Genomic DNA, 61,963 nt, shown 5'->3' with positions numbered 1-61,963 from the left:
CATACATACATACATACATACATACATACATACATACATACATACATACATACATACATATATATATTTCCCTCCGGCGTTATGCAGAAATTCAGATATTAAATTTTCATCTTTTTACACGGTATCTCTTGCTTTACATTTCTGTAGAGACTAACCACCATAGGGAGTAAATTTTACTAAAACGGCATTTGAATGTGACCTAGTTAATAAGATCCATCGAAATTGGAGAATGGCGCGTCGTAGGAATAAAACTTAGTTGATCTATTTTAAATGTTTAATATTAATTTAATAGTAACATTGAGCCCACCAATATTCCCCTAATGCTAAAAAAAAAGTTTTTAAAAAATCAAAAAACAAATCTTGGGTTACTTCTTTAATGACGAATCATTACTGTAGGCATAAAGTGATAAGTTGCCAGGACACATCCGGTGTGAAACGAACCCTTCACTTGTTTTTAGTGATAGACGTCGAGTAAGAAACAGAATACCTAAAATAAAACCATCAGAATACCAAACTCACAGCTTGAACTTTACCAGGCCTATAATACGAAAGAAGATATCTTTCCTCGTTAACGAAAAAAATCCCTTCTCATCGCCTTACCACAGTAAAACTATCATAAACTCACATCAATTTGGAGTCGAATTTCCTCTCTGTAGCGCCAAGGATATCACAGAATAGCATCTAACCACGGCGAAGAAATACTTTACGCCCTACTAAATGAATCTGCCATCTCATTATTTTTTTTCTCTCTTTTTCTCCTTTCTCGCAAACGAAGTTGTGTAGTAGAAAATATATCACGTATCGATTACTGATGAGGTGAGGGGCGAGGGGTGGTTCGTGAGGCGCGCGGAGGTCAGCCCCCCAATCAGAAGATCACTGATGGCGTTGTTTTCCAATCAGAATATGCCCGCAGCTTAAATATCAGGACGTACCAAAATCTATCTGACTTCATATACAAGCAGGGTGAGTTATTATAGACAGGGTAAATGAAATGTCAGAACAGTCAAATCGTGTAACGCAAAATTGAACTCGGCAAGGAAAAAACTTTTTTTTTTCTTTTTTTTAAATAATATTTTTAAGAGAATGTAAAGTTACAGAAATGATGAATGAAACGTCAGGCAAAATTAACTCGGTAAGATATAATAATTACTGATGTGTAAGAACAGACCCAACACTTACTTCAACGTTAAATATAAATTAAATTGAAACAAATAAACAAACTGATACATTATGGCCTAAATTATTATTGTCTGTTTCCAGGAACCCGACCCTGCCTAGAAAAATGGGACTACCCTAATGGGGGTTTTCGATGTTGTTCTTTTTTTTTCAATTAACATATCACCTACATGTTTGGTACATGAGAGAGAGAGAGAGAGAGAGAGAGAGAGAGAGAGAGAGAGAGAGAGAGAGAGAGAGAGAGAGAGAGAGAGAGAGAGAGAGTATACATAAAAGAGCATGTGCATAATATTTTATCTGGACCCGTAGAGGTGAATGTAGCAAAAACAAATAATAAAAAACGAAACTTCACGCCGATCTACCCTTTTTTCAGGACGTTCCCTGAATCACAATTTGTAGGCATAATTCAAATTCAGTCACACAGTTTGTAGCTTCATATATTATGTTAGTAACCGAAACGTCTAATTTGAAACCTATTAAATGTTCCTTCCAACAGTCAACATTCAGCAGCTCCGTTCCTATCTATTGCTTGCAATTGTCCACACTTTTAACAAAATATTTAACTTACCTAGCAATATTAAAAGAAAAGAAAACGGGTCATAGACTGTGATGTGAGCAAGACAAAAAAGCAATTCAATTAAAACTTCTGGTAAGAGACGTTTAGATTTTCAAATTAAAAAGACACGATTTTAGAAAAGCAAAAAATTCTCCATTCCTGTTGAAAATGTATTCCCACGCTCCCATGCAACCCCATCCCCTGTTTAATACCACCCAGCAACCACAGCTGGTTTTTCTAGCCTACTTTAAAACCCTTTTGATCATAAGTTTTAATTACAGTGATAATGAGTACTGTTAAATTATTAAATCTTCAGTATAGCTGTTTGTTGTATCTTTTGTAACAGTTATTTCCCTTTGTTGGAGATCACATCGGTAGATCTGAATAGATTGGTACTAAATTCTTAAATCATATTTTAATTGTATGAATGAATGAATGAATGAATGAATGAATGAATGAATGAATGAATGCATGAATGAATGAATGAATGAGGGAATGAATGAATGAATAAGATGGTAATGTTTTGCTATTTTGAATAAGTATACAATCCATGTTTGCCATTAACATGTTCATTGGATGTTTGTAAATAAAGGACTGAGGGAAACTATTGAAAATTAATTAATGAGTAATTGAATGAATGGTTGAAAGAATCGATGAATGAATACATGAATTAGTACGATAACACCAGCAGTGTTCTGTTATTTTATATATGAATACAACCAATAGCATGGGTGGGTTGCTTTGTAAATAAAAGACTGAAGAAAACTGGTAAAATAAAGAATGAATGAATGAATGAATGAATGAATGAATGAATGAATAAACGAATACATTCGAGCATGAACAAAACATTTAGTGGCCTATAAAGGGTTATTTAATTAGTTATTTTTTAAATGCAGATTGAAATCTAAGAATTAGTTTTCCTAATTTTGTTAGAAAACGCTGGTCCTAAAAGATGTTGATCTGCATCGATGGAGACTTTACAGGACAAATTTGAAATAATCGTACTGACATTGGCCATCTGAAATGTAATATTCCCGTTCTGTTCGATTAATAATATGGACATAAAAAGCTGTACATTCTATCCGCGTAGACTGTTAATAGATGTGTAATAAAGTTGGTCCACGCTACTGTGTACCTGTGGCCTCGTTTCAACTTCCCAATCTCTTTCATTTGCACATGATTTATGCCGCACCGGTATACCTGGGCTTGAAACATGTCCTTCACTCAAAGGCAGAATTCGCCGCGCGCGCTCATTATGATATTCAAATATTAATATATTAGCACTGTCCGTCAGGTGGTCTCTTTGAAGTCGGCGCGCGGTACAGGTGAAGTGACGAGCGGGAATGTCAGTTAGGCTGGGATAAAAGTCGCAAAGTAAAAACTCGTAAATAAATTTCGAAATGATTTATTCTGAGACTGATTTGGAAGAATATTACAAAAATCATTTAGTGAGATTGATGGTTCATTTTCTTCTTGTGTTCAAGTGCAAACTTGTGTTTTAAAAACGGATAATTACAGCCAGTGCTTATTTGTGCACGCTGTGATGGTCTGTGCATGTGCTGCATGCTCCACATTCTGAAATAAATATATTTATAATTTTATTTTCAGGGTTCTATCTCACGGGGTTGGGGCAAGAAATTACAAAATGTACTCTGTCTAGTAAGAGATGACTCTATTTTATTGTTACTTGATTTTGTTTTCAGTTTGTTTACCTTTATTATTATTTTTTTTAAATCCTTTTTTTTTTTTTTTTTTTTTTTTTTTTTAGTGTTCTTATTTTTGGGTGACTTCTTATAATGGGGAATGATAATATTAATTTAAAGGAACATTCCTGAGTTTGCTGCAGTTTTTAAGATGTTATGGATTAACAGAGACTTTTTAACGATTGTAATTGCATATCAAATATATTTTTCTGTATAAAATATTAGTGGCTGTATATTAAACGTGTTTCTGATCGTTGTAATATTTGTACTAGGTTAAATTTCATTTTAATCCCTACGAAATTATTTTAAGACAAAATCCTGTTTCGGTTTCTTACAAATAATTAAGACTACCAGAAACACATTGAATATACAGACACTAATATTCTAAACAAGAAAATATATTTAATATGTAAGTTTAATCGTAAAAGTATTGTATTAGTCGGAAACATCTTACAATGCAATCGGTCTACAGGCTGGTAGGTACTGGGTTCGGATCCCAGTCGAGTCATGGAATTTTTAATCCAGATACCGACTCCAAACCCTGAGTGAGTACCCCGCAAGGCTCAATGGGTAGGTGTAAACCACTTGCACCGTCCAGTGATCCATAACTGGTTCAACAAAGGCCATGGTTTGTGCTATCCTGCCTATGGGAAGCGCAAATAAAAGATCCCTTGCTGCCTGTCGTAAAAGAGTAGCCTATGTGGCGACAGCGGGTTTCCTCTAAAAAAATCTGTGTGGTCCTTAGGCATATGTCTGACGCCATATAACCGTAAATAAAATGTGTTGAGTGCGTCGTTAAATAAAACACTTCTTTCTTACAATGCAGCAAACTCAGGAATGTCCCTAAAGTAGTATAATCTTAGAAAATATTGATAAGAGATATATATAGTGTTAGAAATTGTGTAATTTTTATTTATTTATTTATTTATTTATTTATTATATATTATAACATAATTATATATAAAAATTATTTTATTTTTATTTTATTTTTTTGGTTTATTTTTTAATTTTTGTTTTGGTGGAGGGAATTGTTTGTAATAAATATTTACCACCAACACGTAATATAAATATTACCAGTCGTATTTTAGACATTACACGTGTAGTTAAACGGTCTCTGGTATTTTCTTTTGTTTTCACAACATTTTCACCTTTCTTATGAAAGCACCTACCACAAAATCTCCGACTTTTATGGGATATCAAGAGGAGTATAGATATTAGTCTTGAGTGATTAAGGACACTTCAGCCTAGGCGTCGTAAACGTGAACGCGATCGCACTCTAGACCATAATGTTGTGAAACTAAACTGAAGACAATATTACCAAATCTTCCGCTGGGAAAAATAGACCTCCTTGTCTTTCAGTAATCAGCAGATTGGGACATATCTCACCGTGACAGACGATAGCCCGTCCCATTCGCAAATGAAGTCGTCCTAATGATGATAAAAGGGAAATTGATAGGTACGGATTTGTCCTACTCTAAATGATCCCATGCGCCAATGCAAACCAAAATGAATTGATCTTCGAGACAGAGTTTCTTGCCGGTGAGGAATATGCCTCACTCGGGACTCTAATTGCGAAGACAAAATATGAAACTGTCTGCACTAATAACGCAGAAAAATTGTATTTGTTGCAACGATCACCAACAGCACACATTATTCTTTCCTAATTTGAAACGCATTTTGTTATGGATTCGTTGGGCCGGGCAAACACGCGTCGTTGTCACAAGCTCAGAGCAGAAATTAGATTTCTTTGCTAGACTTGTCTGATAATGAGTTAAACCAGACATATTGTGATACATTGTTACATGTTTAGGAATAATAACATGTGCAATTAGTGAGAATAAATTAAGAGATTTTCTAAACTCATGTCATTTTAGTTTGTTTTAATATAATGATAGAAATGCATTTATTTCGATCAAATTCAAAATGGTATGCATTATATTGAGTAGTTTAATGTAATTAATTAATATTTGGTTTTAGAAACAACGTAGAAAAAATATTGATGTATCTCTATATATTCAAAAATTATCCAGTATGTAAATTTTTTAAATATATACATATGTAATTAGATAAATCACAATCATTTTCATGTTGTGTTTTTATATTTTGTACATTATTTTTTTGCAAAGATATATTTCTTTTGAAATGGAATATCAGATAAAACAATAACACCATATAAATACGGTGTTTATGTGATAATGCGAATAAAATATTATTTAAATAGAAACAATACCTTTCTTAAGTTTATGATTGTAAAATAGTGATAAAAACATATATAATGTAGTAAATAAAATATTAATATGTCTGTCATTAACGTAAAGTATGGGTAATAAACTGTATATTAATAGATTTCTTTGACTGACATATTACAATTATACAATTCATTGATTAGTGTAGTTAATTTATATAAATTTATGACTTTATATTTTCACTTTTCGGTTACTATGACGTTTTTAATAATATAATTTTAAAATCTTAGAATTAAACTAATTTTACATTTTAATAAAACGCAACAGTTCTATTGATACATCTGTACATCATATGATCGGAAATACATTTGCCTACAATAATTAACTTTAATTTTTCTTTCTGTTTATATATGTGCAATTTTACAATTACATATATATATATATATATATATATATATATATTATTTTAAAATAGTTTCGATTATTTTGTCTTTCTCTTTTTTTTACTTTTATGAATATTTATGTTTATATATTTATAATATTTATATTTCATTCTAGTTCATTTATTTCATTTAACTAAAATATTTTTACTAAAACAAATTCACCTTTTCATTGACTTAGTGGTGATTCTCTACATACGTATATAAAAATCCTCACCTTTCGAACAAACACATGTCAACTGAAGATTGGAACCCACATATATCGGATTAGGTGTTATACTCGGACCTGAAGATGACCTAGCAGTTCCAAAAGAAACCGAATGACCTACATGTCACTTTTTCAGCTTATCTTTTCATCAAACAACATATCCAGTGTGTCATTCTAAGTAAATAAAAATTTCGACGCTAGCTGCACTTCTTCTGTTCTCCTAGAGATATTTCTTTCCGATATAACATACTATTTATGCTGTCATTTGATACCTTAATATATAAGCAAACAGCGGGAACGCTTGACATCAGTCCATTTTTTATGATTGATTCGTTATTAATAAACCGCTGTGAAACCTTCCCTGGCGAGTTTCTACAAAATAAAATATAAACCGAACTGATCGTAAATAACACAAACATAACTCTGCATGCGGTTTTCAAACACTAATTTATATTTTTTATGCATCGTTGTTTTTAAATAGAATTCTGGTTGGAGATATTTTGACATGTGTGCCACCTATAGGGAAACGGTCAAAGTTGACAGTTTCTATTAACACCTATGACTTGACAAGAAACAAATCGAAGATAAATATTTAACAAAAAGCAGAACTTTTTTTTTTTTTATCTAGATAATGAAAGTGTTCTTTTTCAAAGTCAACAAGATCTTTTTTTGAACGCTTTTGTTTTCAAAACAATGTAGATTAAGTGTATCCAATCGGTTTTGTTGTGAACGTCGCTGTTTGTTTGCTTTTTCTGTCAAGGGATTAGATTGTGTATGTAGGTTTCTCTTTACGTACAAACGTGAAATAATTAATCTTTGGTAAACTGGGGAATTCTCGAAGAGTATTGAGTATCGGTGACTGAATACAAACATGGCAGTTTCTACAGAAAACAAACAGATCCGAGAAAAATAAATAAGGGCGTACGAACTTTTTTACCTATTCACCTAAGATTTTTTCTATAGCCGCTAACACTATCCCCAAAAACACTTAATTTTAGCATTTAAAAATACAATGCATATGTTATCGATAATCTATAAGGTACGAAACTTAATTTTTAGCATATTTTGTATTAGCGCTAAAATGTAATCATGAAACTTATTTTTACATATTATATAAAATTACAAGTCATGTAGTATTGTTGGTTATAATTAAAAATATTTTCTCTTATTCTTTATAATAACTGTGGAAATATACAATTAACATAATTACTGTTAATAATGTTAGGAAACTTAAAAATATTTTGTAACATCGGTATAAAATGATATTTATTTTTACAATAGTCTGCATCAAACAACACTTTAAGACAGTTATGTAGTTTTTCAGTTTAGGTTTACTAATATTAAAAAATAATAATTCCACTTATAATTATTATTATTATTATTATTATTATTATTATTATTATTATTACCGCTAACAACAGTTCACCAAATGTAATTTAATAATAGTAGTTTGTATTATGTTTTACAATAAGTTAAAAACAACTTCTGTACTAACAATATATTTGGTATTGCCGTCAAATATCACCAAAGTATTTTACCATATTTTCAATTATCGCTTATAATAGTTATGATATTTTATTTCAGTACATATGTACTTATATTATTAAATATTATAGTACTGTACCTAGTATGCAGAGTATGTATGCAAATGTCGTTTGTATACTGTATTAAATAGACGGCCATTACAATTAACGTCTAAAATGTACAGAAAAGTACTTATGCATGTATTCTATCATATACATTATTCCTATGAGTTAAATGTTGTGCGTCGTATAAAGTAATCATTTTTTTAAACATCCATTATATTATTGATTCACCTCCAAAGGCACATATGAAATTATTAAACTTTATGAAAGATATATTTCATCGTGTACATTATCGCAGAACTCAAAATGTCAGTGATAAAAAAATATATTTTGTACAAATTTGCTTACAGTGCTCTGTTATTACAGGTTTAAAATTTCGCTAAGGGACAGTTTGGAAACAAAATCTGTAAAATATTTGTTGTAAAATCATCAGTTTCTTATGTACGCTTAACAATTTGTTTTTTTTTAATTTTTATCTGCAGTAGCTTAAAAGGTAAGATGTATTTAGTGATAACTAATAAATATAATGTACATAAAAGCAAAACGTTTTTATTAAATGACTCGTGCATAAACATATAAAAACTGTGATATTGTAATGCTATATATAAATATATTGTTTAAAATTGCTGTCACATGTCAGACCACAAAATTCAAACAGTTCCCTTTCGTCGTTTTCGTCACTGACCATAGCACCCGTTTTACATATCTTTTCTGTTTTTCGCAGAAAATAAATTTTAAGTGACTACAAATACCAGAACGACCACAAATATAATAGGTTTGCTAACTTAAATTTTAAGCAAGAAGTTATAAGAAATGTGTATATTTAACTATAAAAATGTTGTAATAACCAAATGAGTTTACACAGTTAGTAACTGGTCAAATCCATTAATATATTTTGTTCACATTTCACATTGTAAATAACATAATTATCATCGAAACAATAGTTATATATAGAAGGGGATATAACAATCTGGATAACGTATTTCTAAAATAATGTGATCGGGACGGAGGGTATAATAATAAATATATTTTAATGTGAAACAAAAATCACTACAAAAATGAAAATAATTTAGTTCCGATGTTTTTCTTACAACTGAAAATTATGTTCATTTTCACGAGCGTTCTTGGAGTTATATCTGTTTATATTTATTTAATACTTTTGAAATTGCTTTACTCTGAACTACAATATGGTAGCCTGATGTCCGTGGCTATTGGGTTTTTTAGCATCGAGTTAGCAAATACTCACTATCACGATGCCTGATTACAATTTATTCACCTTTGTTTTACAAATATTAGATTTAAATATTTTGAATATTAAATATTGTGTCAATTTCTTGACGTGTTTTCGGACAGGTTTTTTTTGTTGCACTTTTCAACTGTATTTAACGATCATTATAAATTGTAAAACTGTTAGGAATTAAACTAGTTTTGTATCGTAACCGATGTCTATAATATTTTAAAATCAATGTGCTATGTTTTCGACACATTGTTTTTAAATTAAAGCCATAGATCTTTGGGAGTTTGGCGAGCCAACTCAAAAATACTATTGGCTACAACAATTCAAGTAAACCATGCAAAGAAAATATAAAGCCGCGTGTGTGTGTGAATCAAAATAATAAACAATAAAGAACAGTTTTAGGAGATTTATCTTTGATACTTGGACACCGTAACACGCGCAGTGTGAAAAGCAACACAAAGAAATGTCTTTATTTCTACAGGTGTGTAGAATATCATTCACCTACATTTTATTATAAAACATGACGGCTGATACTCCGATAACAAACGAAAATGACGGGTTAGTCAATTAAAAGTAACATTATACTATTAACAGATGTATGAGAAAATCATCTACATGACGCTGAACAAAGTGGCTTCTTCATTTTCATTACAAATGTGTGGTGGTTTTTCTTACGATGGTAATTACGTAATTACGAGAGAGAGAGAGAGAGAGAGAGAGAGAGAGAGAGAGAGAGAGAGAGAGAGAGAGAAATAGAGAGAAAAACACAGAGGGGCTAGAGAGGGACGGGGCGGGGGGAGGGCAGACAGCATACATACAGACATTTCATAGAGGTGGGGAGAAGGTGGTGTTTTTGCTGTAACTCATTGCAATAAATTTGTTTCTGGTTAGGAACAGGTTGGACATAAATCATATAGCAGTGCTGACCAGTAACTACATACTGGAACAAACGTTAACTGGTACACGTGTAACAAATGTTTCTACTATACAGTAAATAACGCCAGTGTTGGTAACATATTGTCATGAAATTACTGTCACAGTGGGTAATGTACTGCCTGCCAAAATCTGGAGTCGACCAAGTCACTGAGTCCAGCGAATCGTAAACAAATTCCGCTCATGAACAGTAAAACGTTTTATTTATGCCCTTTTGTTTACACGATAACAAGTGGCGCAAGTAATAAACTTTAAAATCCGCCTACTTTAAAATAACCTTTAGTAATATTATTTAAATTAAAATTAAATAAAATCAGATTTTAAAAATGTTTATGTTATATATCTGAATTTCACTGATTAGAATAAAATAATATTTTTAATGTAGTGCGTCATTTTAATATAGCCTATCGCATTTGTTCATAAAACAACAAAATTATGAAGTGTTATGTTTCATTATTTATTATTAATTTAAAATAAAATGGCATAATCTCGAACAGTACATTAATCTAAACTGATAGTAGAATTAACCAAATGCAAGTTTTACTATTTAAGTATTATGTAAAAACACAAAATTGCACGACAGAAAAGAACAACATGGTTATATGAAAATATAATTTGGTTTAAGTAAACAAGCACATAATAGAAAGACACATGTGCATACAGATACAAAACAACTAAAATATATAGTGTAGATATTTTCAGATACTTAAATCACAGTACAAATGTACTAGTATTTACTGTTCAGAACATAAATACAAATATTTGGTAAATTAACATCACTCACTTGCTTCAAAGTAATGTAGTTGTAAAATAATAATCAATTTGTGTACTGTGGACTTTAGAAAAAAGATTTTTTTAAATTACGTAGATCTCTCCATTTATATTATTAGCTACCAAGAGATCTTGAATCTGTCCTAAAACAAAAGTATTTTAACTGAAAAATTTATATTAATTCATCTTATTACAAATGGTTTAGTAAGTTAATAAACATAAACAAAATGTTATAAACCAAAATAAAATGAAAAATTTAAATGTAATTCTATAAATAAAATAAATAAATAAATGGGTTTTCAACGTCTTTAATCTTCTGAATTCTTTTGAGGAAGCGAAAATATTTGTTGACACCAAAACATAGTGACATACCCCTTAACCGTTAAGTAAGAACCCTTTTACAACCAAAATAGAAAGAAAGACCACTCAGAAAAAAAGAATAACTTAAGGGATTCCAATTAAAAATCGTCAACAATGCACAGTTTGTCATCTGAGGAGCTTGTTTATTTTTTTATTTTTTTTAAAGAAGCAAAAATACACCCAATAAATACACAAAAAACACGTGAAATTGGTGGGATGCGGTTTTTTCAATAGCTGGTAAAATAATAATGCTGCCTACCTCGAGTTCAGCTCAGTCATAACCCGTTCCACATAGAGCTAAAGAGGTCTTCCGGTGTAAAAAAAAAAGACACTTTTTTGTCATCTAGAACTTTCCAAAAAGTCGGTGTTTTTTTTGCCGGCCAGTTCAAAAATGGCTGCAAATCCTTGTGGTTTCTGAAAGAACGGAAACAACTATGAGTTGAGCTTTCAGATACATGTGAGGTATAACAACAGTGTCAGTGCTTTTAGATTTACGTCTGCTACAGTTGTTGAGACAGTAGCAGCCGACATTGACACTTATGATGGTATCGCAGCCACAAGAGTTAACACTGTCAGCTTGGACAGCTACGATTGCGAGGCGCGGCCATAGTTTGATAAATTGGACACTTTTTTTTTTATCCTTGCAAGCTCTTTCATTTCAGAAACGAAAGACGGTAGATGAAATTATAACTGGAAATATATATTTTTTCTCTCATATGTTTTGGGGTTATTGTTGTGGCAATTATAGTTTCAGTGGAATATCAAAAAAGAAGTAAAATATGCGGATTGTATGACCATCAACCCTGACATGGGGACAAACTGTTCACAAATTTGCATGGCCGACCCAGGTCCTTCCATCTAATCGCCGTGATATCGACGTATAGGATTTCAAATATTTACACTTGTCAACGAAAACTGATTGCCTCTGTTCTCACTGTCGGCAGGGGTAAACACCATTTGGGGTCTGCCTTGATACTGAGTACAAACATGCGCAGTTGCATCCGATAGTTTGCTTCCGGTCAGACGGTGACCTATTTTACTCAGGTCAGATAATAATTGAATTAGAATATTAAATATTGTGTAAATTTTTTGATGTGTTTTCAGCCAGTTTTTTGCACTTTTCATTTATTCATTTCAACTTATTTTCGTGCTTATATCCAATTAAGGTTCAAGCACGCTGTCCTGGGCACACACCTCAGCTATCTGGGCTGTCTGTCGAGGACAGTAGGTTAGTTGTTAGTTGGTTAGTGGTTAGTGAGAGAGAAGAGGGTGTAGTGGCCTTACACCTACCCACTGAGCCCTTAAGAACTCGCTCTGGGTTGGAGCCGGTACCGGGCTGCGAACCTGTACCTACCAGCCTGTTGCACTTTTCAGCTGTATTTAATGATCAACATAAATTGTAAAACTACTTTTGTATCATATGTGATGTTTATAATACATGTATTTAAAAAGCAATGTACTATTTTCGACACATTGTTTTCAAATTAAAGCCATAGATCTTTGGGAGTTTGCTGAACCAACCCAAAAATGGAGAGAAATCTAGCATACATTGGCTGCAACAATTCAATTAAACATATAATTTTAACAACCATGCAAACAAAATATAAAGCCGCGTGTGAGTACATCAAAATATTAAACATATGTTAGAGAGAGAGAGAGAGAGAGAGAGAGAGAGAGAGAGAGAGAGAGAGAGAGAGAGAGAGAGAGAGAGAGAGAGAGAGAGAGAGAGAGAGAGAGGGAGGGAGGTAGTAGAGAGGGAGGGGGACGTGGGCGATGGTGGGGCAGACAACATACATACAGACATGACATGACAGTTAGAAAGAGGTGGGGAAAAGGATTTTTATATGAAAGTTAGGTGGTGTTTTTGCTGTATATAAACACGTGTAACTCATTGCAATAAATTTGTTTCTGGTTTTAAATAAATCATCTATATCGTAATTAAATTTCTAAATCAAATATTGTAATCTGGTCTAAAATAATTATTATAAAACAATGTTATATATAATGTTATGACAAGGTTATATTTATGCAAAAATAAATAACAAAATACAGGTATGTGTCAGTACACTAAAGTAATAAAACACAAAGTGAAATTGTTTTGGATAGGAAAGCATTTTAATGATATATGCCATTAAAACTATATACGTTTTCTACTATCTGTGTTTTCGTTTTTGATATACAGTCATCCTGATAATAGTTTTATTGGTATTATACTAGTCTGTATATTTCATCTGGACTACAAGTTTTTACACATTTTATGACATTAGGTATGTATACTGGTCAGTGGATTGAATATACTGAAGTGGACTATACTAACATTTTTGAAAAAATAATTATGTTTTAGAGACTCCTAGAAAGTGTGTAGTCATGAGGAAAGAAATGTTTTATTTAACGACGCACTCAGCACATTTTATTTACGGTTGTACATATGTTTACGGACCACACAGCTATTGAGAGAGGAAACCCGCTGTCGCCACTTCATGGGCTACTCTTTTCGATTAGCAGCAAGGGATCATTTATATGCACCATCCCACAGACAGAGTAGTACATACCACGGCCTTTGATATACCAGTTGTGGTGTACTGGCTGGAACGAGAAACAGCCAAATGGGGCCACCGACGGGGATCGATCCTAAACCGACCGCGCATCGAGCGAGCGCTTTACCACAGTCATGAGATAACGTCATCACATTAGGTCATGCCAGAGATGCTGCTCACCCCACCCAGATTACAGCCTGGATGATGCATATGTAGGGTTTTAATCTGAGAACGAGACAAACTATTCACAAGAACCATGTCGAGTTAACAACATTTGAAAATAATTTAGTTGAGTATGCGGTTGCATAATGGGTTAAAGGAAATCTGAATATTACTGGCCTTCCTACAGAGGAAGCAATCTAAATGTGCGATTGTAGCCAACATGATCCCGTCAAATAGTGCATTACCCTCTGTTTCTTTTTCTTTGTAAATTGCTCACTGCAAATTAGAAGAAAACAAAAGCGTAAAAAAGTGCAGACAATATGACGCCAAAGCGAAACACTAAACGGAAAGTATTCTTTATTGCCCGCCTGAAGATTGACAGGTTCCGAGTTTCAGACCCGTCCACGTCGCATTCGGCGCTTGCCTTGCGCTGCGTTCACTACGGGTTGATTCAATAAAGGTTCGGCGTCGGATCCTGTCGGCATACCTGTACTGCCGCGAACACTGCTGTACATATGACCTCATTAATTCATTAGCTCTTCAAGTAGAGGTTTATTTGGAACCCATTGAGTACGAGTGCAGATCGAAGTCTTGACTGTATTGTTTTTACCGTGGGCCGACGCATCGATAACGTCAGCCATTATTCTTCCATCTGGAATATTTTAAGTGCTGTCACGCGAGTTCGACTCTGCAAAAAGACAAATCGGACGATTCCATACGACAGCGAGAGATTTGTTTAGCTCTAGATGGAACATTAAACGCGGCTTCTGAACGAAATGATTTCTAGGCTGACCTTTTCTTTCTTCTTCTTCTTCTTCTTCTTCTTCTTCTTCGTCGTCGTCGTCGTCTTTCACTCCACCCTTTTATTTTCCCCATATTAACTCTCTGTGTGCGTTGACATACATATTACATCAAATACAATCATTTATCACACACGTTTAATAGTTGTTATTGGTCCCACTTTTCCTGTTGATGATTTTTTACATTTGGACTGATGACTATTTTAGATCTCTGGAAATATATATATCTTTCAAATCTATACACATGTACTAGTATTTGACCCATTACATACAGTTAAACCATTGAATGAGTTTCAATCGAATCAGTCTCGGTGCCAATTCTAATGTCAAAAAATTATAATGCATAAATGTTGAATAGATTTTAAAAGATGTAAGCAGTGAAAGTTAAATTGCAGTTTTGATTGGGTGTCTAGTAGCTTATTGTAGTAAAACGTACAGTACCAATTTTAAATAAAGTAACTTGTTCCAAATGTTAAACTTGCAGTACCATTTTGAATGTTTCGGGAAGATGTTACATCCTCATAAAAGAGTTGTAATGTCAACCTTGAATATATTTTAAAAGAAATGATGCACCGCAGTGAAATTGCCAATTCTGAATATGTTATTAAAAGACAGGCATATTATATTTTGCAAGCGGAAAGGTGCATACAAATAATCTCTTGCTTGGCGACGGCACATCTCTCTCTCTCTCTCTGTGTATCTCGTTCTCTCTCTCACTTCTCTTTATCTCTCTCTGTCTGTGTGTGCGTGCGTGCGTGTGTGTGTTTGTTTGTTTGTCCTGTATTGACAGTCCGTATACAAAAGTGCATCGAGTAAAACTTGCATATGTCTTACTTGATTAAAAAATACAGATAAATAAATTATTTCCTTCATCATACCAGAAGTTGAAAATCTTAATTATTTTTAGTAATAACCATGTAATATATTGACATGAATTTCTTTCATTCCAATTTCAAACTGAAGATATTGCTTTGCATTTGTTGATGATTTCAGGAACCAAGCACCTTTCGTTGTTGGTGGTCACGTCTACGGCGCCGTGTATTCAGCGCATGATTGATGTTGAGAATTAAATGGATAGTGGATAATCGTATCGTCTGCCCATCTCTTCAGCTGAGTATTCCGAGGCAACCCGCTCGACCGAGAGAAATGGGAAAACGCACAAATTCTGATGCTGTTTGTCTTCTGTTAGTGCGGAGTCCGCGCCTTTTAATATCTCTCATTCTAGTTCGGTCTCGTGCCGTACATGATCGGAGCGACTCCAATAAATCTTGTCATTGCCCCGTGTAATAGGAAAAGCCGATTTGTGTAAATAAAGCTGATTGAAATAAAACCGAGCATTGTGTTTCTCCTTTTTAATCAGCATGTATAACATCTCGGGATGGTGTACCGTCTAAGAGACCAGTCTGAAATATGAAGGAATGCTTTCAGCCGGCATGTTGCCGTTTGGCGTGAGGGTCGTAATGCTAAAAGTTTTACAGCAATACATCTTTCATCTGGAAGCCAATAACAGCAATTTCTTCTGAGTGAAAAGATGATCCCGGGGCAGTAGTCTGACTTATAGACCCTTTCAGATATTACATTACTGCCCTTGTTTTCCTTATAACTGCTGCAAATGAAAAATTTTACTCAAATGAACTCATCTATTTTATTGCAGTGAATACTGTCCGCGACAATCTTAGGCGGTACTCTTGGCCTTTAGTGTTGGTTCTCTCTTGTGAAAATTAGAGTTCCTTCGCAGTGTCTTTTAATTTAGTTAATGCTTTATACAATAATCCTATGCACGAACCAAACGAAAGTAATGGTTGGTGCTTTATGTTTAAAAAAAAAAAAAAAAAAAAAAAAAAAAAAAAAAAAAAAAAATATATATATATATATATATATATATATATATATATATATATATATATATATATATATATATATATAAGTAGGGGAACCTGAAATATTAATGTTAATATCAACTATTAGACCGAACATATGTTTTGACCACAGACATCCTAGTAAAGAACGTTCAGGCTTGTTTATCAACACACCGAAACGCATTCCATAGTTTGCACGTGCATCACGCAGTTGCCCCGTACACGTGCGTGGGGTGACATTCTCGATTTTGACCATTTCCAGGAAGGTCGATTAATCACTGTGGAATATTATTTCTGTCAATCTTTTTCATTCTGTTGATCATACAGTTGTTATTGTTTTGTTTTTTGTCATTTTTGTTTGAATTTGCGATTTACTGATAAAAAAAACCCGTCAACTTTCAAATTTCACTTCTGACCCCAATCGTCCTTTAAGATCTTTGGTGGTCACAAAACCTACTGTAATACTGAATTACAGGTTGTAATGTGTGCCCAATTAATTCACTATTATCATATAACCATTCCCCACAACTAATATACCTTACAATTTTTGCAATTGTAAATTCTTATTAGAGTTCCCCAACTTTTTTGAAGAGTATATATATATATATATATATATATATATATATATATATATATATATATATATATATATATATATATATAGATATATATATATATATAGATAGATAGATAGATACATACATACATACATACATAGATACATAGATATATATATATATATATATATATATATATATATATATATATATATATATATTAATCATATGTTACTAATCACACAGTTTATCTACTAAAATCGTAATGCAGTATTTACAAAATAGTTATAAAATGACGATATGATATGTAGATACTAATCGCTGGAGTAGCAGGAGTATTTATTTCAGTTGTTAGAATAGTTCATTGTTAAAAGTAGTTGGTAAATTCCGATTTGTAATTCCCATTTTATTTTTCATTCTTGCAACTGTTCGTGCCTTTTAAAACAAAACCAAAAAACCTACATTAATCGGCAAACACCACAAAGCAGAACTCATCGAGTACATAGTCTTTTGCGGTTCTAGTGACAGTACTAAATATATTTGGAAAACTATTACCACACGTTTTGTCGTTCTTTATGACCGGAGCTTCTTGTGGCATATATTTGATTCATATATCTCTTTTTAATAATTTATATCTTGTATATCTTTTTTTTTTTTTAAACTGCCGTTGATGTTTGCGCTGATTTTGTAACTACTTCATCAGGGGTATAATTTTTCAGCCTTTTATTTGATTTCAGCAATTTTATGTGTAAAATGATTTTCACAAAGTAGACTGGATTTTATCTGAAATGCTCAAAATGGCCTTTATTTAGGTATAGTGTAGAGGTTTCCGCTTTACAGAGATCATTTCAGCTTTTATTTTAAAAAAGGGTTTCACATACCCGTATCATAGCTTCGTCAAAAATAGCCACACATTCTGCTTTGTATTATATTTGTGTAGAGCTTTTGACGCGTGCTGTGCGTGATGAGGTGAGGATCACATCATGGTGGGTTCGACTCCGCAATCAGTCACTGTGATGGATCTCGGTTACTGCGTCGGCTTCACTTTAGGCTCTCAGTCTACTCACAAAAAGTTTTTATAACTTTCGATATTCATACAAAGTTTTAAAATATACTTAACTTGATATTCGATTTATATTGTGCTTTTCCCCAAGCTCTTTACACTGTGGTAGGTGTTATTTGTTGTTGTTGCTGCTGCTCTTGTTTTTGTTGGTGTTGTTGTTTGTTGTTGTTGTTGTTCGTTGTATTATTATTATTATTATTATTATTATTATTATTATTATTGATATTGATAGTAACAGTATATATACTGAATATTGGTTATTACTTTAAAATCCATTTAAAGATATAATTTTGGTAAAACTGGATAACGACAGGCAAATCAAGAATGTAGCGATGGGATGTATGTCATTGTATTAATAAATAATAAAAAAGGAAAAACACTTTCATTCTGTGAATCAAATATTGCTGGGCAAATTCCAATATCTCTGCTGCCTTTTTTTCAATCAAGTCAGCCCGGATGGTAATGTTATTAGAAAGCGGTGACAGGTCAAATAACGAATATTACGGACCAAGACTTGTGGGCACAGTTCACGTATTCAGGAACCGTGGTCTGGGAATTTTGGCGTGTTTGCGCAGTCATTTCGCCTTGGCTTTATGCCCAGTGGTCACTGGGAGTAACGTTTCACGCGATGATACAAGGCTTTGAAACATTGCCATGCCGCGTTTAGCCGCTGACCGAACCACTAATTACACGGAAATATTTTATTCATTGATAAGACTGAATATTACTCAGAAGAAAACGTATTAAATCTCGATTCGTTTCCCCGTTTGTGTTGATTGAAACCACCTAGGAACACGGTCGTTATTGCTTGTGTTACCCGTTGGACTATGGTTAAGTTTTCACACGCGCCAATACGTTAGCAAACATTGCCATGTCTAACCTAGAGCCTGGTAACCGATAACGAAAGTTGCATAGAGAGTAAATGAAAATTTGCTTTCTCCGTGTCCTGACAACTACACAAATGGGTTTCTGGCTGGTGGTTCTTGTCTGGCAACAAATATGTCCACGCAGGGCGAGGACAAAGACTGGTGGTCGGTGAAAGTGGGTGATGTGACTACCGGAGTCAAGTATTCTGTGTCACCTTGGTAACAAATGGCTGGAATTAGAGATCCTTTGGGGCAAAACAGTGCAGGCTTATTAGCTAGTCCGAGAAACACATTTTGCTGTAAGATCATGTTATTTATGATACAAGCTTCCTAATGCTGCCCAGAAGATGGCCATGATGTTTTTCTTTCACTATGCGAGGTTCTTAAAGCGTTAACCTATTGACAAATCTCCACACAGCACCCATTAGTTGTCATCATGTGCATTACTGCATCTTAGTGTTGCAGAAGCTTATAGAAATTCTGTTTATGTATAGAACGTTTTTTTAATCTAGAATGTTAATGGCTGTGTGCTAATAGTTTATAAATGCTGTCTGCCTTTTACAAACGAAAACATGTTGATCAGTTAATAAAAAGAAAACTGCCGCAACACCTTAATTTACTTCTTTTTTTCGTTGCTTTCGAAATGAACGTTTGTTGATAATCAAATATATAAATCTGTGTAGCAGGTTCGAATCCTGCCAATATTCACTGTTCTGTTTTTATATACTAAAACACAAAAGAAACGCGAATACATGTATATATTTTTTAAAAATCAAATTCATGATAAAATTTATTCTGTAAATAGACTGTCAAAAATGGTACTAATATGTTTACAAGAAATTGATAATTGTAATAGCCACAAAACCTAATGGGATTTAAACTGAATAATTTTAAATACATTTTAAAACCTAAATTAATATTCGCGTTACAATAGAAACGTGAATATTTTAATATATAATGTATCTGAAAAAAACGTTGTAATATTTATGTCTAAATCTATTTGTTTTTCAAAATCAATAAATACATTTGACATAAAACAAAACAAAATGGGCATATAATGTCTACAAGACATCGATATTTTTAACAGACACAAAAACGAATAAGATTCAAACTGAATAACTAACTAAATTAAAGAAAACGAAACCAATATTGTCTTTCTTTTGTTGTTCGGTGTATTATAAGAACTAAGTCGGTGCTTCGTAACAGGAGCCATTTTTAAATTTATTTTTTAATTGTTGACTGCTGCTACAAAACTGTAGCATTGCTTTCAAAGCGAATGTAATACAATTTGAACGATAAAACCGTTGTCTGCGACCAAGACCGTATCTTTGCACAAAGCAGAGTCGAATGGGTATTTTGTAAAATAGTGGTTGATTCCCTGAATCTCTATCTAGTGCCTCGACTATAGGAACACAGTCACTTTCGAGGAAATCCTGTACTGGACAATACATCTGCACCGCTCAAAAGAGGACTGCCACTCACAAACCCATTCTTGACTACGGCAAATTGGGCACTAATAGTCTTGCAATAATGAGGTTAATACCATAGTCTTTCAGATGTCATGCGAATCGATCCAGTAGGTTCGAATCCTGCTTAATGCTCGTCTTATTTTGATTCGAATAGAGCTTATATTCACTAAGGTTCAAACTCTACTGTCCTGGGCAAACACCTCAGGTGTTTGGGCTGTCTGTCGAGGACAGGAATTATTGGCTAGTGGTTAGTAAGGGAAAAGTCAGTGTGGTGGCTATTACATCTCACGCTCCTAAAAGGGGAAAAAGTTTTATGTAATGATGCACTCAGTATATATTTATTTTTCAGATTTATAGCGTCGGACATGTGGTTAATGAGAGAGGAAACTCGCTCCCTCCACTCCATAACGAGATACAGACCCTTCCCAATGACGTGTCCACTACGTCATCGTGTTTGGTTTAAGTTAAAAGTTTATTTTGTTTAACGACATCGCTATTGGCGTGGATGTCAAACATTTGCCATTTATATCATATATAGTCTGAGATAAAATTCGCAACATTTTTCACATTAGCATTAATGTTTTAACATAATTTACAACTGACAGGACAGCACATACCACGGCCTTTGATATACCAGAGGTGGGGCACTGGCTGGGACGGGAAGGTGGCAAAAATCAGAGACTAGTTCACCAAGGAGGTTTGATCCTAAGCGCCTCACGCGGACGCTGTACCGACTGAGCAAGATCCCGTCCTAACGCGCCCATACCCACTCACGGTTCAAACACGTGCATCATGGGCTCGAGTTCTCGTTTGCGCCACAACTCCTGCCCAGGACAGAAATATCCGAACTTTGAATGAGTTTGTTTTTATAGTTGAATGTGTCAAGATCTAATTGCCTGGGGAACAAGCGGGGTTATTTTATAGCGGATGTATCCGTTTCTCTGAGAATAGATGTCTGTTGTTAGGTTTGTCGAATCATAAATCACTGGCCATGGTACCTGTCTCGAGTTAATGAGATGGACCCGGGGTGAAGGGCACTTGAAAATTGTTCGCTGCGGGCAATTTCACTGAAAACTATAATTACTTAAAGTGTTTGTATGTTTGTGTATTTTCAAACAGACAAAGTAAGAAAAAAAATTACATTCAGCGGAATTACAATAATTATTTAGAAGTTTGTTTATGAAAAACATTACGTTACTACAAATATACAGAACAACATTTGTATGGAAAGTACCCACCACAATAAATCAAATTATACACAGCATACAGATATATTGTTAGTAAAGTAACTGAAACAAATGTATTTGGAAAAAGGAAGTTTGTTTTGTTTATCGACACCACTAGAGCACATCCGTTATTGGATGTCAAACATATGGTAATTTTGACACAGTCATAGAGAGGAAACCTGCTACATTTTTTCCATTAGTAGCAAGGTATCTTTTATATGCACCATCCCACAGACAGGATAGCACATACCACGGCATTTGATATACCAGTCGTGGTGCACTGGCTGGAACGAGAAATAGCCCAATGGGCCAACCGACGAGAATTGATCCCAAATCGACCTCGCATCAAGCGAGCGCTTTACCACTGAGCTACGTCCCGCCCCTACAATAATATAGAGACGAAAGTGAAGGTTGTCATAATTTCACCACCGGTGTAAAGGGAATATGTTCCTCGTATATTTATGAGACTACAGTATATGTTTAAATCGCGAAATCGGGGAAAATTAAACTAAGTGGCTACATATTTGCCATTTTTCTATTTTGACAACACTTAAGGTTTGAACAAAATATGTCTACGGTAAATATATTTGTTAATAATGGATACAAGATTGCCGGATAAATGCGATTTTATATGTTTTACTTTTTTTCATTTAAAATAAAACAAAACAAAACTACGTTAAAACGGTGGTTATCTCTTTGAAGGTATTCGTTTCCTATGGAGTTGGATCTAATCAGCGCTCCATTTGCATTATATGAATGCAGATGTTTAAACAGTACGTCACTTTGTAATGTTTAGCCAGGAATTTTATCCTACAGCATTTGACGGTTATTTGCTAGAATGTTGCGCCTTGAACTACAAGATCATGCAATGACAGCATTAAACAAAGCCTTATGAATCCGTCGAAATCCATATTTACGGAATAAAATACTATTCATAATACTTTTTGATTGTGACAGTAACGAATTATTTCATTGGATCGTACTGATGTTCATTGTAAGGAATTTTTTGATTGCACAGAATCTAAGATCATTGGTTTTGTTCCGAAGTGATGGATTGTATATGTTTTCATTGATTTTGTAGTCATGTCACAGCTTTTTATAAACGCCATATGCCCTGTATACAGTCCGACCTTGATAGCCATGTTATTCAGCTTTGGGTTGGCAGTTACTGAGTTTGTATTCCAATACCGGCTCCAATTTTGAATGAATTAACGGCCAACGTCATTACTGAGATCTAAGCCACATATACGCATCAGTGCTTTACGACCGGTACTAATATATCAAAGGCCGTGGTATGTGCTATCCTGCTTGTAGAAAGGTCCTTATAACAATCCTTTACTGTTCTTCCTTTGACGTATCCCACGTGGTGATGGTGGGGTTTTTTCTTTACAACTAACTTCTTAACTTCTGTTCTGTTCAAAGAGCCCCCAGAACACCTGAGCTGTGTGTCCAGGACAACATGCTAAAACCGTAAGTGGCATTGTACGTCACGACAAGGTAAACACAGGTATCTGCCTACCCAAGACAGCGAGGTAAAGGGATAAAAGGCTGGAGTCAGACGAAAAGGCAGGGCTAAACCGTGTATAATCGGGATAAAAGTGTAACAAATATGCAAATGCTTCTCGGGGTGCCTTATGTTCACCTTCCCAGCTGGTCTAAGTAATCTTACATTGTCTGGCTCGCAGGCAGGTGGACCAGCGCAGCCCTGACAAACTGCGCCGCATGTTCTTCAAGACAGGCCCCATCCATCAGCCCGGATTACATTTGTCTCTCTCTAACCCAGGACACACATACCGCTGTCCGAGGATTATCGTCTGCTTACGCCAAACCGAGAAAACGCCGGTAATGCACTGCGGGACAATGGTTTCAAATTAGTACTCTTAACAATACAGTGCTATCATTGTTCTCGGTTTTGATGGGGTTTATTGTTGTTTGGTGTTGTTTTTGTTTTGTTGCTTGGGGGAGGGGGAGGTTTTGGGGGAGGGCTGTTGTTGTTTATTTGTTTGTTTGTTTTTTGTGTTGTTTGTTTTTGCTGGGATTTTGGGTTTTTTATTTGTTGTTGGGGTTTTTTGTTAGTTTTTTGCTTCTTTTTTTAATTTGTTGTTTTTGTTTAGGTTTTTTTGTTTCTTCTCTTTTTGTCGGCTTGTGTTATGCCTCGTTTGTGCACAAATATATCTACAAATTTGTTTATAGATGCATTTGTAAAGACTGACAGATGGTATGTTATATTCTTTATATTTATTTTTTAGATGTGAAAAAAATGTTTTTTTTACAAACTGACAAAACCGTCATTTATTATAAAATAGTGGCGGGATTTAGCTCAGTCGGTTAAGTGGTCACTTGAGGTGATTGCATCTCAAGATCGAACCACCTCGGTGGATCCGTTCAACTGTTTGGGTTTGTTTCGTTTCAACCAGTGCACCACAAATAGTCGAAGGCCGTGGTATGTGCTTTACTGTCTGTGGGAAAGTGCATATAAAATATCCTTTTCTGCTAAATGAAAAAATGATGAATACGTGTCAGAATTACCAAATGTTTGACATTCAATAGCCGATGATTAATTAATCAATGTGCTCTAGTGATGTCGTTAACCAAAACAAACTTTAACTATTACAAAATAAACATGCGCGGATTTAGGTTAGACCCAAGGGGCCCGGTCCCTTTATTTTTGGTCACGTAATTGACTGTGCCCGAAAGAAATCTTGTTAATAAATCAATGTCAACAAACTACATTGCATTAATATTATGACCCAACCTAATTAAACAAATCTTAAAACTACTCGTAATAGTAACAACCACAATAATGACATAGGAGGGGTGACTAAATTTCTTAAGCCTATCGGGTTCTTGGATTATTTATTGTATGCATGTGTTTGATGAAGTATAAAGTTCACATATTTTATTAGTGTTAAATTTAAATATGTATTGCAGGTGTTTTCAAATTATTTTATTCTGAGGTTTAGAGATGTTTACTTTAAAAGCCTCTACCCTCCCACTACAAGCTCGATATCTGAAATACTTGTAAAACATTTTTATGTTATTCGACGGAGACAATTGATGTGAGCGCTGATGATAAAGATTTCGGGTTTTTTTAAATGATTAACAAATAACTGTCAAATACGGTTGCTTAGATATGTCATCTGACGAGATACGAGTTTGTAACCTGTCGTGTTAAGGATGACGCGCACATGACGCAAGCGTATGTGTATCTTTTACAAATGCATGTATTTCCATAAATTATCAAAATCGATGAACAAGCATCCAAATCCCATGAGTGTTTTTCTATGCATTTGGCGCTAAGTGATCACTGAACTTCAAACTTTAAAATACATTTAATCCCCTTCCTCAGTTTAAGCATCAAATGTCAAACTTATGGACAGACGTTCCAGAAATCAAATTAAAAAATGTTTTAAATTTCAACTGACTGAAAAACGTGCATCAGAAGAAGTGCTGTCCTGTCTGTGGGAAAGTGCATATAAAAATTACCTTACTGTTTTCCTCCGAAAACTACGTGTCATAATTACGAAATGTTTGACATGCAATAATCGACGATTACTAAATCAATGTTCATTAGTGATGTCGTTAAACAAAACAATGTGCTGTTCCTTCATGTCTTTTTATAATCCAGTTGGACAGTAGTGGATGAACAGGAAGTAGCTCAATGTGACCACAAACGATGGGGGTATCACGCTTCTACAATTCTACAACAAATTTACTCTATTGCTTTTGGGCACTTGGTCTTCACAACAAAACAACACGTTTTCGTCAGTTGGTAAACTTGTAGTAATTTTTGTAGGCATGTAAAGAGTATGATACCGTGTTTCATGTCTTACAAACATGCTGTCAGATAACCAAACTCAAAAACGTATCTTTTTTTTTCTTTCTTGAATATTCGTATTTTAAATTACAAGAATATAATCCATTTGGTTTCAGAAAGAAATACGTTTCAATCAACCGTGATATGTTCGGTAATCACCGTCGATACCTCAGAGAACATACCTCTCGATAATATGGACAGTAACTTGGGAATCCAAGCGTTTATCACAGAAATCAGCACAAGTTATACAAGAGGCTGTTATAAATAAAGTTCGTTTCGTTTAACGACACCACTAGAGCACATTTATTTACTAATCATCGGCTATTGGATGTCAAAAGTTTGGTAATTTCGAGATATATATATATATATATATATATATATATATATATATATATATATATATATATATATATATATAAATCATTGAGCTTTAATGGTGTCGTTAAACAAAACGAACTTTAACTTTTAACTTCATTTCAATTTCAAATACCCAAAATTATTAATATTAATAGCCATTAGATATTTATATAATACATAGTTATGAGTATTACCCAGTCACTTAAATTTAATGCTGCTATTAATTATCTACGTACGTCCAAAACACGAATGAAATTAATTTGTTTACACTTTTAATGGCAGCGGATATGCGTTAGAGTACGTCGTGAATTTAAGTGCCGTTGTTCAGAAAGGTGGGTGAGTATACACGCTTCCTGTACATAAACGCGGAGGAATCTGGCTATACGGGTGACGTAAAGAGTCATTTGTGTTATCCGTGTCGGCATTAAATAACTCGAGTCGCTCGTCTTTATAATATATGTCATAACAGACTAGGCGCCTCACACATTTCGAAAGCCAGCGGTTTATTAGTCAAAAAAATATGTTCAATAAACTAACGAGAAGTCTGTATGAGCAGTTAGCACCAGGCACCTATGTTGAATTATGTTACTTGTCGCCAAAAACAGTTAAGTTGGGGGAAGTTTTTGATAAATTAGCTTGATTTCCACTCGTAAATCAAGTAAAAAGGTGGGCACCGCAATCTTAGCGATATCGCTAACAACCTCGTGCGGGGAAAGACACTACCCGTCGTGGGGTGTGATAAGGCAAAGCACCCAAATGCAGTTCGGTGTGGCAGTTTAAACACTATCAAAATCTACAAAAATGTTTGTCTAGCCTCATAAATTAGCTTTAATCTTGACAAAATGCCGTTCTATTCTCAGAAGTGATACGTCCTGTATGCGGCTCTCAACTTTTACATGTAGCAACTGTTTTGAATCAGACGACAGCCGCATTACGACCGCGGAGGGATATCGTTGGAGATTCGCCGATAAGATAATATTAATACGCCAATTCTCCAGTGACATTTACGTTTGTGTGTGTACACATAAACGATCTAACTTGGATATACAGTGAAGTTTTAAACAAAAGTTCAAAAATAAAAATAAATATAGAATGCTGCTTCTGTTTTGGAACTTAGATATATATACATTGTATTATTATTTGCCTTGAAAGAAAGAAAGAAATGTTTTATTTAACTGAACAGGGCCCCGTTCTACGAAGCGACCGTAGCGCTACAACCACCTTAAGTGCATTAGGTAGTTATGTACTTACGGTGATCTTAGGGCTAAGATCGCTTCGTGGAAGGGGCCCTGGACTATATTACAGGCATGTGTAGTACTACTACTCATACTCGTAATTTTTAATAATAAAAAAAAAAAAGTTTTATTTAACGACGCACTCAACACATTTTATTTACGGTTATATGACGTCAGACATATGGTTAAGGACCACACAGATTTTGAGAGGAAACCCGCTGTCGCCACATAGGCTACTCTTTTACGACAGGCAGCAAGGGATCTTTTATTACAGTTATGGATCACTGGTCGGTGCAAGTGGTTTACACCTACCCATTGAGCCTTGCGGAGCATTCACTCAGGATTTGGAGTCGGTATCTGGATTAAAAAACCCATGCCTCGACTGGGATCCGAACCCAGTACCTACCAGCCTGTAGACCGATGGCTAACCACGACGCCACCGAGGCCGGTATTATTTGCCTTGAAGATTATAACATTGTGATACTGGTAGTGAAGATCACTATAAATGTGTGGTGGTGGTTTTAGTTGGGGGTTTTTGGTTTTGTTGCATTTGTTGTTGTTGTTGTTGTTGTTTTGAGGGGTTGGGGTTTTTCTGTGGGTTTTTTTTTCTTTTTTCTTTTTTCTTTCGTTAAATTTTTTTTTTTAAAAACCAGCGGCATAGGGCACCCAGGAAACAGTATATTTTTCGCAAATGAAATGACTGCTTGATGGATTGGTTACATATTTTCTGGAGACAGGCCAAATTAAGGCCCCTACTTGCGCCGAATTGCTCTCCCAGCTCTACGAAGAACTATGTCAGAAATACATGTCACTTTGAATTATATGCGAAATGTGTCTGGACGAACTGCTTGCATTTATCCAACAGAACACGGGCAATAATCACTTACACATGCAATGAATGCGGAGATAATTAGTGCGTCAATGGGGTTAAACTCTACGCAAAGAGATGGGTTTTGCGCTGTTAAAACTGCATTAGAGTCTTAAAAACCAAATTCGGACGGCTGGCGGTCTAACAATCAAATAAATTGTGAAAATATTCCAGTACATCAAAATTTATCCGCATAGATCAGCTGAACAGTAAATATAAACATCCTGGAAGTTGCAAAATTTGCACCTTAAAGGTGCGATATCCAAGATACAATTGCCAAATTTCATTATTTTGTTTTCATTTATTTGTAATAATGAATGAATGAATGTTTAACGACACCCCAGTACGAAAAATACATCGGCCATTGTGTGTTAAACTATGGTAATGCAAACAAAGTGATAATCAACAACAATATAAAAATTCAAGATTTAAACAAAAACACAGTGTAAAGAACTGTGCAAAAATACAAATATCACAGATAGATACTGACTTTTACTCAAAATTTCAATTCTGTTCTGTATTGACCATTCTCAAAGAGAATGTTATACCCCTGCACCACGGCGAGGTTACAGCACGCGCAGGGGTTATTTGTAATAAATAACTACAAATTAATCGACCTGAGTCCTCACACATAATGTTTACATCAATAATTGAGGAGTATCGAAACTGTAATGTGTTTATACGCCGTGTAATCAGAGTCGTGTTCAATACGACCAGATTCCTGACTTATCAGATTGGAACAAGTCTTATAAAATCGACAAATCGACAAAATCTGATAAGTTCATTGGATAGTTCGTCAAAGACAGATGAGTTGCACAAAGACAGCAAATTTGTTGGCAGTATTCTCCTGGCTTAACGTTACAGGGCGTTTGCCTCAACTGAACGCGTCCAATTCCGTCACTCTTCCAAGGTTAAAGTTCGTTTTGTTTAACGACATCACTAGAGCACATTACTTTATTAATTTATTAATCATCGACTATTGAAGGTCAAACCTTTGGTAATTCTGACATATAGTCTTAGAGTAAATGAATGAATGAAAAATACATCGGCTATTGGGTGTCAAACTATGGTAATGCAAATAAATAAAGTGATGATCAACATCAATATAAAAATTCAAGATTTAAACAAAAACAGTGCAAAAACACAAATATCACAGAATTTTACAGATACTGAATTTTACTCAAAATTTTAATTTTGTGCTGTATTGGCCATTCTCAAAAAGAATGTTACACCCCTGCACCACGATGAGGTTACAGCACGCGCAGGGTATAGTCTTAGAGAGTTTTGTTACATTTTTCCATTAGTAGCGAGAGATCTTTTGTAATACTATATGCACCATCCCACAGACAGGACATACAAACTACGGTTTGTGATATACCAGTCGTTTTGCACTGGCTGGAACGAGAAATAGTCCAGTGGGCCCACCGACGGGGATCGAACCTAGACCGACCACGCATGAGGCGAACGCTTTACCACAGCTACGTCCCGCCCTTTAAAGATTTTTGATAATTATTTTTAATTGTAAATTAAATTATTTTGATGTAATTTTTATGGGTTTATATTTGAAGGTATACTGCTTACATTTCAAAACAAATGGCCATAAATAATGTTGGCCGCAAGATGTCATTACGAACTTTGAGATTGCATCTTTAAACTCATCAGCAGCAGACCAAGAATCATCTTAACCCTTTTAACTCTGAAAACTATTTGGACTAATAGAATGAATAGTACATTAAGCAAACTTATTAGTGAAAGGGTTAAAGGGGATGGCAAATATTCGTCTAAAGCAAATAAAAAAAAAACATTCAGGGACGGCGCAGTGTAAAAAAATAGTGGTACGGCTCGAGGTTGCCAGATTCTCCTTTCAAATTCACCTGTGAATTAAATTTTCACAGATACAACAAATATGAACAAAAAGTGGTACGGCCATGGCCGTACAGGCCGTACCTTTTGTGCCGCCCTTGCAATTGTTTTTTTTAACGTCTAACTATCCAATACTTCTATAAGCACGACTTTCATTTCTTGGCATTGATTACGTGTATATATCGATAGTAATGTGAGTATCTTACTTTCTTGATATTAGTTACCTGTATCTATCGATAGTAACGTGAGTATCTTACTTTCTTGATATTAGTTACCTGTATCTATTGACAGTAAGGCTAATATCTTACTTTCTTGATATGAGTCACCTGTATCTATCGACAGTAATGTGAATATCTTACTTTCTTGATATTAATTACCTGTATCTATCGACAGTAACGCGAGTATCTTACTTTCTTGATATTAATTACCTGGATCTATCGACAGTAACGTGAATATCTTTCTTTCTTGATATTAGTTACCTCTATCTATCAACAGTAACGTGAGTATCTTACTTTCTTGATATTAGTTACCTGTATTTATCGACAATAACGTGGATATCTTACTTTCTTGATATTAATTACCTGTATATATCGACAGTAACGTGAGTATTTTAGTTTCTTGATATTTGTTACCTGTATATATCGACAGTAACGTGAGTATCTTACTTTCTTGATATTAGTTACCTTAATCTATCGACAGTAACGTGAATATCTTACTTTCTTGATATTAGTTACCTGTATCTATCGACAGTAACGTGAGTATCTTACTTTCCTCATATTAGTTACCTCTATCTTTCGACAGTATTGTGAATATCTTGGTTTCTTGATATTAGTTATCTGTATCTATCGACAGTAACATGAATCTTACTTTTTTATATTAGATACCTGTAGGTATCGACAGTAACGTGAGTATCTTACTTTCTTGATATTAGTTACCTGTATCTATCGATAGTAACGTGCATATCTTACTTTCTTGATATTAGTTACTTGTATCTATCGACAGTACCGAGAATATCTTATTTCTTGATATTAGTCACCTGTATCTATCGACAGTAATGTGAATATCTTACTTTCTTGATATTTATTACCTGTATCTATAACCAGTAACGCGAGTATCTTACTTTCTTGATATTAATTACCTGGATATATCGACAGTAACGTGAATATCTTACTTTCGTGATATTAGTTACCTCTATCTATCGACAGTAACGTGAGTATCTTACTTTTTTTTATATTAGTTACCTGTATTGATCGACAGTAACGTGGATATCTTACTTTCTTGATATTAATTACCTGTATATATCGACAGTAACGTGAGTATTTTAGTTTCTTGATATTTGTTACCTGTATATATCGACAGTAACGTGAGTATCTTACTTTCTTGATATTAGTTACCTTAATCTATCGACAGTAACGTGAATATCTTACTTTCTTGATATTAGTTACCTGTATCTATCGACAGTAACGTGAGTATCTTACTTTCCTCATATTAGTTACCTCTATCTTTCGACAGTATTGTGAATATCTTGGTTTCTTGATATTAGTTATCTGTATCTATCGACAGTAACATGAATCTTACTTTTTTATATTAGATACCTGTAGGTATCGACAGTAACGTGAGTATCTTACTTTCTTGATATTAGTTACCTGTATCTATCGATAGTAACGTGCATATCTTACTTTCTTGATATTAGTTACTTGTATCTATCGACAGTACCGAGAATATCTTATTTCTTGATATTAGTCACCTGTATCTATCGACAGTAATGTGAATATCTTACTTTCTTGATATTTATTACCTGTATCTATAACCAGTAACGCGAGTATCTTACTTTCTTGATATTAATTACCTGAATCTATCGACATTAACGCGAGTATCTTACTTTCTTGATATTAATTACCTGGATATATCGACAGTAACGTGAATATCTTACTTTCGTGATATTAGTTACCTCTATCTATCGACAGTAACGTGAGTATCTTACTTTTTTTATATTAGTTACCTGTATTGATCGACAGTAACGTGGATATCTTACTTTCTTGATATTAATTACCTGTATATATCGACAGTAACGTGAGTATTTTAGTTTCTTGATATTAGTTACCTGTATATATCGACAGTAACGTGAGTATCTTACTTTCCTGATATTAGTTACCTCTATCTATCGACAGTATCGTGAATATCTTGGTTTCTTGATATTAGTTATCTGTATTTATCGACAGTAACATGAATCTTACTTTTTTATATTAGATACCTGTATTTATCGACATTAACGTGAGTATCTTGGTTTCTTGATATTAGTTATCTGTATTTATCGACAGTAACGTGAGTATCTTACTTTTTATATTAGTTACCTGTATCTATCGACAGTATCATGAATCTTACTTTTTTATATTAGATACCTGTATTTATCGACAGTAACGTGAGTATCTTACTTTCTTGATATTAGTTACCTGTATCTGTCGACAGTAACGTGAATATCTTACTTTCTTAATATTAGTTACCTGTATCTGTCGACAGTAACGTGAGTATATTACTTTCTTGATATTAGTTACCTGTATCTATCGACAGTAACGTGAATATCTTAGGGTTTTTTATATTAGTTACCTGTATCTATCGACAGTAATGTGAGTATATTACTTTCTTGATATTAATTACCTGTATCTATCGACAGTAACGCGAGTATCTTACTTTCTTGATATTAATTACCTGGATCTATCGACAGTAACGTGAATATCTTTCTTTCTTGATATTAGTTACCTCTATCTATCAACAGTAACGTGAGTATCTTACTTTCTTGATATTAGTTACCTGTATTTATCGACAATAACGTGGATATCTTACTTTCTTGATATTAATTACCTGTATATATCGACAGTAACGTGAGTATTTTAGTTTCTTGATATTTGTTACCTGTATATATCGACAGTAACGTGAGTATCTTACTTTCTTGATATTAGTTACCTTAATCTATCGACAGTAACGTGAATATCTTACTTTCTTGATATTAGTTACCTGTATCTATCGACAGTAACGTGAGTATCTTACTTTCCTCATATTAGTTACCTCTATCTTTCGACAGTATTGTGAATATCTTGGTTTCTTGATATTAGTTATCTGTATCTATCGACAGTAACATGAATCTTACTTTTTTATATTAGATACCTGTAGGTATCGACAGTAACGTGAGTATCTTACTTTCTTGATATTAGTTACCTGTATCTATCGATAGTAACGTGCATATCTTACTTTCTTGATATTAGTTACTTGTATCTATCGACAGTACCGAGAATATCTTATTTCTTGATATTAGTCACCTGTATCTATCGACAGTAATGTGAATATCTTACTTTCTTGATATTTATTACCTGTATCTATATTAATTACTGTTACCTGTATCTAACCAGTAACGCGAGTATCTTACTTTCTTGATATTAATTACCTGGATATATCGACAGTAACGTGAATATCTTACTTTCGTGATATTAGTTACCTCTATCTATCGACAGTAACGTGAGTATCTTACTTTTTTTTATATTAGTTACCTGTATTGATCGACAGTAACGTGGATATCTTACTTTCTTGATATTAATTACCTGTATATATCGACAGTAACGTGAGTATTTTAGTTTCTTGATATTTGTTACCTGTATATATCGACAGTAACGTGAGTATCTTACTTTCTTGATATTAGTTACCTTAATCTATCGACAGTAACGTGAATATCTTACTTTCTTGATATTAGTTACCTGTATCTATCGACAGTAACGTGAGTATCTTACTTTCCTCATATTAGTTACCTCTATCTTTCGACAGTATTGTGAATATCTTGGTTTCTTGATATTAGTTATCTGTATCTATCGACAGTAACATGAATCTTACTTTTTTATATTAGATACCTGTAGGTATCGACAGTAACGTGAGTATCTTACTTTCTTGATATTAGTTACCTGTATCTATCGATAGTAACGTGCATATCTTACTTTCTTGATATTAGTTACTTGTATCTATCGACAGTACCGAGAATATCTTATTTCTTGATATTAGTCACCTGTATCTATCGACAGTAATGTGAATATCTTACTTTCTTGATATTTATTACCTGTATCTATAACCAGTAACGCGAGTATCTTACTTTCTTGATATTAATTACCTGAATCTATCGACATTAACGCGAGTATCTTACTTTCTTGATATTAATTACCTGGATATATCGACAGTAACGTGAATATCTTACTTTCGTGATATTAGTTACCTCTATCTATCGACAGTAACGTGAGTATCTTACTTTTTTTATATTAGTTACCTGTATTGATCGACAGTAACGTGGATATCTTACTTTCTTGATATTAATTACCTGTATATATCGACAGTAACGTGAGTATTTTAGTTTCTTGATATTAGTTACCTGTATATATCGACAGTAACGTGAGTATCTTACTTTCCTGATATTAGTTACCTCTATCTATCGACAGTATCGTGAATATCTTGGTTTCTTGATATTAGTTATCTGTATTTATCGACAGTAACATGAATCTTACTTTTTTATATTAGATACCTGTATTTATCGACATTAACGTGAGTATCTTGGTTTCTTGATATTAGTTATCTGTATTTATCGACAGTAACGTGAGTATCTTACTTTTTATATTAGTTACCTGTATCTATCGACAGTATCATGAATCTTACTTTTTTATATTAGATACCTGTATTTATCGACAGTAATGTGAGTATCTTACTTTCTTGATATTAGTTACCTGTATCTGTCGACAGTAACGTGAATATCTTACTTTCTTAATATTAGTTACCTGTATCTGTCGACAGTAACGTGAGTATATTACTTTCTTGATATTAGTTACCTGTATCTATCGACAGTAACGTGAATATCTTAGGGTTTTTTATATTAGTTACCTGTATCTATCGACAGTAATGTGAGTATATTACTTTCTTGATATTAGTTACCTCTATCTATTGATAGTAACGTGAATATCTATATTACTTTCTTGATATTAGTTATCTGTATCTATCGACTGATTTCTCGTTCCAGCCAGTGCACTACGACTGGTATATCAAAGGCCGTGATATGTGCTATCCTGTCTGTGGGATGGTGTATATAAAAGATCCCTTGCTACTAACGGGAAAATGTAAGGGACTTCTTCTCTATAACTGTGTCAAAATAGCCATATGTTCCACATCCCATAGCCGATGATTAATAAATCAATGTTCTCTAGTGGTGTTGTTAAACAAAATAAACTTGTTAACTACCGACAGTAACATGTAATAAACAATTAGAGTAATTGTGAATTTTGCGTATTAAAGAAGCTATACTATATCCTGTAACAGAAAATTGTCAAAACAGTTTTTTTAAATACATGAATTTGTCTGATTAAACGCCAGACAATGTCTATGATTTCGTTAAATAACAATTCCAGACGAAATAACGAGTTCAGACGAAATTACCGACACTGCTTGGACAAAAGACATCGCCGCGGTATACTCATTAAATCGTACACGTCAAATTTTTAACAGGTTAGTGAGCTATCACCCATTAACACAGCTACTAAGCTCGCGTCCGCAAATAACGTCTTCCATCTATGAAATTGCTCTTATAATATACTTGTCAGAACTACATACACACACACGGAGACGGAGACGCAAACAGCAACAGGTGAAAATGCTGAGGGAGTGACCACATAACGGAATGGCATACACGATTATAATATTGAGACTGTTTAGTTAGTTTAAAACTATTGCATATCGATAACTTAATATAAGAACGTCTAAGCATTACAAACGCTCTCTCTCTCTCTCTCTCTCTCTCTCTCTCTCTCTCTCTCTCTCTCTCTCTCTCTCTCTCTCTCTCTCTCTCACTTTGACATCCAATAGCCGATGATTACTAAATCAATGTGCTCTAGTGGTGTCGTTAAACAAACAAAACAAACTCTCTCTCTCTCTCTCTCTCTCTCTCTCTCTCTCTCTCTCTCTCTCTCTCTCTGTGTGTGTGTGTGTGTGTGTGTGCCCCTGCGCGTGCTGTAACCTCACCGTGGTGCAGGGGTGTAACATTCTCTTTGAGAATGGCCAATACAGCACAAAATTGAAGTTTTTAGTATGTGATATTTAGTCTGTGATATTTGTATTTTTACACAGTCCTTTACACTGTGTTTTTATTTAACTGTTGAATTTTTATATTGATGTTGATCATCACTTTGTTTTCTCCATTACCATAGTTTGACACCCAGTAGCCTATGTATTTTTCGTGCTGGGGTGTCGTTAAACATTCATTCATTCATTCATTCTCTCTGTGTGTCTCTTTTTCTGTCTTTCAACGTTTAACATAAACTATAGCTGTTTCTTAAAATGTTCTTTTAAACCATTGGTTGATATCGACTGCGATGAATGAACCTATTCGTTCAGTGATTTAATATAAAGAATGTAACTAGACAGTTATGTGAATGCTATTGGAGTATGGGTCAAACGTCATAGTGGATAATTCGAATGGATATTGAAATGGGACAAATTCATTTGCATTGTCTGAGAGGCAAGATTCATATATTAACAGACCCGCATGTAACGAAACTCCATGCTACAAACAGAGCAATGCCTCCTTCCTCCTCCCTTCCGACGTCTATTTTATTGGAAGATTTTATGTTTGAATTAATAATAAATAGTTTCGAAAACAAATGTTTTTGAAAATCTATTGTAAATGTTTTATGATTTCTGTATTGGTTAACTCTCTGTTGATCGTGTATTATTTATTTACTATATATCTGTACCTATTATGCTGTTGTTGTTGTTGCTGCTGCTGCTGCTGCTGCTGCTGCTGGTGGTGCTTCTTATGCTACTGCTGCCATTATTATTGTCGTCGTCGATTTTACCATTATTATTGCTGGTTATTTGTTATTTGTGTTGCTACATGTATATTTATTGTTCGTTGTACTACTTTTGCTATTTTAATACATATCACATTCTGTTGTCTCGGTTGTATAGGAAGCCTGGGTATAACTGCCCTTGGAATATAACAGCACTCACAATTTAAAAAAATATCTTTCATTTCATTCTAAATGTCTTGGTGGTATAGCCACCATTAATGTGTCACAAGTCGATGTTTAACTAAGGCCGTGCACACAACGGGAGTTCTAACCCATTGAAAAATTCATAAATGAAGCATAATATTAGTGTCGGTGGCAAGCATGTCGTTTTGTGAACACGAAACCGACCGTGCAGAACTTATTACCAAATAAACACGACCACGGGTGTCGTGAAATCGCAGTTTGTGAATGAACACTGATTTGAAGGGAAATCTAAACTGCGACGTGTTAAAACTTGATAAATCAATACAGTGAAATAAAGTAAAGGTCTATGTTGTTCCAGGCGCGGATCAAAGGGGGTGGTGGTGCTGGGCGTGAAGAGATTCAAACATTCAGTGTTTAACGGATGGCTCTTCCATTCTTTATTTGATAGGGTAGTTGTAAGGTGTTGTCGCTTGGAGGTTTTTGTTGAAGGCTGCTATAAACACAATGTTAGTGGGTAAAGCTGTAACTCTCCATATAAAACCGTAGCCCAGTGGTAAAGAGTTCGCTTAATGCGCGGTCTGTCTAGGATCGATCCCCGTCGGTGGACCCATTGGGCTATTTCTCGTTCCAGCCAGTGCTCCACAACTGGTGTAGCAAAGGTCGTGGTATGTACTATCCTGTCTGTGGGATGGTGCGACAGCGGGTTTCCTCTCAATATATGTGTGGTCCTTAACCATATGTCTGACGCCATATAACCGTAAATAAAACAGCTTGCATCTGCTTCTGGAACAAAGGGTCAAAGTTCGAAGTGCACCCAACTTTTCTTTCCACATTTAACGCTACCAGTGCTGCCTTTGGTAATACATGTGACAGAGTTTGTTATCTTAACATGTTGTTTCATCCGTCCAGTAAAGAATTGTAATTTAATTCGATAATAGTATCAATGTACTATTGCATTTGAAACGCGAGGGGTTCATACTAAAATTAGGATGAACGTTTAGTGTGGTGTGGAACCAGGGTAGTAAAAGACGTTCCAGTTATGTCAGAAACGAATAATCATTTAATCATTTAATTAATCGTTTACTTTAAGGGTTAGGAATGGTAGTATTTATATCCATGATGTTATGTTCATTGAAATAGTGCATTTAGCAGTTTTAGCCACACGATACTACTGTCAACTGTGTGATTTTATTTGGCAGTATACACCTTTTAGAGGAACGTGGAACAAAAGAGTTTTCGAAACAACAAAGTATGTACGAAAATGTTCATAAACGGTTCTTTATATTAATACGCATTCTTGTCTTGCAAGTTTTCAGTAAGGTTGTCATGTTATGTAATGTTTATAACTGGTATCGCAGATACATTGTTATTTGTTATTTGTTATTTATAGACGTTTTGTTTCAGTTGTATAAAAACAGCAAATTACCGAGATCGATGACGTTAAATGTCTACAAAGCATAACTTGAATTTTGTTGTATAAAAATAATTAGAATCGTAATTTCATGAAAGCTATTTATTTAATCATCTATTCTGTTCTACTGAGTAATATTCGATTCTATTTTATTATATATTTTTATTTTATTGTATTTTATATGTCGAAGCTTGTCGAATATTCTGCTCATTTTGCCATGTATTTCCATCAGTCTACCCACAGTACATGAAAACATGCGTGGCGATTCATTTGCAACCCTATAATATAATATATTGTTGTTTGGCAGTAATGTTAATATGAATAAACGTTGTAATCCAGATTTGGGCAAACATCAGCCTCCCCCCCCCCCCCCCCCCCCCCACACACACCTATAAAAATGGGAGCCAATGATTCTGCTCCCTTTTGTTAATTTAGGATATGGAGTACATTTCTATAATTTATCTTTGTAATTAGTTTTTCAAACGCAGCATACTAAAAAGACACAAAAGGGAGATATCGCCCTCCTTTCCCACCATTGGACTGTTGCAGGCGAGCTCACACTTTATACCTTTTTTGCAATTGGTTTGTGTTGTTGTTTATAGAGGGTTTTTGGGGGGTTCTTTTTTTTTTTGGGGGGGGGGTTGTTGTTTTGTGTGTGTGGCTCTTTTGTATTTTTTGTATTTTTATTTATTTAATTTTTTTATTATTATTGTTATTGTTGTTGTTGTTGTTGATATTTAGTGAATTACACTGCATGTAAACATTTGACTGTAGATTAAAAAGCCTTTGCAGTATAGAAAAACAGGCGGAGATAATGCCTACCCAATTTGAAATAAAAATTAATATATACATGTCACCTTCCATTCCCCTTCCCCTCCCCCACCCCGTTGCTGGCATCTTTTGACTCCCATAAAATAAAGGTTTTGAAACACATATATTTTAAAACGCACCTGACATAATATTATGTTTAACGTAATTATTTATGTATGTTTAAAACACTTAAAATGCCGTTTACACGCATACTACATGGACAATATAATTAATTATTACTGTGTTGTTATAGTTGTTATTGTTGTTTTCTTCGGGTGTTTCTTTCGGTTGTTTTTTTTTTATGTTGTTGTTTTGGTTTGGGTTTTTTCTTGGGTTTTTTTTGGCCGGGATTTGTTTTTTTTTTTTTTTTTTTTTTTTTTTTTTTTTGGGGGGGAGGTTTTATTCTTCTTCTTTTTTTGGGGGGGGGGTTGTTGTTGTTTGTGGGTTTATTTTTTCCCACAGTAACTGTAGTACTATAATCAAGCATACATCGTATACTCTCACTCTACCCCGTTCTTATGTAATCATTTTAGTGCAGCTCTTGGATACATTCAATAGTGTTTGATTCTGTTCGTGGTTATTTCGTTTCTTTGCGAATTTAAATTAAGAATTTCAAGAAAAATATGAGAATTTAAAAAATGTTAATACCCAAAATACAAACACACAAATTATATAATAATACCAAATAATATCAAATATTTACAAACTAAAATACTAATTTAACATCACATTATTATGTTATATTATATTATTAATCGTTATTGTTACGAGGGGTAATTGTGTTTTTATTGTTATATAAATTATCTGTTTTTAAACCTAGTTATCTATAACATATTTTAAGTACTTTATAACTCTACATGTCAGAATTATCAACTGTTTGACACCCAATAGCCGATGATCGATGTGTTCTAGTGGTGTCACTTTGTTGATGTTTTTACAGACTATTGTGAAGTAATAAAATTTAAAGATCATAATTATTATATTCTGTGTATAAGATACCTGGACCCCGTTCCACAAAGCGATCTTAGCTGGTAAGACCCCCCCCCCCCCCCCCCCCACCCCCACTCACACACACACAAACACACACACACACATACATATATAAATAAAGCTTGTGCCCCCTCCTCCGAATAGAGACTGTACCCCGGCCCATTAGCGATTGAGACCCACCCCACCCCACCCCCTCAACTCCTAATATCGTTCCTATGAGTCTGCCATACTCTATACAGCTTCGGTCTGTTCTGGTGTACCGTTTTGAGTACGTGGCGGTTCGTTTTATCACTTTCAGTTTGTCAAAATACCGCTACAGCCTGGGGCAATCGTGACAAAACAAAGTCGTGTTTAGCAGGCTCCGCCCAACCCAATACCAAAACAAAGGCGACGCACTTAATAATAAAAATTGCCTGAAGGAAAATTGTCTGTGGAAAATACGCCGAAGTGCTGGTTACACGATAGAAACACGATACAGAGTGAAAGATTAATGTACCTGTCATAATAATTCTCTTACCTGAAATATACCTCCAAAAGAAAAGCAACGATGTCATCTAAATTATGTAAATTTCCTTCCGATTTAAACATTAACGGGCTGGTTTCATGTATTTAGTTTGTTTATCTGTTAGTCTCCAGGCTGTTTGTGAAAATAAAAGCCGCTATTCCGCTATAATCAAGTACCTGGACGTTTAATAGTTTTAAGTTTTAAATATATACCTTAAATTTTTTGACGTAATAAATGTTAAAATTTTATATATATATATATATATATATATATATAAACTACTAATAAAATATTAAAATTTATCTGGGGATTTTCATCATCTTTGTACGTCCAGACAATATATATATATAGTGTAATATTACCAAATTCATTATTTATAATTATGTTTATAGCCTCGTTTTTAGATTTTAGCATTATTGCTTAGGATGTAATAGTATTTTTATGTAAATTGAACAGTACACAGACGAAATATTTCTTAATAATTAGTCTGGAAAATTTTATTTCGTGACTGTATGTTATATTTATAGCAAAAGCTTAAAAGAATAATAATAGTAAAGTGGATCATTTATATTGTAATTGTTTAGATATATTTTTATGTAGCATTTTAGAAGCATATTACTGAGTTTGCGTTTTTGTAAACACTTATATATACCTCAATAATTATATATGCATTGGCGTGGAAATATTGGGGGGTGGGGGGCAGGGTTAATATGAAAAACATCATTTTAAAATAACATCATAGAGGATTTTATCATATGCGATTTAGTGGTTTGTTTTAAGATAATTAGAATTTTAGAGCTAAAATTTGAGTTACTTTGAACTTGAGCCAGTTACATTCAAAAAAAAACTAATTTGCAGTTAAAATTAAAAAATTTGGTTGGCAAAACAATACATTTCTTCTTCTTTTTTAAAACGCGTTTTAAATGTTTATAAATTGATAATAATAATTATATCGTTCGGTGCAAGTGAAATTATTTTCATTTAACGATCGACAAATGACAATTATTATCTGTATGTCATGTTATGTTAAACTTAAACACTGTTGCAGCATAATATTACTTTCTGATACAACAATATATACATTATGTTTTTAAAATTATAATCAAGAAACCACCAGCTCCATTATATTTAAAGCAATGACAATTCTTAACTCCGTCAAACATAATCAAGCAGTTGGTTTAAACCAGGTTTAGAAAATACATTTTATTTTGTTTTACACCTTAATTTAGTTTTTAAACGCAAATTAAAATATTGTTTTATACATACACATTTTCGTAAACATGTCGTAGTAAATAAAACTATTAATTCGTCAGTCAGTTTAAAAATGAAACAAACACACAAATAAATAAAAATAAATAAATAAATAAGTAAATACATAAACAAATAACAATGTATTAAATAACATGTTGAATATTTGTAAATATAAATGTTTAGTTACTCAAACACGATATACAACAAGAAGTAAATTATTTAAAGAAAATAGTTCTGTTGGTATTATTATGTAGTCTATTTTCCAGAATTGAACACATGGTGTCGCTGTTTATTTGGTATAACCACAACCCACAAAATTATTTTAAAATCAAATATGCATATAGAAAAACCCACAAGACATAAAATAGTAATTACGGTGTTTGCTGCCTACCCATGTTATCATTTCTGGAACCGCCCTGGGGTTAGAGCTAATGCCACTTTTTTGTAGTCGCAAGATTTTAAACATTTCCGTTAGAATATGTTCAGCTGTGTTCGAATATGTTCAGTTGTGTTAGAATATGTTCAGTTGTGTTAGAATATGTTCAGTTGTGTTCGACTATGTTCGGTTGTTCTAGAATATGTTCAGTTGTGTTCGAATATGTTCAGTTGTGTTAGAATATGTTAAGTTGTACTTTCATATCGTTTGCTGATTTGTCAGTGTATTTTAAACATGAATCTACACACACAAACATGACATTCATTATCACAGATTTTAACTTTATTACATGTTTGAAACATCATCCGTTTCGCCTCTGTTTTTGTTTACAAATTTTTCTTTAACATTCTTTAACCTGTGGTGTGTTTGTAGTATCTACCGTCAAACTTTTTATATCCGAGCAGGTGTTCGGTGAAAGATATATTGGACTACCCTTTGGCTAAACTAATTTAAAACGTTTCTGAGAAATTAAAAAGGTATGCGATTAATTTATTTCTATTTACACTACTGACTTGTTTATTATAATTAAATATTTATATGGTTTGACAAAACAAAATTAATTAATTTGTCCAATCAAGATAATATAATTGAACAAATAACTGCTTCAATCTATCTAAGCTTGGTTATGCTTTATTTATTTTTCAGTATTCAATTATTTATTTATTTATTTATTTTTATTTCACTTTGTATTTATTTTTATAACATAAAATACATTTCCACTTATCAGCCTAATATATGTTTCTTTTTAAAATGCTATGGTGTTCCCCCCATTTGCGACATACCTGAAATTACTGGAAATTTATTCCACCTTCCAGGACAAAGCATTATAGGGTTTTTCTTTTTATCTATAGACTCTTTTGACACGGTCTATCAATCAATTTTAATATCTGTTTTTAATTCATAGAATTTCAAAAGATGGAATTAGGTTCACACGCAAATCCCAAACACTTTAGATCTTTAGACTCAATTGGTGTTTGCGGCTTTAGTTTTAAAATAACAAAGAAAAGGAAAAACCTACCGTCAGAATTGGAAGACTGGAGGCAGGACTAACATAGCGTGTACTCCACGAAAGTCATATTGTCGGTGTAGGAATCCCTCTCCCCTCCCTTTCCTCGCCACCGCTCACCTTGCCCGCCATAATGCGCTTTATGTCCAGTCGATATTTCAAAACGCTGGTCAGGTAGATCTGCTTAGAGGGATAAATATTTGTCAAAGTCAGGCGCTGAGGAGAAAAGCGATAAGTGCAATGTACGGCGGACCTGTGCGCAACGTTGTCTTTTTTTCTCTATCGTTTTTTTTCTGGCAGAAACATAGCGTAATTTATACCGCGTCAAAGTCAAAAAAAGACACAAAAGCAACAGTCTAGATTGTTCATTTTAATTTAGCACTGGCACTAAAAATTCAGCATGAAATATATTTATTTTTCTGTCAGTCGACACGCTGATGTTGAAAGGTGGTGTGGTGAATGTTGACAGCGCCGCGGCGGAGAGGCTGTCAGTCTCATCCGCTCCGTGTCAGGACTGGTAGCCATTTCGTTCGCGCATCACCGTCGCGCATTTACACACGTGGATGTTTCAACGAGTGTTCCGTATCTCTTTGTTTTCTTTCTGTAAGATAGACGGGTATAAGAAATTCTGCTAGAATTCCGCGCGTACCGTTTCTAGACACACCGAACCTATTTGTGTTATCTATTCGAATCTCTCAAATTTCACAGTTCATAAAGCGAAACGAAATAACCTCTTTCGTGGGGACTATTTTAATTGCTTTTCTTATTCGGGTCTTTCGCACTTTTTTAATCTGTTTCATCTCCTACAGAACTGTCAATCATATTTTCACTAATATGTCACACTGTGTGTAGTCCTTTCAGCTGAAGCCACCATATCATCCGCTTTTTAATGAATTAATTTTCTATTTTTTCTACTTAGTGTTTTGCTCTTTTTTTCAATTATTATTAATTGCTTTTTATAGGGAGTTTTAGCTTCTTTGGGATGATAGCGGGTTGAGCGATAAAGCTAAAAAAAAATATAGCAACATTGTAGAGTTCTTTTCTGCACCGGACATATTATCCTATGTTATTATCTACTATACAACACACCTTGTTTCAAGACATGTTATTTGTATCGAATCATGTGAATGGTCTGTACTTTGAATCTTCATTACGATACACTCAGGCCTATGAGCGATTGTTGTACAATGGGTATCTAAAACGTCAAGAACACAATAGGAGTTCATCGTAGAATATATACATGATTCAAAATGGCTAGACACACGATTTTAAATGAAGACACATGGTGACAAGACAATTAAATATATATATATATATATATATATATATATACGACTAAGTATTATAAATACAATGTAGTATTTAGTGATACTGGAGATATATGTCTATAGTTTACAGAATTTACTTGTAATTTCAAAAATGAATTTTGAAATTTTATGGAGGGTGATCATGCTATCAAAATTAAATAGTGCTATGAAATGTAGTGTACAATGATATGTATGATACATGTAGCAGCGTTAGAAGTGCATAATAGATGATACAGAAAGTTTAAAGAAAGGGGTGTTCGATGGTACTCCCAGCACGTGTGCGTGTGACCTTTAAGAATACCAACAGTGTTGGAGTATAATACTACATATATATACATATGGTATATAACAGGTGGTATGTAACAGTGTAATACGTAATTCACAGCTGTTATCCACAGCCTTTGATGTGTATGCCCGACTACAGGCACCTTGTCACCTCCTTGTAATATACGAATTATCTGTCACACATACAGTATGACTCTTCCAAGTTACCGGTGTTATGCAAAGTAACATTCCTTCGACATACAGCGAGACCAAACAGAATGACAGACAGACAAACAGACCAACTGTTTTAGAAAAGCCGTAATAAATGTATCATTTAAACTGAAACTCAGTAGCAAAATTTAAACTAAAAATATTTTGTTTACATTGACCTATTAGATACGTTTGTTTGTTGTCAGTTGTCAGTTTAATGTGTTTATTATTTAAAGAATATTATACTGTGCATGTTTGTTACATGGGCGACATTATTTTGTTCTCAGAATAGTTTTTATTTGCTTGTTACTGTTATCCACATATTGTATTTTATTGTTTGTTTGTTGTTGTGGGGGGTTTTTTGGGGGGTGATAATGTTGCGGTTTTGTTGGGGGCTTTTTGCTCTTTTTGTGGGATTTTGGGGGGGGGGGGGTTTGGGTGTTTGTTACTTTTTGTTTTGGGGGGACACTCTTCGGTAACGTCATAACAGGAACAAAGCCATTAGAAATCACATACATTAGTGTATGCATGCAACATAGTTATAAGCACTTAAAGACATACTGCCACGGATTTAAGGAACTTATTTCTCTAAAAATTAATAATAAATAAAAATTACATTAATTGGTGGAAACCAAATCTAGCTATCGCATCACCTTAACTGAACCATGATGGAGTGAAATCCATGCCATCCCTCGGCAATTTTAGTTTTTGAATTATGGACCATTGCCATAATTCAATTATTTTTACAAAATGTCATTAATAATTGGAGTGTGGTGGTTATGAAGATGGTTGAATAAAGTTCAGGTAATTATTTGTTAGACCATTAAATAGGTCAGTGGTCTATGACAATATGCCTTTAATCCATATAGGTGGATTTACGGATGAAGGGTTGCTGTTGTGAAGAACATCCCCCTGCTCATTTTTTCATGTGGTATTGGCCTTTCGTTTGCATCATGGTTGTTGTTTTACCCATATCACTATATTGTCATTTACTGTTTAGTTCTGTTTTAAATGAAATTAATCACTTGTACATTATGACATATTATACTCTTTGACATATCGAGTAACTATAAATACCCTTTTGAAGTGAAGTTGAATGGGGGGGAGCATGTAATGCAGAACATTGAAACTCTTTGCATTAAACCATGTTATTGTGTTTTGTATTGATAGCTTAAATTCCGAAGGGTGCATTAATGTCCAAAAATGCTATATTCAGTGTGATCGAGAAGGTATTTAACATGTAATGTGGGTACTAAACATTATGGTCGACTTTGAGACATGTTTTATGTTCCCCGCCAGCAGTCCTAGAATTTAAAATATTACCACTCTTTTACTTCGGGGAGTCCGAGAAGGGAGGTAAATCTCATTAAACCATTGCATACAGTTGCAGGTGCTGGCCCCTCTTTTAGCATTGCATAAAATAAAAGTCAAATCAATTCTAACTTCAACCAAAAAAAGGAAGGCATTACAATGGTGAGCTGATCCCTTGGAGGTTTTTGGATTTACGATTTTATTTTTTCGGCACCTTATTCCAAGTAGGCTCATGGTGTTGAAAAACACATGAGTGCATACGTTATGTGATGTACAGCATATTTTCGTATATTATTTTAAAACAATTAGTGGGTTGTTCCCGTCTTTGTTTGTTTTTTGTTGTTGTTGTGGGTGTTGTTGGGGTTTTTGTGAGCGGGGTGGGTTTTTTTAACTTTATTTGTTTATTCAAATTACTGACTACTTCTACGTATTTATTTAGTGCATCTTAATCTACGCTTCAGTAACCGACACGCATGCATAATACTGTATAAAACCCCACCGATTTGACGATTATCATTACCATATTTTGTTAATCATCTATTGGTTTTACACCACAACACCCTCCTCGTGGGCTTTTGAAAGGAATGAGTGTGATTTTTTGTCAGTGAAGACTCCCATTCTCCGTAATTGGGTAAACAGCAAAGATGCACCTTTCCATTGTAGTCGGCGGTGGGCAATTATCGCCAATTACATATTTCCGTAAAGTCTATTGTCAGCTGATCCATTCCATGCGACTGATTACGCGCGGTTTGTATGTTTAGATGTCTAACCAGCTTTCCATTCACTCTGTAACTTGTTATATATGTCTGGGCCTTTATGCGCCTCCGCTAAACTAGTACGCCCGATACGGTACTGGCGTCAACGATCCCGCGGTTTGGCGACAAAAGGACGGTAATAGCTCTGAAATTTGATACAGGGGAATTATTTTCCGGGATTCACGTAAATTGTTTCCATTATGGTGGACTACAATAGTAACATAAGAAGAAATTGATGCACTATTTGTTCAAAGCGCGGTTGGGACTTTTCACTCCTGTATGCCTCAGCGCGGAATCATCAACTTGGACCACTATTAGTACACCTCATTGCTACTTTGTTAAGCGTGTCCTGTAAAGTACTATGGGTTTTTTGGGGGGTGTTTTTTTTCACCTATAGCTTCTCGGTAACATCGCTGCTCAGCCAAAGCCGAAAATCACAGGTTGAATAGACGGAGCAGACAGAATTGTAAGCGCTCGTATTGGTGAATAACAGTGCGGCGACACTCACGCTGTGCCGACGTCGCTTCGCCGCACACGGTGCCGACCCAGGCGCTCTCACTATTCTCCGCTACACTGTAATTTGGGTATCTTGTGATTAATTTCAAAACTATGGGAGCAGTTTGCCTGGTCCGATCATTTCAAAATGACTGACTGGGCCGGATGGAAAAAATTCAGATACATCTAAAATGTTCCTCGGGCAGCTGACAGAATTATCAGAAAATAAGATGATTGGGCCATTTAAGTGGATCAATGGTTTAAAATAAGAGTGCATTAGATCGGGCTATTGTCGTACGATACCGAAATGACGCGCGTTAGTTTCCCTTACGGCAATGTTGAGCCGATTGCAGGCAGCGAAAACTGGAAAGTGTTTTAAACTGAAAGGTCGGTCCATTCTAATTGATGGTCCTCATCTTGATTGCGGTAATTGAAGCACTTTCGTGGTACGAGCTGTTCCTCGATCGTCTTTTTAACGAAATCTTTATGAAGGCCACGAAAAAAAAACAACACATGAAACGCCTTTTCAAGGTTTTGAGGTGTAAATAAAATATTTTGGTAAAACAAGTCTTTATTTTATACAAATAATTTGATTTTCAGGGTTAGAAAATGTTTTTTTTTTAAGGATTAATAATTATGTTAGATATTGCATTACTACATCTTTGTAAATTAATATTATTGTTATTATTATTATTATTATTATTATCATCATCATCATCATCATCATCATCATCATCATAATTATTTTTTTTTTTTTTTTATTACTATAATCATCATCATCACCATTATTATTATCATCGTCATCATCAACATGATTGTTATTACTATTACTATTGGTGTTGCTGTTTGTCGTCGTTGCTGTTGCTGTTGTTGTTGTTGATGATGATAGTGATGATGGTGGTGATGATGATGATGATGATGATGATGATGATGATGGTGATGATGATGATGTTGTTTTTTGTATTGTTGATTGAAAACATTTGCTTAATCTATGATACGGCTTCCTTACATGTGATGCTTTTTGTCGAAAAATATTTTCGTAGTGTTTTAGAAAAGTCACAGACACTGATTTAGTTTGTAGCTGTGCTTTTGGGAAAACATTTCATTTTCAAAATTACTTTATCAAAGTTAATTTATCAAAGTTAATTTATCAAAGTTCTTTTATCAAAGTTACTTTATCTAAGTTATATAGTGGGGGATCTTCGCCAAAATTATTTATTAAGTTTTATTTTACAATTAAAGATTATACTGTCAACTACATGGCCATAAAATAATTACAAGAAAACATTTACTATAAAAAAAAGTTTAATTTTATTGGAAAAATATATATATAATGATAACCGATAGATTAAGCACATGATATCACACTTTTACGTCTACGCTGCACACCATAATGCTTTGCGGTCAAAGGTACCTAGGATAGAACTAAAACCAATCACGGATTCAACAAGAAAGCGAAATGCAATTTTTTCTCTGTGTTCCGCCGTTCAAAGAAATGCATTCAAAGAAAAAATAGGTTTAGTCCGTGAAAACAAGGAAGCTAGAATTAGTAGATTTGGCTAAAGTGTTGTGTCCGCGGTTAATATTCGTGACGAAAGTCACCTGGAAAGAAATTACTTACATTGGCTTATGTGAGATCTGACATTGATAATTAAAGAAACTGTTGCCATTGTTCAGATGGAGCCGACTAACAAGAGCTGTTTTAATGCCTCAGTGGCGTCGTGGTTAAGCCATTGGACATAAAGCTGGTAGGTACTGGGTTCGCACCCCTGTACCGGCTTCCACACAGAGCGAGCTTTAACGACTCATTTGGGTAGGTGTAAGGACACTACACTCTCTTCTCTGTCCCTAACCACTAACCACTAACCACTAACAATTAACAACTAACCCACTGTCCTGGACAGACAGCCCAAATAGCTGATGTGTATGTGCCCAGAACAGCGTTCATGAACCTAAGTATGAAAATAAGTTGAAATACTACTATTGCATATTAAATACATGTACATTATTCTATATAAAAAATCAGTGGCTGCATATTATATATGTTTCTAATCGTCGTAGGTTTTGTACTACCTCAAACTTCACATTATTTCGTACGTATGAAGTTACTGGGAGATCAACTCTAATTTGGGCTACTTGAAAACATTAGGACGATCAGAAACACAATGAATATACAGACTAAACAAGAAACTGAATCCAGTATATAATTTTAGTCCTTAAAAGATTGATATTAGACGGAAGTATTTTGCGCTGGCAGCAAACTCAGTCGCTTTAAAACGGAGTGGATGTAAGATCTGACGTTACCCTCATTGCATTTTGTTGTTTGTTTGTTTGTTTGTTTTTGTGGGTGTTTTTTGTGTTTTCTGGGGGTTTTGTGGGGGATTTGGGGTTTTTGTGTTTGTTTTTTGCTCAGGGTTGTCTAGTAAATAATTTGTTAAACCTGTATATCTATATTTTAAAAAAAACGAAATTTTAAACAATAACAAAGTTAGGATTTGTTCTGTTGTTGTTGTTTTGTTTTTAGTTGTTTTTTATTTATTTGTTGTTGTTGTTGTTGTTGTTGCTGCTGCTGCTGCTGCTGCTGCTGCTGCTGCTGCTGCTGTTGCTGCTACTGCAGGTTTTTTTTGGTTTGCTGGCGGTTTTAATCATTTTTGTTGGGGTGGTAATTAATATTTAGTTACGACGTAATGATTTACATGACAGTCAGTCGACATAATATGTCAGCATCAACCTAAAACTGCATTTCGAGAAAACTTGTTGATATGTTAAAGTGAAAAAGTGAAAGTACATTTAGAACTTGATTTTTACATTGTACTGATGTATTGGTATGTCAGTGCGTACGTGAAAACTGGTACCCTTGAAATCAATCTGCTATTTACTGTGCCACTAATGAAGTTGGATGCTGTTACTAGTGTAATGAAATGAGTTTGTGGCACATTATGGTGACACTGAAACTGGACGTTTCCACCAAGCACGGTCATTATCCCACCTACCACCTGATATTGGGTATCCAATCATGCAATTTGTTTGACCATTAACACATTTTGATCGCCCCTAATAGAGCCAGCGTAACACAGCGAAATCTAAATGCCATTGTCCGGCGATTCAGACCCCTAATTATATACATTAATGGACACACTGTTGTAAAGTACTGACCAACATTATCCAGAGTCTGGGAGACATTTCTATCAGAACGAAAAACTCTAAAGAAAGAATAATCGGTGACATGTAATATGAAGAATAAAACAATCAATCTAAATAAAACAATAGTGGAGAGTTGCAGATGGAGATCACAGTGGCGTCAGTATATGATATCATTTAAGTTGAAGTTTGATAATGTAGACTTATTTTTATACATGTGTTATGTAGTGTATGTTGCGGCAGAATGATAGTGGTAGTAGCAGCAGCGGCCACAGCAGCAATAGTAGTAATAGTAGTAGTAGTAGGGTTTTATAGTTGTTGCAGTAATAGTAGTAGTAGTAGCAGCAGCAGCAGCAGCAGAAGTAGTAATTGTAATAGTAGTTATCATAGTAGCGTTGTTGTTACAAAACTAAGATATTTCGTTTCATTTAAAAAAAAAATGTTTAGATAATTATTTTTATAACCACTGTTACTATGATATCAAAATTAATAGGTTTCTTTTTTTCCCCCCCCCCCTCTCTCTCTCTCTCTCTCTCTCTCTCTCTCTCTCTCTCTCTCTCTCTCTCTCTCTCTCTCTCTCTCTCTCTCTCTCTCTCTCTCTCTCTCTCTCTCTCTCTCTACCGTCAACCTAGAATCGAATCGTAATAGTTTCAGCTAGTAATAATACTGTTAGTGTTTATTGTCTCTGTGTAATCCCAGGTATGCACTAACCCACCAGGTGTACCTGTTGATCAGACGGACATATAGTACTCTACTGCTGTGGCATGCTCCTGTTTCAAGCTCCATACTGTAAAACCACGGACGCAGAGAGTCACCCTGTGGAATCGCTGTGTGAGGATTTGCCCGGTCGTAATTTCCCTTATGTCGGTCACTTGAGTATTTACGGACACTGAAATATAAAATCATTTGATCGTTTGCTAAGCAGGTACAATCAAAGGGTGCACATATTGCAAAGCCATTACCGTGTATCCAATGATCACTAAAATTTTAATTTCAGCTCATTTATTTCCACTTAATGTATTCGCAATGTCTATAATGTCTAGCTGTATTATTGCTTTATCGCTTCGACTTAAAACAGCATAATTTTAAAAAATATATTTCTCATTGTGAATATAAGATTAGATATATGCATATAAATGAAAACTTTGTTTACACACGTAATGGAAATGAGAACTAAAATCATTATATTTTTAATGATATATTTATACATTCCATGAATATTTTTATAAAACTTAAAACAGACAGTTAATATTCTTAATGAAATATACTGGTCATTATAGCAAATACGTTACATCCTTTATAACTGATTTATATTAGATTAATATTTCATAAAAGTAATATTTAGACAGTTGAATGTACATTTTTAATATGCGACTTGTCTTTATTGGCTTATATTTTGTATAGGCCAGAGTAATTGCTGTGTTGAGTTTAACCCCCACACAAATGCATCCACCAACTTGTATCTCTCTCGCTCTCTCTCTCTCTCTCTCTCTCTCTCTCTCTCTCTCTCTCTCTCTCTCTCTCTCTCAGTATCTTCTATTTTATATGTCTGTTATTCTTCTTTCTCTCGCCTCACCCTCTATCTTTCTATCTTTCACCCGTAAATGGCTTTGATCTTTTCTCTTTCTTTTTTTTGTATGTCAGAGGTACTAGTACAGTCGCTCAAGTGAACAACAATGCAAATATACTGGTGCAGTTACAACGGCATGTAGCCTTTGCATTTAAAACGCCATTGTGTGACAGGGCTTAATTTGAGATTTATCTGTAGAAAAAAATAACATGTACCACAAAGATGTTTTTAAAAAAAAAACGACCTTCACTTTGAATAGATTTATGATAAACTAATACGCGTGAAATTGCCTTTAATACTTGAAAGCTGCGCGCTGAAAAAAAATACTTCATCCGTGATCAATTGTGTGCCTCTGTGCGATATATCCATAGGTTTTGCTCTCCCGACATATTTTCTTTCTCTGCCGTAACCTCTTACACACAGGTGCTAAACTTCAAAAGCCCACATCACACGTGTTGCTTCCAAATAGTTCGCAGGTAGATGAGCTAAATTAAAAAGAGTTGGAAAAGCTGATTGACATATCGATCACTGCATCAGGTGTATCGTGGACAGCGAAAACAGTATCAGTGAAACTGACAACGCTTCGATCAGATAATCGTTGGAGAGGGGAGGTAATTTGACAGCTAAATGAATAGAGAATGAGGTGGGGTCACGGGTAACGAGACAATTACCGCACGGTGGCCATTCTTGATAAGGCGATCATGATAAACGCGCCGACAACGGACAATCGCCCAAATCAGATTGATGAATCCTTCAAGCTGATTATGGGGCAAGGATATAGCTTTGACGTAAAAGTGACACGTTTTCCGCGCAATTGGTTTCAGAAATCACGTGACAGCGATAACGATAGGCCTGACCACCATGTCCCGGATGTAGTTTAAAACTACCATTTTTGTCTTAATGAAACTCGGCATGTGCACCACCCCCACCATAAACCCAACCCCCAGTCCAACCCCCACTCCCCACCAGAAACCAATTTTTTGTCACGCTGTATATGAAAAACGTTTATATAAGAAACTTCTTCCTGCAAATTACAAAAATATAGCATGTATGGGGAAAGGGGCCTCTTCTTTCATATATGTATATTTCAAGCGATAACTATACTAATATTTCAGGCGATTAATACATATATATACAGACACAGACACACACACACACACACACACACACACGTGTGTGTGTGTGTGTGTGTGTGTGTGTGTTTGTGTGTGTGTGTGTGTGTGTATATATATATATATATATATATATATATATATATATATATATATATGTTAAGTGAATAAACAACTTGTAAGGATGTCAGTAAACAAAATATCTATCTCCTTCACTATATTACAGTGTACACGTATTTACAAATATGTTTTAAAGTATATTACATGTTTTTATAATAGACGCAGTGTCTTCTCAATTTATTCTCTGTTACACATTTCAAATTGGTGTTTGATATTGCGCAAACGTCCAGATTTAAAAAGTGTTTAAATTATTCTGTAATAGGATTTTAATTTTACAGCTTAATCCGCGTTAATCGTCTTGAACGTAAATGTAATCGAGATTTGGTTTGATGTCTACGACTGTAACTACGTGGTCTAAGATCTGACGTCGCCACTGACAGCACCCGCGTGGACAACAGTGATTGTTGTGAATGTCTACCACTCTATCTACACATAAAACAATAAACTGTCGCCCACCATATATACTGTTGGTTCTCGTGGTTAAGTAAAGCCACATGACCTGAGCTCTCAAAAGCGTCTACATTTTTATGTCGTGTGATCGGCTGATCAGGCATGTGGTTTAAATGCATCTAGTCGTGTTTGATTTCAGTATTTGCTACATTTTAATGACAAATATAACGCTTATGATCTGAGAAACTTTCCAAACTGGATACTTTCCTGTTTAGTTCTTTTCGTCTTGATTTACTAGTATTTGACTCATGGAAATATACTGCATGTTAACTTGTTTATGTAGTTATTTAAAACTTTAAAATGAAAATCATACTTTCGTGTTACAACATTAAATATGGTCAGTAAACTTTAGTAATAATAAAATTAACAGATAGCTTGCGTGGGACAGATCTCTTCATTAAAGGCGCAGACCCTAATTTCAGCCCGTAAACATCGACACCAAGTTTAGTTAATATATAAAACTGTAACACAATTTTGGTTAAGGTTATAAAAGAAAGAAGCTAAAGTCCGTGATGTTTAAACAGGGAAATGTCTTCTAAAAATACCTAGATAACCATTCCTTCTCAAACGAACGTGCGTTTTTAGAATGATGAAAAATGCATTTTGGGGTATTACACAAAATGGATGACCAAAAATTCAGGTGTACAAAAATTAATATTCAAAGTAATAAAATGCGAGTACTTCTAATTTAAATGATAAAAAACGGCTTTAGTAGTGACAAATACGTCGTAGTGTTTAAAAACTAGGGTCTCTCACTTTAAAGTTTCCTTCGGCCTGCGTCAGTTGGGGGGCGGGATCTAGCTCAGTTGGTAGAGCACTCAACTCAAGTTCTTGTGCCGTACGATCTAGCCACCTCAGATGCCCTATTTTTCCACCGCGACTAATACACCAAAATCCGTGGTATGTGCTGTCCTTACTGTGGGGAAGTGCATATGAAAGATATCTTGCTGCTGATGGAACAATGTAGCCAATTTCCTCTAAGACTTCGTGCCAAACTTTACATAAAATTATAACCGATGATTAATAAATAAATGTTCTCTAGTGGTATCGTTAAACAAAAAACAAATTAACTTCAGTGACCTGCAATAGATGTTATAAAAAAAATCCAGACTTTAACCACGTCGGTAGCCTTCGATACAAAATGGAGAAATGTAGTTCACGAAAATAGTTTTTCCAGTAATATTCTTTAATCTTTTCTTTTCTGTCATATGATTTGTTACAATGTTTAATCTTAACGCTACAGTGACCGTGCTGAGTTTAAAAGTAATAAATTATGATTATGATTAACATATTACCTGCAGTATACGCCAATAAAAGATTTATAAATCAGTACAAGTGTAATAAAGTTAACACGCCGAAGATGGCCAAGTACTATTTGTCAGATAGCCTCGCTTTGAAGACCCTCTTTTCTCTCGTCTGCCCTAGATTCAAGGACTATTTTATGTATTTTTGGAAATATAATACTTCACTTTATCAGCTGCAATTTATATAGACTAGTTTTTGCTAATTCGGCCATTTCTTAGACAAACAAAATTGTCATAAAATGTTAGGAACTGAACATTTCGAAGTTATTAAAATGATCGACTAGTTTCAATTAGTTTCAGTGAATTTGCATGACATATACTTGTATTTGATGCTGTTAAAACTTCCAGTATGGTATTACTTGTATACTAAATTACGATACAGTTCAGTCACCTGATATTAATGGGACTTCGCTCTCAAAAGAAAGGTATTTTTACGGAAATTTCACAAAACATCGTAAGCCTAGGTTTTTGCACGTAAACGTAAATCTACGACTAAACCACAGTTCGTATTACTGTTATAGTACAACAAATACATATTTGATTTTCTATTTGTCTTTAAAAATTCTCCATTTTCCGTAATGACGTGATTTTCTTCGTGAAAAAGATTCCAAACACGTGTAAATGAATGCCCGATATAACTGCTAGTCGCAGACGTAAACGTATGATGTTTTGCGCGATTGGCCCATGTAATACACAAAAACAATATAACATTTTTAAAGTGTTTAATATAAGCCGTAACATACAAGAAGATCAAGAATCTGCCATTAGCATTTAAAATACCATACCTCCGCTCAAGACTGATTGTTAAAGAAGTTATCATAGAGTCGTTAGGGAGTTGATGGTGACCGCGATATATGATTGCAACTGTAAGAGGACTGCCACTTTATAGCGCGCTAGTACAAACGCAAGACACTTTTCTACCTGGAACACGTACGCACACGGATGTGCAACTATATCGGGTGGTCCATAAAAACACGATAACTCTACTGAATTTGTTTCTATAGGGACTGTAACTTTGATATTTCACACCCATGTACTATTAGTATATGGACATTTGCCACCTTCAGTGGACATTTTAGGCCCATAGGTCAAATATTGTTAAAATAGTCACAGATTCAAACTTGTAAGTCAAACAATGCGACGCTAGACAGGACAGCAAATTAAGTTTTGTTTAACGACACCACTAGAGCATATTGATTTATTAATCATCAGATATTGGATGTCAAACATTTGGTGATTTTGACATATAGTCTTAGAGAGGAAACCTGCTACATTTTCCCATTAGTAGAACGGGATCTTTTATATGCACCATCCCACAGACAGGATAGCACATATTATGGCCTTTGATATACCAGTCGTGGTTCACTGACTAGAACGAGAAATAGCCCAAATGGGCCCACACACGGGGATCGATCACAAACCGACTGCGCATCAAGACACCGCTTTACCTTTAAAGTAACAAGTAACTTCAAACCTATGTGGTATTTAAACACTACAGAGGTTATCGTGCTTGTGGTGGTGCACATCGTGGCACATTGATATGCTTGCTGATCATTTAACGATATATTTTTTAAAACCCCAGCAAAAACACTCCTAAAACGTGCTGTCGACATTGTTATAAATTTAAAGTAATGACATTTCACCGTGCATGTGGGTGGCTAGATAACTTTGGAATATATTCAAGTACATACATATTCATTAACAACAATTCTGTTTGTTTGACATGCATCAATTATTAATATAATACCTTTAGGTAAAAATGTAAAGAGTTAAAAGTTCAACACAGACAAAACAAGTTTCAAGTTTATTTCCGTTAGACAGGCTATAATAGATAGCTTTAATGTACCCAGATCAACCGTGAATGCGTAATACCAATAACATGTGCATTATATCTCTGTATAATATATTGTATATTACATTAGTTTGACGAAACTGACACGGGTCATATGCAAATTGTGCAGACAGGCCTCACCCAGTAGTATCCTGTAATAAAGTTAATGACGAAGGTGTTCCTGTTGTTGTTTTAGTGTGTGGGGGTGGCGGTGTGATGTGGGTGTTTCTGTCTGTCTGTCTGTCTGTCTGTCGTTGTTGTAGCCCACTTTGGGACGAAAATGTACTGGGTTTTTAATCCTACTGTATATAAATAAAGATAAAAATGTAGCTTGTGCTTCCACTAAAGACAGTGGCCCCCTGTTTATAAATTGTGACGCCCCCTCCACTCCAGATATCGTTTTTACGGGCCTGTGCTGTTGCTGCTACTGCTGCTGTTTTTGTTGATACCTTATTACTTGAAATACCAACACATAGTATTGTAATCAATTACTTTTATTTTACTAATGACACCTACAAAATCTTTTAAAGAGATATTTACACATTTTCATTTTAGTTGTCCATCTAAGCTGTTCTCCCAGATCTTTCTAGATATTATTTTTGTTAAAAGTTCATTTTTTTTATTAACGATACCACTATTGGATGTCAAAACATTCGATGATTCTGACATATATAGTCTTACAAAAAAAAACGCTACATATTTTTACATTAGTTGCAGGAAATCCTTTATGTACTTTTTCCCACAAACAGGGCAACATATTCCATGGTCTTTAATACACCAGTCGTGGGGCACGGGTTGGGACGGGGAAAACCCAATAACTCTGAGTTCATTTTAAAACAAAAAGAAAAAATGCAAAGTTTTAAATGCTCCAGAGAATGTGTTGTAAGATACACATTTCAAAGAAAGAGATGTATGTACATGACCATATAGAAAAAGGTGTTTCACTTGGGTATTAAAATACTACGGCTTATGAAAGGCTTTCAAACATTTCATGGCAGAAACTTATGTTGGCCAGTTCCCGATGGAGCGCCTCGCTGTCTGAACTGATACCTGATGCAACGCTAATTCGATTCCTTTCGGTATACGTCTGTCGCTTTCTTCTAAAGCCAGTGTCACACGTCAAACACAGGTTTTAGCGCCGATTTTCATTATACAGATCAAAGTATATCACTATAGTAAACACATATCGGGTGTCACAATGTGATGAATTTTAATAAGAATCTGTGTGGCTATGCGTGCGCGTATGCGTGTGCGTATGTATGTGTGTATATGTATGTATGTGTGTGTGTATATGTATGTGTGTGTGTGTGTGTGTATGTGTATGTATGTATTGATGTATGAATATCTATATATTGTCGTATGTATGTCGAGGTTGACTGTTACATACATATATATTAACGCACTGGCGCAGGGGGTAATTAAATCCGTTCTGGCCTCACAAATTGTTCCATGCCGTTGCTGGGACTCGAGCCTGTGGCACCGAATCGCTCGCAAAATACTAAGGCTTATGAAAGCTTTCAAACATTTCATGGTAGAAACTTATGTTTGCCAGTTCCCGATGGAGCGCCCCGCTATATTTATATATTGTATGTATGTATGTATGCATTGATGTATGAATATTTATATATTGTATGTATATATGTCGATGAGGTTGACTGTTACATACATAGATATTAACGCACTGGCACAGGGGATAATTAAATCCTTTCTGACCTCACAGATTATCCCATGCCGTTGCTGGGACTCGAACCTGTGGCACCGAATCGCCTGCAAATTGCGAGACTAACCACGATGCGCTCTGAGCTCTGTATGTATGTATGTATGTATATATGTATATATGTATGTATGTATGTATGAGTAGTTATTATTATTAAGTGGTCCATGTAGCACTATGGTTTCGAACATGCCTATCCCGAGTCCGGCCTCCGATAAGATAAATATAACTTAAACCCCAGGGAGGTTAGGAGGGAGGGTGGAATGGTTGGTCCAAGCATACAGGAAAGTTAGTTAATACATGTTGAAGGGACCAGATTACCAATCATATTTCGAAAGTTGGTGTGTCGAAATGGAGACCGGAGGCCAGACCCTACACAGAACCTATGGCCAAACCGCCTACGCCCTATGGCTCCAAAGAAATCCTAACCTCCGGCATCCCATCCCCCCACACACCCCACTGTGTCCAACCGCAGTTCGATCCAATCTTGGCAACATAGTATTATAAAAGAGTTTTTAAGAATTTATTATTATTGGTGACACAGGGAAAGTGACACCAAGGTTAATGATGGTTCCATCGTTGGTGCCACTAGGAGAGTGGCACAAAAGATTCCAACGGCGCTGAAGTTATTAAGAAGGGAAGGCGTAGGAAGGTTTTGCGTGTCAAGCCCGCCGCGAAGAGATAAACGCACCCGGTCGATTCACGAAGGTGGACTAGAGCGGCCCCTCGGTTGACCCCTAAAAGAACAAGATTAAGTAATTCATAAGACGCTGCCACCACTTTAATGTATAAAACCTATGACAGTATACAAGGTAATATTAACCAGGATACTGCCAAAGGCACAGACCAGACACCTGCCCTGTTAAATTACATTAGTTGTTTTTATTAAGAATATAAAATAATAGTTAAAATATGGATAAAAAATATGTAAAGATTAAAAGAGAGACACGCTTGTATCCTATTAAATTTATTTTAAAAATTCAAAGACCAAAAATAAAACACACACACACAGGAAGGGGAGAGGATTACTGCCAGATAAGCCCCCACCCCCAATGCCGAGCAATAAACTAACACACACTAGCATACGGCATATATAACATATATACACAAACTAAAAGAAATGCCACTGTCCAACCACCAAACAAATTTTGATATTTTGCGCAGCGGCATATAAACTGGTAATTAAAAATTAAAAAATAATTAAACAGATATCTTTATAATTAATAAAAAAAAATTCAGCCTCCAAATATATGCGACTAACCAGCCATCAAACACATTTTGACATCGCTGGCAGAAGCAAATAAATAAATAAATAAATAAATATGGAGAAATAATTAAATAGATATCTTTATTTTTAAAAAAGCGGCCTCGGTGGCGTCGTGGTTAGGCCATCGGTCTACAGGCTGGTAGGTACTGGGTTCGGATCGCAGTTGAGGAATGGGATTTTTAATCCAGATACCGACTCCAAACCCCGATGAGTGCTCCGCAAGGCTCAATGGGTAGGTGTAAACCACTTGCACCGACCAGTGAACCATAACTGGTTCAACAAAGGCCATGGTTTGTGCTATCCTGCCTGTGGGAAGCGCAAATAAAAGATCCCTTGCTGCTAATCCGAAAGAGTAGCCGATGTAGTGGCGACAGCGGGTTTCCTGTCAAAATCTGTGTGGTCCTTAACCATATGTCTGACGCCATATAACCGTAAATAAAATGTGTTGAGTGCTTCGTTAAATAAAACATTTCTTTCTTTTTTTTATTATTAAAAATTACGAGTATGAGTAGTAGTACTACACATGCCTGTAATATAGTCCAGGGCCCCTTCCACGAAGCGATCTTAGCCCTAAGATCACCGTAAGTACATAACTACCTAATGCACTTAAGGTGGTTGTAGCGCTACGGTCGCTTCGTAGAACGGGGCCCTGTTCAGTTATATATAGCCTAAGGTTTCTTTGTTGTTGTTGTTGTTGTTGATGTTGTTGTTTTGGGTGTTTTGCTAATAGTACATTTAATTCCTATTCAGTATTGTATTTATTTGTATCATACTTATAAGAAATCAAACCAAAACCTCAACAAACTTCATATATAATCCTTCATTAAAAAAAAGACATCAGTAGTGTAGGGACATATGCAATTTCGTGGGACTTGAATGTTAATTTTGGAACCATCCATGGATGTAACTGTTATAGATTACCAAAAAATATGATTTAATTTTCTTCTAATCAAGGTCAAGGTTTAAATATTTCAATTTAAAACAAATCTCTAGTTGTTCTGAATGCACGTTCTTTCTGCTGCCGTATCAAAAGATTAGGTTCTGGGGCTGGGTCATTATAGCTTGTTTTATCAACTCAAAGTCGTCTACGTTTTGTCTATATGACAAGTGAAGTGAATTCCAGCTTTGTGTAATATGTTCTCGAAACACGTAACCAAAAATACTTGTGATAAGTCCATGTATATTAAGTGTATGGTTGGGTGTGTGTGTGTGTGTTTTGTTGTTTGCTTTTTTAAATAATATATTTATTTTTATTTTATTTTTTAAAAATCAACAATAATTTTCGGATAGTAAAAATAACAACAGGTCACACAAGGTTGGCGTGTAACAGAGACCGCAATTAGATGTCTGGTGGGACTTCACTTTCACGTCTTTTTAATAGGGTCGGAACATGTTTGATCCAATCACAGCGTAGTTTATGGCAAAAAGGCACTTTTGTAAAAGCAAAAAGCCACTAGGTACGGCCCTGAATGTCCAAAATAGGTCATATCATATAGAGAATAAATTAACTAGTTTTCCTAATTAGAATGTTGATTTTAAAAATAAGTTATCTGTGATTGCATGTTCTGTTACGGAAGCTCGTATAAAAGTTGTGATATTTAACACTTTTATTCCAAAAAACTATTACTAAGGTCTCACTACACAGATGTCAAATGCCATTGAAACCCATGTTAAACAGCCCAACTTCAAGCGAAGATTGCCCATAGAACGGGTTCTCGTTGGCACTAACAACATACACCATTGCGAACATACATTATACAAGCATTTATTTTCACTCCAAAATTGAGAACATTTCCGTCTCAGTTTTTTGCTATATGACCGCATCTGGCAGTAGTACCGGTCCGAACAGGTGGTT

The 61,963-nt window shown here is 34.7% G+C and overlaps 2 long non-coding RNA genes across 2 annotated transcripts; one reads left to right on the top strand and one right to left on the bottom strand.

The window, feature by feature from the left end:
• Positions 1–3,121: 3,121 nt before the first annotated feature.
• Positions 3,122–43,487, bottom strand: LOC121372255. The gene is made up of 3 exons (XR_005957905.1): positions 43,270–43,487; positions 11,416–11,570; positions 3,122–3,307 (listed from the first exon to the last, which is right to left on the bottom strand). It is a non-coding gene; the product is annotated as an uncharacterized LOC121372255 (long non-coding RNA).
• LOC121372254 lies at positions 11,835–15,985 on the top strand. The gene is made up of 2 exons (XR_005957904.1): positions 11,835–12,200; positions 15,649–15,985. It is a non-coding gene; the product is annotated as an uncharacterized LOC121372254 (long non-coding RNA).
• Positions 43,488–61,963: the final 18,476 nt, after the last annotated feature.

The sequence above is a fragment of the Gigantopelta aegis genome, chromosome 4 (assembly GCF_016097555.1).
Source record: "Gigantopelta aegis isolate Gae_Host chromosome 4, Gae_host_genome, whole genome shotgun sequence".
In the NCBI taxonomy this organism is placed as follows: Eukaryota; Metazoa; Mollusca; class Gastropoda; order Neomphalida; family Peltospiridae; genus Gigantopelta; species Gigantopelta aegis.
Note: the sequence above shows the minus strand (reverse complement) of the source record. Positions and strands in the feature narration are given on the sequence as shown.